General features: G+C 35.7%; 3 protein-coding genes and 2 long non-coding RNA genes across 6 annotated transcripts; 4 read left to right on the plus strand and 1 right to left on the minus strand.

Annotated features, from left to right (window-relative positions):
- The first annotated feature begins 10944 nt into the window (after window positions 1–10944).
- LOC121249338 lies at window positions 10945–14636 on the plus strand. Its single transcript, XM_041148047.1, has 4 exons — window positions 10945–11180; window positions 12393–13215; window positions 13559–13707; window positions 14027–14636. Exons 1-4 carry the CDS (start codon window positions 10945–10947, stop codon window positions 14634–14636), a joined length of 1818 nt encoding a protein of 605 aa, XP_041003981.1.
- A 547-nt stretch (window positions 14637–15183) lies between these two features.
- LOC121249939 lies at window positions 15184–15980 on the plus strand. The gene is made up of 2 exons (XM_041148811.1): window positions 15184–15495; window positions 15759–15980. The coding sequence occupies exons 1-2, from the start codon at window positions 15212–15214 to the stop codon at window positions 15814–15816; spliced, it is 342 nt and encodes a 113-aa protein (XP_041004745.1). The 5' UTR covers window positions 15184–15211; the 3' UTR covers window positions 15817–15980.
- Window positions 15981–20607: 4627 nt separating this feature from the next.
- LOC121249940 lies at window positions 20608–31646 on the plus strand. Of its 2 annotated transcripts, XR_005937673.1 has the most exons (4): window positions 20608–20941; window positions 21606–21661; window positions 30142–31095; window positions 31204–31646. It is a non-coding gene; the product is annotated as an uncharacterized LOC121249940 (long non-coding RNA). The 2 variants fall into 2 exon arrangements; XR_005937672.1 differs by lacking the exon at window positions 20608–20941 and having other exon boundaries at window positions 21277–21661.
- LOC121249941 lies at window positions 22021–24886 on the plus strand. Its single transcript, XR_005937674.1, has 2 exons — window positions 22021–22441; window positions 24623–24886. It is a non-coding gene; the product is annotated as an uncharacterized LOC121249941 (long non-coding RNA).
- Window positions 31647–42209: 10563 nt separating the features above from the next.
- LOC121249942 (indole-3-acetic acid-amido synthetase GH3.6-like) lies at window positions 42210–44714 on the minus strand. The gene is made up of 3 exons (XM_041148812.1): window positions 44220–44714; window positions 43085–44013; window positions 42210–42981 (listed from the first exon to the last, which is right to left on the minus strand). The coding sequence occupies exons 1-3, from the start codon at window positions 44552–44554 to the stop codon at window positions 42401–42403; spliced, it is 1845 nt and encodes a 614-aa protein (XP_041004746.1). The 5' UTR covers window positions 44555–44714; the 3' UTR covers window positions 42210–42400.
- Between the last annotated feature and the right edge of the window lie 27375 nt (window positions 44715–72089).

A 72089-nucleotide genomic window follows, 5' to 3' on the forward strand; every position in this document is an offset into this window, starting at 1 on the left:
TTTCAAACTTACCTATTTATTATCTTTATCTTTAGTCGCCCATTTGACGTTTATTAAAATATATTTTGGTCTTATATTTTTCTTTCTTGTAAACCTCATATTCTCTACCCTATTTGAGCTCAAACAGTGATATCCTTACTTTTCAAGATAACTAAGTTTACACAAAATCATTGACTCACAACAGCATGAAAGGTAAGAGAGGTAGAAGGTCTACAAGTAAAGTAATTATAGCAATATTATCAAAATCATAAGTTTGGGGGTGTGAAAAGTCAACTCGTCTACTGTGTGGCAAACAAGAAAAGGCCGACGAGAGTCATCCACAAAGGCAGTAAAAAAGGTATGGAATATTTACAAAAAAAAAAAAAAAATCCGATCTGCCGAATAGAGGGATAAAGAGATAGATACTTGAAAGTGCAATAAAAAGATGTATGTTGAGAGATTTACACTGATTGAGAATAGATGTTTGTGTTAGAAGTGAGAATGATATATTTATTCTGTTGATGTTCAAACTTAAGTTTTCTTGCTTTGTTTGAATCCTACATTTTCTTTGTAGCCCTCACCCTAGCCTTACAGTACAAACTTAATAATGACCTATTGATCCCTGGTGATAGTTTCTGTTCTACATTAGTGGAGAGTGATTTGAAAAGCAAGCCTATGGAGTTTCTAGATATCCATTATTTATTTACTTGTTTGCATAAAACTATTCGGGGAGCTAATGATGAAGTGAGAATGATGGGTATGCATGAATGTTGGGATGGATAATGCAGTGGAATTGAATTTTGAATTAACTTTTGGACTTGATTCCTTTGAATTATAGACTTTAGACAATCTTTGAGATAATAAATTTTGTGAATCAAACCAATACTTGTTTTAATTGTCTATCTTTCTTCTTTGCTCGAGGGCGAGCAAAGCATAAGTTTGAGCGTAGTTGGTAAGTGTTATTTTTATGTGATTTTTATCACTTTTTTATTTATGAAAAATGTCATTTTTCTTCAATACTGTAGATTTTATTTTATTTCTACATATTTTTATTTATTTTCTTGGATTTGAAAGAATGAGAAGATTTCATGCAAAATGAGAGCATTTTGGTACAAAAGAAGAGACTATGAATCCAGCCCGATAAGAGGCAGTGAGATCTGAAGAGAGCCGATGAGATTTGGGTGAAGAGCCTTATTCCGTGGATAGCAAAGAGATTTCTCTAGCCCAAAGGTGAGAAGACTTACCTCTCGGTAGGCGAGGCGACTTGCGACCAGAAGGTGCGAAGACTTGGTGACAAGGCTCTAAGCGGTTAGATTGGGCAACTAGTCTAATGACCAACTCAAAAGACAAACCTAAACGACATTGTGAGCAACAACTAGAAAATGCGAGATGAGTCTTTCATCCCAGTCGGGAAACTTTCCACTCGATAGGCGAGGAGAGGGCTGTGTGGTCACTGTGACCTCCATGTCAGTTATACTCAGCACACACGACATCTACTCGATGGAATAATTCCTCCTAACCGGGATCAATCTGCTGCTGACCACCAAATCCAAGTTCCGCAATCAATCTGTTGGCGACCAAATCCTCCCAAACTTCACAATTCAAGCCGCATATCACTGAATCTTCCATTTTAGATAATCTCGTTATTCTTGAAATAATTCTTTTTATGTTAACATTTATCTTTAAAAACTACTTTCCAGGTCTTTAGACTAGATTGTAGCCGTAATTATCTTATTTCTATATTTGAATTTCGACATCTATTTAATCCCGTCTTGTGGGATGAATAGAAAAAGTTCTAAATTGAGGTCAAGAGTTTTGTTTTGAGTTTTAGAGAGTCTGAGTTTAGGTTTCGATAGTTCAAAATTTATTATTTGAGTTTCTTGCAAGAAGGCAGATTTGGAGTAGCAGAGGCAAGAGTCGCATGCTTCATCAACTAACTCAAACGAAGAACACCAATTTCATTATTTTTCTTTTTAATTTTATTATGAATTAATTTTATTTTTTAGAGTTTTGATGTAGCCTAGCATCAAACACACAGATTATATTCCAAGCTGTTTTATTTTTAATATTTCCATGATTAAGTGTTTATTAATTGTTCTTAATGCATGTAATTTTCTAGCTAACTATTGTTCGATCTATTGAATCACAATGAGATCAAGAGGTGATTTATGATTAAAACTCTTAGATTAAACACCATTAGTTAAGCGAAAGTAGATATACTTTACCGCGACTAATGTGATTTTCAAGAAAAATCCAAAGAACTTAATGAGTCTCCAATTAGTTAAATTCACATAGAGATATGAAGTTATTATTTGGAGATATTTTTGGTATTGTTCGAGAGAAAATATTGAATAGTTAAGAGATTTTTATCATCAACTTAGGATAATTGGAATTCTATAACAAAAAAGAATAAATTGTGTGGGATTTGCTAGGTGAACTTAAACGCTTTAGATTTATTCTTATTATCTTTAAAATCTTAATTTTAATGCTTTTGTCTTCAGTTTAATTTAGATAATTCATTCTTCAAATTTAGGTTTTCCAAATAGTAATTAATTTAGTCAATTTCAATACTCAATAGCATAATTATTTCATGTGGGTTCGATATCCGTTTTCTTTAAAATACTTTACTACTTGTTACAAGTATGTGTACTTGTAGATATATTTTTATGCAAACACTTTGCATGGCACCTGCTTGAATGGCACAAAGACTATTGCATGGGCTTTGGGTCTTTTGGCCCAAGCCTATTTCCTTAGCTCTCTGGGAAAGCCAATTTTCCTCTCGTTCTTCATCCACCCGTTCTTCCCCTTCTTCCACATTGTCCCTCCCCTTCCTCACCTCCTCCCTCAACTCCTAATCCCCATTATCTCTCTAAAACACCCATTCATTCTCCTCCATCTCTGAGCGCACCTTCAAAGGGTTACATTGACCAGTGTTACCCCTTTTTTGGCTATGTTCTCCCTTCTCTCAATCCATCTTCGATTTACAATTGTCGCTCTCAACCACAAGTCGTACTGAGGATCCCCTCCATTACACTGAGTTATTTCAAGCTCCCCACATGTGCACCCCTGCTTAGAAGTTATAAAACTTCTAACTCGAGAGATGGGAATTAAGTATATTTTACATGTTGAAAGTGTTAAATATTTTTACTTACTCTGTACCCTAAACTACAAGAATTGGTACATTGAAGCCTTCAACTTACTAGGACAAATAACTATCAATATCCCATCAAGTTTTGAACATTAAAATGGATGCAAAAATAGGTGGTGATGTGTTACTGTCCTGACAGTCGAATCACTTTTTAGAGGCACTACAAATCAGATGTGGTGGGAATATGAAATTTACACCCCAAATTAGATGATAGCACGTTTGCCATCTAACATAATTACGATAGAATCAATTTCCTCTTATAAAATTTGTAGGCAACTCTCCAATTCCCTCCAATTGAAGAGAGAAATTGAGGGGGGAAAGCCACATGCACATATTTGAGCTCACCACATTGCACTTCCCTCCAATTCCTGCAACAATTAAATAAGAGACAAAATAAAATAAAAACACGCAGAACAGACTTGTTAAGAGAAAAAAAAAACTTTGTTATATGCTTGAGATGAGAGAGAGAGAGACAGACAGACAGACTTCGGCGAAAGAAAAAGAGCAACTGAGGGGGAGAGAGCATTCAGGAGGATTATACTGTAAATAATATAGATCACTTATGTGTCAGCTTCTTATTGAAGGGTGTAAAAGTAAACTTCCACCACATCCATTTTTAAGATTCTCTCAACTTTTTGATAGTTTAAAAGTGCATTGTGTCAATTATAGTACCTCGGGTACAAAACGAAAAATCCCTATTAAAATATTACCATACGTATTATAAGAAATAAAAATTATATTTGCAGTTCTAGAACATGTAAATGATGCACATTTTTTTTAAAAAGAATGAGTAAATATGAAATTCACATAAAAAAATTAATGTTTTAATGGTAGACTCCACTCATTTTCTAAATGAGTGTGTCGTACTTGTACAGCCCATGACGGCATCTAGCATTGCCCTTCAGGAACAATTGAGAAAACAAAGATGTAGCTCTCAAATTCTATCTCCCTCCTTCTCTCTTCTCAATCTCCTTCTCTATTTTATTTTATTTTCCACAATCCCCAGTAGTCTGATATTGAAGCAACGTGTATTAATTTATTGCCTTGTGATATGTAATGCAATAAAAAATAAAATTAGATTTGGAATACAAAGGTTTCTTTCTAGTTAAAAGAAAATAATCTAGTAGTTTTATAGTGTTTGTCAAACAATATGATGATTTCTGTTGCTTAATACTTTTTTTTTTTTTTTTTTTTTTTTTTTTTTTATAGAAACACAACTTCATTGGAGATTACAATTACGGACAATCATCAAGGCAAATAGCTTGAGAAAAGAATTCTGGAATACAATCCTACCACATTTCTATACTATTAACCTTCCATGCATAACGGGCAAGTTGGTGCTTATACTTTTAAGTATGTTATATTGGAAAAACACACATTTATCAGACCGATTCTACATATTGCCTCTGGCTTCAATTCTTCCAAAATCCTCCCAACCAATAAAAAGGACTAAAAATCATACATATATTCATCTCCCCTTCTAATTATGTGTGCAAATGCTCTTGCAATCTTCACTGTAGAAGGACTGTTTGGGCCCCCAAATATCGCTATATTCATTGGCTTTCCTCGAGAATTTTGTTTTCTTTTTTAGCTTTCATTGTTTCAAAGAATTAAATGGACAAAGATCAAATTAAAAGCCACACTAACATAATGCAAATTTGTGATACATGAGGCCGATACACCCCTTTGTAGCAACATTTGTGGTCGAGATGCATTGATATTTTCCTCAGTGGCGCGCCATTTAATTGAAGATACCACTCTTTTTTTTTTCCTTTTATGTTCTTTTAATTTAGTCTTTTCTTGTCTTGTGTCATTGTGTTTGGCCTTAAATTCTATGAATACAATGGACAAGGGACCCCAAAAAAATATAATGGGTGCAAAGGATGGTGACACTTCGACACTAGTTTTGGATTCTGGGATGTGGTTTTGTTCAGATATATATTAATTGAAACGAATACCAGGAATCATTTGGGCCAAAAAGAAATGAAAAAATAAGTTAAAGCATTAACTGAAGTTGCTCACATTTTGCCTATATGAATGCGTGTAACTGTGGATAGAGAGATATTTAGGGAAGCTGCTGAATTAATCTCTGTAAGATCTAATTGCTGTTTGTCATATTTTCACAAACCCAAAGGTTTAAGCTCATTGTAATTTGCGATTCCATTAGCTTGATCATTATATTATGTTGTTATTAGTGTCTATATTTTAAAACCGTATCCCATCGATGAAATTCTGTTACCTTTTTTCGGTATGTTTAAAAGAGTAATAGTGCCGACTCAAATGAAGATGTTAAATCAATAATTATAATAAATCAAGGAAAATAACAGTTAACTAGATGCATGCATTAATCCCAGCTGATCTATTGATAATCTTATGTGAAAAATAATTCATACAGTCTTAGGCCTCGTTTGGTTGTTAAATTCATATGAGTTCAACTCAATTCAATCTACTAATTTTAAACTAAGTCTAACTTCCAAATACCTAACTTTCAAATTACTAAATTCATCTCAATTCAAAATCTATTTACACGTGAAACCCACAACCTTTTTCAATTTAACACTTATTTATACGAGAGACCCATAACTTTTTTCAACTTTTCATAAATACATCAAAACTCATTTTAATATCCAAATACATCTAAACTCATCTTAAGTAGACCTCACAAAACTCACTCTACTATCTTAAGTCACTACTATTTAGGGATGTAAATTTAAACCGGAAAATCGGTCCGGACCGGACCGAATAGGATCGGTTGGTCCGGTTTTGAACCGATCCGATCCAGAACCGGTTCCTGTATTATGAAAACCAGCCGAATCAGATCCGGTTTCGGTTCCGTAGTTTTCGAGACCGGACCGAACCGAACCGGACCAGTTGGAAAAATATATATAAAAATTAATTTTATATATTATACAAAATATTTATATATATAAGTTTTATATATAATATATAATTATATATTAAATTTTTATATATAATTATATATCATAATATATGAAATAATTTCATATTATAATTTATAAATTATAACATAAAATGTTAATCTTAAATATGAATATTTGTAATTTATTTGGTCATATGTTATTAAAATAATTATATATAAGATAATGTTATTATAATTTATAAAATAAAAGTTTAATCTTAAATATGAAAATTTAATTTATCATATACTTTAAACATAGTATATACTAAATTATTAATAACATTTTATCATATGTTTTTTACATTTTTAAAAAATCGAAAAACCAGACCGGAACGGATAGGAAACCAGTAAAACCAGAGATATCGGATTATGAGGATATCCGGGACGTAATCGGTTTTAGAAAATGTAAAACCGGTATATACACCAGTTCGGTCCTAGATTTTATCTAAAATTGGATCGAACCGGACCGGTTACACCCCTACTACTATTCATAAAGAACTCAACTCAGCTCAGCTCAATATCAAAACGCAATCTTAGAGTGTGCAACTTCCGTTCACTCTCTTTCATGAGAAAATTAAGAAGAATCTTGGTTCCTCGTAAAAAATACCAATTTTTACATAGTAAACTTCATTTTCTTTAAAATGAGTGCATAACTTACACTCTTACACACCATCTCGTATGTATAAATGCAACAGAAATTCACTCGATAGTGGTGACAAGTAGGGATCTAAGATTTTTCCTTTGGTCCGAAAAATCGACGGGACCATTTAAGGAGCCGGCCGGTCTCAGCCAAACAAAGTAAAGAAAATTAAATTTTCAATCCAGTCTTGGGATATTGTTTTTTCACCACAAACAAGATTGATTGAGTTTAATATATATAAGTTTTAAATAATTTTTTATATGATATTTTATGATTTTTTTAAGTAGTTAATAAATTAAAAACAAGTAATTATATAATTTTCTTCTTACTAATTATAAATAATTATTTAATTCTCTTCTAACCTAATTATATATGATTAGATTATATAAGAATTAAAGGTTAAGAACATTAAGACATATTATTAATTATATAAGACATATAGATAGTACACATATTATTAACATTATTAATTTTTTATACTTAATTATATACTTAATTAGTTAAACATATACTTAGTTAGACAACTTAGATTATATCGTTCGCTTAAATTTTTTATTATTATTTTATATAACTTTTTGTCAAATGTTCGAAATAAAAGAAAAAAAAAAAAAACCAGGCCGAAACACCCAATAAGACGAACCAGACGGAATCAATTGCTGTCAGATCCGGTCCAAAGCCGTATGCCCCCTTCACTGACAAGAAATTGCTAACTGATCACTTCTCGCAGTAGTACTTTAAATTAGACTGGTAAACATTCTCAAAGATAATTACTCTATATTGAATGAAGTGTAGTTTTATAAAATTAAAATTTATTTTTAATAAAATGACATGCATTGATTAATTGTGAAATGAATTGTACATGGTTCCAGCTCTATCATTATCCATCCTTATTTAGATCAACTATTGATATATATATATATATATATATATATATATATAGACGTGCAAAGCACATTTGCCACGTCTACCTAATTGAAGAAAAAAATAAAATGTAACTTCAAATATTAAAATAGTCTAATGCATAAGAGTGAAATTACTGTTTATTCATGTTCATCATTTATTATGGAATTTAAATTATATTAAAAATTTAAATTATTAGATAGTTTTATTCTCTTAAAAATGTTCAGTAAAACTTCATCTTTTATTTAATGATGAAAAATTAATATTTTTTAAATTAAAGTTGATTCTAAGTATATGATATAATATTTATATTTTAATTATCTATTTCATGTTAGTTTAAATCAATATTTAAATATTTATCGTTAGATTTAATCTGAAGATTCAATCTGAAGAGTTGGGATTTAAAATCTCAAACCTAACATTTTCCCTCACTTTTCCTTTCTCTCTCTCTCTCCTTCCCCACGCACGTCTTCATTCTCTCTCACCCGATCTCCTCTCTCAAACTGCCCAACACCGCCGTGCACCACCCTGCAGCGTAACCAACCATCTCACCGACTTCCCCTCACACCAGCGAGCAAACCATTGTTTTCAATTTCGTACCGTACCGGCCAATACGGCCGATATTTTCCGTATTGGCCGCTAGGCCAGTACAGGTACCATATACGTTTCGTACCAGCTCAAATACCAGGTATCAGCATCAATTTCGACCTGTACCAACCTATATTTCAGCTGGTATCAACCGATATTTAGGCCTTCAATTTTATTTATTTATTTTTTCATTTTTTTAGACTACAAGCTTATTTTTTGACCCTCAATCCAAATTAGGCTATTTATAATTTATATATATATGTATTTATATATAATTTATTCATATATAGACTATTATTTTAGAATACAATTTTTATATATATTTATATATATAATTTGTTCATATATCAATTATCCTGAAACGGTACCGGTACTAAACTATTTCGTTCCAGTGCCTTAATCGGTACGATATTCAAAACATTGGAGTAACCCCACCGTCGAAACCCCTTGGCAGCTCGTCCCTCAACTGCACACAAGCAACTTGAAATGGGTTTCGACGCACGGGTTCTCCACCTTTGAGCCACCGCGGCTCAGCCCTATCTCCACCAAGCACTACCACCAAGTTCCTCTCAAGCTATGGAGCACTTCCACGGAACCCACTACCTGTAGCTCCTCCCTAGCTCCACGCACGCAACCCCTCTACACGCACAAGTTTCTCCCCATAGCACTACCGTTAGCCACTCTTACGGCACCACACCACCACCAGCAACCTCGTCTTTTGCCGACGACTCCTCCACTTCCTCCTTTCCTCCATCCGACGACCCTTGATTTGTATGGTGATTTTGTGATTTGTGTGAAAACTTGTGTAGTGATTTTGTGACTTGTATGGTGATTTGTGTGGTGATTTTACTGTGAAGATAGAGAGAGGGACAAGGATGTAGAGACGGACGTAGGGGGAAGTAGAAAAGTATAAAACAATTTTACTGTTCATCCATTTATAGCCACTTTTAAGATCCCGTGAAGTAAAGCATAGTGTTACGGTATGGCTGAAGATTTGTCTAACCTTTATGAAGGTTTGAGACTTACTGAAGAAGAGAAGGAGGAAGTCATCATTCCAAATGATGAAATTCTTAACTCTATAGCAAAAAGTAGGAATTATCTGGCTGCTCTCATCGTTGCAGAGAAGGAAATGAGTAGAGGAGCGTTTCGAAATACCATTAGTAAAGCTTGGAAAGTAGAAGGTCAGGTTTCCTTCAAACACCTTGGAACCAACAGGTTTTTGATCGAGGTCCAGAACCACAGGGAAAAGGAACGTATACTTTCGGGAAGACCCTGGTCTTTTGACAGGGTCTTGGTTTGCTTGTTTGATTGTGAAGGTTGTGTGGCTCCAAAGGACATAGAGTTTAAGGAGGAACCATTCTGGATTCAGCTTCATGACCTGCCTTTTGCAGGAATGAACAAAACCATGGGTGAAAAGGTCGGTGCAGCGGCTGGAACTGTTTTATCAGTTGATGTGGATGCTAGTGGTATGGCCTGGGGCCATTTTCTTAGAGTTAGAGTCTTACTCAATATTTGTAAGCCTCTCACTAGGGGCAAGTTCATTAACATGGGAGGAAAACATTTTTGGATTCCATTTAAGTATGAGAGACTCCCATTATTCTGCTTTCAATGTGGAGCCATTAAACATACGGGCTTGGCTTGTCCTAATCCTTATAGGGGAGATTTTGCTTGTGAAGGCTCAATACCTCAGTTTGGCTCTTGGTTGCGAGCTAGCACTCAGTTGAGGAACTCTCCTATTTTTAGTAAGAGAGATGGTGAATGTGAAAATACAGGGAGTTGGCGCCAAAACAAGAGTGAAGGCAGCAGGTATGAAGATGATGGGATGGGTCAAAACGTCACCAGCAGTCCCATAGTAGGCGCTGACCAAGCTGATCTTGGGAGCTCTGACAACTACCAACCTTTGGGACCTTTTCACGTAAAGGGCAACTGGGACAATACAAAAGTCCATCTTGTCCCTTCTATCCAGGTAAACTCTGATAGCCTTGAGAACTCCCACTTGGCTAGTAGGCTTCCTAAGGACACTTTGGTCTTAAAAGGTGTCAAACCCATCCTAGATCCCTCTCTGTATCACACTGATCTAGATGCATCGTTCCCTACTTGAGACTTGACTCAGGGTAGCTCACATTCTCAGAACTCTACTGTTAAAACTGCTACTACTATTGGTATTAAAAGAAAGTGGAAAAGGAGGGCTAGAGAGATGAGACCTAGAGGTAACCAAAGGCCAATTGATTCGGTTATGGATGAATCTAGTGACCCTATAGTAAGGAAAAGGCTTGCTGCAGAAACTCAGGGGATTATCATGACAAGAAAGAGAGCTAAACAAGCTCAGTTGGCAGTGGCTGGTTTCCAGCCCTGCCAAGCCCCATGAAACACTTAGCATGGAACTGCCGAGGGCTTGGGAACCCTCGGACAGTTCGTGAGCTCCACCTCATGGTGAAGGAAAAGTGCTTGGATGTTGTATTCCTATGTGAAACAAAATGTAGAAGAAAAAAAATAAAACTTATCCGAGACAGACTTAGATTCGACCATTGCTTTTCTGTTGACAGTATTGGAAGGAGTGGGGGTATTGCCATCTTTTGGAAAGGAGATATTGAAGCTGAACTAGATACATATTCTCATCATCATATCTCTATCTCTTCATCTTCTAACATTCCAAGCAAGAAGTGGACTGTAACAGGATTTTATGGACAGCCTTCTACTACTAAAAGAAGTATTAGTTGGGATCTTCTCAGGCTAATCCATTCCAGAATTCATAACCCCTGGTTATGCATGGGGGACTTTAACGAGGTTATATTCCAAGAGGAGTACTTTGGCTCCAACATACGCCCCTTTAAGCAAATGGAAGATTTTAGACTGGCCTTATCAGACTGTGGACTTATGGATATTGGTTTCGAAGGATCAAAATTTACTTGGTGCAATAAAAGGGAGGGATTGAATTCACTAAATGTCGATTGGATAGAGCCCTATCCAATGTTGAAGGGCTTAACCTCTTTGACTCTAATCAGGTCCTAGTTCTTCCAGTACAATGCTCTGACCACAACCCCTTGTCTATTCATTGCTCAAATTCTGTTCAAGATGAATCCTCTATTCACAGAATATTCAGATATGAAGTGGCTTGGGGTAAAAGAGAATGGTGCACTGAACTTATTAAAGCTACATGGATACAGAAACCACGTCAGGCTTCCAAACTTGATGATACTTGAGGTGGATTGAAGGCATGCAAGGATAAACTCAAGATTTGGAGTAAGGAGGCATTTAGAAAACAGAAAAGGCTTCTAAACTACAAGAGAGAACAATTGAGAATTTTACAAGAATCCAATGCTGGCCAGTTTAATAGTCAAATCAATGTTCTTCAGAATGAGATAGATGGGTATCTCGAAGAAGAAGATCTGAAATGGAGGCAAAGAGCTAAACAACGGTGGCTTAAGGAAGGAGACATGAACACTAAATACTTCCATAAGTGTGCATCTCAAAGGAAACAGATGAACAGAATCAAACATATAAAAAATGGTAATGGAATTGTGACCTTCAATAAGGATGAGATTGCAAGGACCTTCCAAGAATATTACCAAAGCCTTTTCTCTTCCTCTAAACCAAGCAACATCGAGGCAGCCTTGAATAATTTCCCTCCCTCAGTCACTACAGAAATGAATTGCTCCCTTGCTAGTCCTTTCTCTGAACAGGAAGTGGAATTTGCAATTAAAAACATGAATCCCCTCGGATCTCTTGGTCCAGATGGATTTCCAGCTGCTTTTTACCATCAACACTAGTCATCAATAGGCAAGGAAGTGACAGATGCGGTCTTAGAAGTGTTACAAACCAGACAGGGCTTTAAAGATATTAATCAAACTTTTATATCCTTGATCCCCAAGAAGAAGTGCCCACAATCTGCTTTAGATTACAGACCAATCAGTCTCTGCAATGTCTTCTACAAAATCATCTCTAAAGTAATTGCAAACAGACTCAAACTGATTTTACCTAATCTCATTTCACTCACCCAAAGTGCTTTTGTGTCAGAAAGATTGATCTCAGATAATGTAATTGTTGCATATGAGTTGCTGCATTCCATGCAATCAAGGCTAAAAGGGAAGCATAATGGCTATATGTCCCTTAAGCTCGACATGAGTAAAGCATATGATCGAGTGGAATGGGATTTTTTGAGTAAAATTATGAGGAAAATGGGCTTTGAAAGTGAATGGGTAGACTTGGTGATGCAGTGTTACCACTGTCAACTACTCTATCCTTGTTAATGGTGTACCCCAAGCAGAATTTACTCCTTCCAGAGGCATTAGGCAGGGAGATCCTTTATCTCCCTTCCTATTCATCATCTGTTCTGAATTCCTCAGCCATAGCTTAAATCAAGCTGAGATGCAGGGAATTATCTCTGGGATTCCAGCTGCTCGAGGATCCTTTCATGTGAACCACCTTTTCTTCGCAGATGACAGCTTGGTATTTTGCAGATCTAATCCAGATGAATGGTGTATACTACAACAGGTATTAAGCAGTTATGAAAAAGTTTCGGGTCAGAGACTTAACCTTGAAAAAACCTCCATCTTCTTCAGCAGGAACACCAAAGTTGAGGTCCAACAAGCAATCTTTCAACAGTCAGGAATCAAAGCTTTAGGATCCTTTGATAAATATTTGGGGTTACCATCATATGTGGGAAGGAACAGAATAAAGGCCTTTCATTCAATACTTGATAGGGTCAAAGCCAAGATTACTAATTGGAAGAGCAACCTGCTGTCCCAAGCTGGGAAGGAGACCCTCCTTAAATCTGTGCTGCAATCAATCCCAACTTATAGTATGGGGATATTCAAAATCCCTAAAGCAATTCTTAGAAAACTCAATCAGCTCCTACAATCCTTCTGGTGGGGTCAAAGCAACCACAGGTCCAAAATACATTGGCTGAGCTCGCAGAAACTAGGGAAATCCAAGCAGAAAGGGGGTTTGGGATTTAGGGACTTTGAACATTTTAATTTAGCTTTACTGGCGAAACAAGGTTGGAAGATCATACAGAACCCTCATTCCCTTGCAGCTCAGGTTCTCAAAGCTAAATACTTCCCTACCTCGGATTTTCTATCAACCAAACAAGACCTCAAGATTCCTATGTGTGGAAGAGTTTCCTTCTAGCCAGATCAGTAATTAAGGTAGGTATGATTTGAAAAGTTGGTAATGGAAGAAAAATCAAAATTTGGCAGGATCAATGGCTGCCATGCCCATCTACTTTTAAAGTGCAATCTCCTATCCATATTCTAGAGGCTGAAGCCCAAGTTGTTGAGCTCATTAACGCAGTTACCATGCAGTGGAATCTATCTCTCATTTATAACATATTCTCTGTCTCTGAAGCAAAATTAATTAGCCAGATCCCTATTAGCCCTTGCAGGAGTCAAGATATGCTGACATGGAGGTGCTCGAGCAATGGAAAATTTTCTGTAAGGAGTGCTTATCACCTTCAAGGCTCTTTGATAGAAGACAGAGTGGGGCAATCTTCAGCTCAAAGTTCAAGCTCGAGATTTTGGAACAAAGTTTGAGGTATCCAAGCACCTCAAGCAATAAAATCTTTCCTCTGGAGAGCTGCTTGTGAGTCCCTTCCCACTAAGCTGAATTTGCATAAAAGAAAGATAGTAGATTCACCCCTCTGTCCAATCTGCTCTTTAAACCCAGAATTAGTCTCTCATGCTATTTGGTCTTGTGGTGCTTCAATGGATGTATGGTCTATGAGTTCAAAAAGAATTCAGAAATCAAGCCTGCGTGAAGGATCTTCTAAAGATATTCTATCATTTTTATTGGATCACTTTTCTCCATTGGAATTCATAGAATTTGCTGTTACTGCAAAAATCATTTGGAGTAGGAGGAATAATTGGCTCTTTGAACAGCAATTCCAATCCCCTTATCAGTTAGCAAATCTTATCCAATCAGAACTGAGTTCTATTAAATTGTGGATTCAGAATGGTACTCAACAGAAAGTAACCCAAGCTGCTAGAGTTAACAGATGGATTGCTCCACCATTAGATATGTTCAAAGCCAACTGGGATGCTGCCATTGATAAAATCAATTCAAGGGTGGGGATTGGTGTAATTGTTAGGAACTCAGAAGGAGCTGTTATGGCATCCTTATGTTCTTCGATGGACCTGTTCCTGGATCCACTTCTTGGTGAGGCCATAGCAGCTCGAAGAGCCTCTTCCTTCTGTGCAGATCTGGGTTTTCAGCATGTCATACTCGAAGGTGACTCCTTGCTGGTGGTGAAGGCAATCCAAATCAAGGAAAATAGTTGGAGTGATTCTGGCCTTGTCGTTAGAAATATTAAGATTTTGCTTTCTAAGTTCCTCTCTTGGTCTGTCTTACACGTCCATAAGGAAGTTAATGTAATTGCACATCACTTGGCAAAATTTGCTCTTAGTTGCCAAGAGGATTGCATAATGATTGAGGACTGTCCCCCTTGTATCAAGCAACTACTATGATGAATGAAATAGTTTATTTTCAAAAAAAAAAAAAAAAGTATAGGGGATATATATATATATATATATATATATATTATATACACGCACATATATAAAAGAATAATTTATTGTGGATAAGGGTAATATTTATAAAAGAATCTTTATCCAAGTCAGACACTTATCATGCATGATTTAACCCACAAACATTTCTTTAAATGATAGACCAGAAATATTTGACTAACAGACTCAACACTTGGGTTTTTCTAGGATATATAATTCCATGGTAATATTTTGACTATTACCACCATAACCTTTATGTATATGATCCGTAGAAATACCTTTAAGGAATAAGAAGCCGAAGAATCGTTTGGTGACATCAACGGATAACAACAAATCCTACACTACTTCGAAAAGCAATATAGGCACAACAAAACCTCTCCAAGAAACCCCACAAACCTAAATGTCACAGATTCCGTTCCAAGTGAAACACTAACAACAAGATCACGCACACAAGTAATAAACCATGTGTGTGTGTGTGTGTGATCATTCTCTCCAAAGTCCCAAAACGTTTCCACTATCTTCACGGCCCAAAATCAATGAAGTTCTTCAGGTCATGTTACCGTCCCAAAGGCACCCCTGCGCCGCCGCAGGAGGATGCCAACACCAACGCCTATGTGTCGCTCACCTTGCCTTCCTCCAGGCACAATAGGCGGACTGCAGGTCCCAGGTCCGCGTCTGCTAAGCATTGGAGGCCAGTGCTTTCGATGATATCCGAGGACAAAGTCGACGAAAACAGAGGACGGGTTTCGGGAAATAAATTTTCTTGTAAATCTAGATCGCTGCCCAATTCTCGCTCTCTCACTCACAGAGACGAGTTCAGGTACGTACGTGTATTTAGGATTCCTGCAGTGTTTTGGGTTGTTAAGGTTGCGTGTAAATATAATGTTACGACAAAATCATTGAACTAAACTTAAAGAAAAGCAGGGTACTTTGTAGTAATTGTCTGTTAGATTTTGTTTTTCGTTCTCCAACGAATTGACTTTCGAAGGGATCGAACAGTTTTTAGTTTTCCCTTGGCTTTTAAAGGGATCAGCATTTATGTTGTGGTCTTGCTGAATTATCTGTTGATATGTTTGTTTCCAGGAATAACTCCATGCCGATTTTCTTTCCAGCAATCTCACCCACTCCGTTTATGTTCTGAGTTCGATTGGCGGTCCTTTCTTTTTGTTTTGCTTTATATTTATTTTCTGTACATTGGTATTGTGGAAGGATTAATATAAAGCAAGAATATTTATAAATTCCGTTTTCTTGTGAATGGATTGCGCAGTATCATTCAAATATTTTTCATCCATTATTTCTCTGCAAGTTTAGTTTTTCTTTTCTTTTTTGGGAGCCCAGGGGGTAGCAGACACTTGAGACGTCCACACGTATGGAACTGTATCCCAACTCTTGCCTTGTTTATGGGCATCTACGAAACGTCTTCCTAATACACAGGTTGGGATGATGTGCGCAATAATCCGGTCACTGGGTTCTTACGTGTTTTTAATGGTGGAAAGCTCTACTGAGGGAGAGGACGCGGATGCCACATAAACAGAGGTCTACGGAGTGGAGTTATTCGACCATATTCCGGTATTTTTTTTATCTACACTTTTTTTTTTTGTTGTTTTTTTTAATATTTTCTGATAAACAACAACCATTCATTGAAATCAAATACAATCCTTATAAAAGGACAATAATTCCACCACATCACTACATCATCTATTTCCCATTCATATCTTGCCAACCTATGAGCGGCCATATTACCCAAACGGTTAACATGCACCACTTTAACTTCATGAAAACCCAGCAAGAGTCATCTTATATCTTGGAGAATAAACTCAAAATCAGTTAGAAACACAGTGGCATCATTCAAAGCATGAACAAGTAAGAGGCAATCGGTTTCTAACAACACTTTTGAAACACCCCATTGAACACAAAATTGTAGTCCCCTTAACAAAGTTGTAACTTCAATAAACTCTACAGATGATACCTCTTTTTCAGACGTACTACAAGCCATTAGAACATCCCCATTATGGTCCCTCAGAATGAACCCTACCCCAGCAGAATTTCTATCACAAAAAACAGCTCCATCGACATTTAATTTCAGAAAACCAAGAGGAGAAGGATTCCGCGAGACAACACTGTTTATCTTTTCATTTGAGACATCAAACACTTGCAGCTACAGGTACTCATGTTGTAGAGCGAGAGAGCATTATTGACTATTACATTAAACTGCAAAGAGACATGTTCATAAAGAAACATATTTCGTCTATACCAAATCCCCCAAGCAATAGCAGTAAACCTGGACAACAACTCCTCAGCCCCTCTATCACACACTAAATTAGCCAAATCCCAAAAAGACAATTTAGAGACTACAGTACCTGAAAGAGGACAATATTCCACCCAAACTTTTCTCACAACTGAACAGTAAAACAGTGCATGAGCCCCATCTTCACTACCTCGAGCACAAACCCCACACTTGTCATCTTCCAATACATGTCTCCTCTTCAAATTTTGATAAGTGGGCAAGAATTCTAGACATGCCTTCCATGCAAAAATCTTCATTTTTTTAGGTAACTTCACACTCCACAAACACTTCCAAAACCGTTTCTGACCACTTTCTCTAGAAGTCTGACCCCCTTCCTGCATTTCACACTACTGTGACACTCTATAAGCCCTCCTAACAGAATAAATACCATTCTTCTCATGAACCCAAAATAAAGTATCATTTGAGCTTATGGAAATATTCATTTTCAGAATCTGTTGCACCACATTTAGATTGAATAGAGCTCTTAGTTGTTGGACCTTCCACCACCCGGTATCTTCATCAATGAGATTCTGAACTCTCAAATTCTCATCCAGCTCACGATCAACTTGTTGAAATTCCAGCAAAGGAGAATCAGGGACCCATGCATCCTTAAAGACTCGAACTGATTTTCCATTACCCACTCGCCACCTACAGCCCTTTGCCAACCATTTAACAACTTCCCAAATCCCCTTCCAAATATAGGATGAATTCAAACCAACTTTTGCTTCAAATAAGCAGGTCTTAGGAAAATACCTGGCTTTATAAATTTTGTAAAGGAGAGAACCTTCATTCTTTAGAATTCACCAACCTTGTTTGGCTAGGAGAGCCAAATTAAATAATCTTAAATCTTTAAAACCCATTCCTCCTCTAAATCTTGAAACGCAAAGTTTCTTCCAACTCACCCAATGAATTTTATTTCGCTGAGCTTGATTTCCCCACCAAAAGTTACCCATCATCATCTCTAGCTCTGAACACAAAGTTTTAGGTAACAAAAAACAGCTCATAGCATATGTCGGAATAGACATTGCTTCAGCCTTTATAAGTATCTCTCGACTCCCTTGTGACAACAAACTACCCTTCCACACCTGTAATTTCTGCCACAACCTCTTTTTAATATCCGAGAATGCTTGTTTTTTGGATTTCCCAACCATAGGTGGTAAACCCAAATACTTTTCATATTGTTGGGTATAGCTCCCCCCCCCCCCCTCCCAAAGCTACATGATCTCATTTTTAAGCTTAGCATTCACATTCCTACTAAACACCATTGAAGTTTTGTCTTTATTAATACACTGATCCGAAGCACTCTCATACTTATGCAATAAAGAATGAATTTTGACATTTGTAGTAACATCCGCTTTACAGAAAATCACACTATCATCCGCAAACAACAAGTGATTAATTCTAGGGGCTCCTCTACAAATTCTAACACCCTCCACTACATCTCTTCCTATTGTTTGCTTTAACAACCAAATCAGGCCTTCAGTACACAAAAGAAAAAAGTAAAAAGATAATGGATCTCCTTGCCTTAGTCCTCTACTTCGAATTATAGGTCCTTTTGGGCATCCATTTACAAGTACTGAAAAAGAAACTGTCCTGACACAATTCATTACTAACTAGATGAAACCACTAGCAAGAGCCTCCATCATTCTTTCCAAAAACACCCATTCCACCCTGTCATACGCCTTACTCATGTCAAGTTTAAGAGACATAAATCCCTTTATTCCAGTTCTCTTATTTCTCAGAAAGTGTAATAATTCATAGGCGATTGACGAAAATAGATAAATTTTATTATTTATTGGTACTCTTCCTCATATGTAGACAACTTTTTCCTCAAAGAGTGGGTTCGATAAATAAAATATTTATTTAAATAAGATAGAGAATAAAGTCAAAAAAGTTTTATTATGTACAAGCAAGTTTGCGTACCAATCTGAGTACTAATATTGTTGCCTTCATATTTTAAACTTAAATTAACACTATTTTTAATAAAATCTACTTTCTGATTAATCATATTGAATGGGTGCACGTATTAGTGCGCAGAATCGCTTACAATTAGATTTTTTCAAGTCAAAATTTGAATTCACGATAATATCAATTGATTATTTTATTACTTATTTTTATATGTCACGGAGTCAATATCCACAATTCACTTGTGCGAAATCAGCTGTTGTTCACCTCTAGCCTAAAGCATTTGTTAGTGTGAGTTTTGGTTCTTCGATAGGCCTGCACCCAACTGTCAGGTTCAGGTTGCCAGTGTCACTGTTGCAGATCATGTTCATCTCAATATTACCGCAACAATCCTCAACTCTTAGCTATCATTGTCCATTCAAACCCACTGATCTTTTCTCTCGTAATCTCTCCAATTATGAGCTAAAACCAGATAAGAGCTAAAATTAACAAATGCCATCAAAATAAAGGGTATTATTGATGTTATGAATGTGTTTCACAGCTTCTCACACGCGATCACCTGCAATTAAAGAGTAATAATCATACATGAACCCTACAAATAGAGTTTTGTAACTTCTTCGGATCGTATTTGATAACCGTCCCACTTACTATTTGAAATTTATGTTTTAGGGATATTAGGGCTTATCTTATTTCCAAATGAATCGATAACCCTTTCATCTTAAAGTACTCGGGCAGTTAGTGGTCTGGCTCCATCTAAATTAGGCTCGTACGGGGTTAGGCCTTGGATTCATTAGCTTATTAGACCATGCCATAGCCCAAGCTCATGATAATACCAAACAGTCCCTTAGAAGATGATTAAGTCCCTTCCCGTTACCTCACGAAATCTCATCAGTCGCAACGTGATGAGACTTGTAATTGTGATGGGCCTTAGATTCATTAGCTTATTGAACCATGTCATGGCTTAAGCCCATGATAATATCCAACGGGCCTTAGAAGTTGATTAAGCCCCTTCCAATTGATGTAATGTTCTTAAACTAGCCCCATGCATTAGCCGCTCCATGAATCTAGCGGAGAAAAATAAAGTTTTAAGAAGATTTTTTGATAAGTTTTCATTATTTTGTTTTTGCAACCAAATCCAATTACTGTAGCACAAAATTATTATTAATTTTTAACTCTGGAGTATTAGGTGCAGCAATGGAACATGAAAATCGTTGAAAATACATGTATGCTTCACTCTCAAGTATCAAGTATCCCCAGGTCTGCCTAAATATCCTCGTGTCTCCCCCTCATCAAAGTCCGGTTGCATCTTTGACGTACGTCCAAGAAAAAATGTCACCATACTTAAGCATGGACCCTACCTGTAGATCTGTGTAATATACGGATCACAAGATCATGATGATGATGATGATCATAATCATAATCATAATAATATTAATAGTAAATAAATAAAATTAAGATAATAAATCATTTAACTTTATCTTAATTATTATTAAATATTTTTTACTTCTGAATAATATTATTATTATTTATGGATAAACGCAGCCAAATCTTTAGTCAACATTTTCTTTATTTTAAATTATAAGTTTAGATTTTATTAAGTTTGAATGTAAATCCATTGATTGAACTTCTCTTGGTATTTACCACCGACTTTTGTCTAAAACTCTCCCACTTCTTAAAATCTGAATTATTAATCGGATAAATTTTACATATCTATTTCATTCCCAAATTTCTAATGCCAAGCCCAAGTACGCAACAATCCCGAATCACAGTTAATAATTGATTTCGAGTAGAACACGTTCAACACTCTCTTTCGTCTTTATATAGCCTCAGTTCGCTGCAAATTCTCCACAAAATATTTATTCTTAGCCACATATGTAAACAAGCTACCAATTGGCTAAGCGTTGATCAGTTAGAACACACACCACTACAAACCGAAGTTTCCGTCACACCCAAACCACCAATTGGTCCCTACCGTAGCTCAGGCCAGCCTAGATCCGCCGTCTTCCATCATCTCATTGTCATTGTCGTTGATCTCAGACTAGCCACCAGCCCGTTGCAAGTCTCTTTTCTCTCTGTAAGGCTCTTTCTTTTGTTCCTATTTGTTATTTCTTTTGCAATAACTAGATATATATGACACCTCTCTCAATCGCTCTCTCTCTCTCTCTCTCTCTCTCTCTCTCTCAATTTTCTCTTTTCTCTCGGTTATTCTTTCTATGTCGTTATCTAAATAGCTTTTATTTCTAATTTGTTTTAATATCAAGCAACACAGAAATCTACACACTAGAAGACAATAATTTTTTTATTCCTTTTTCTTTCAAGAATTTATTTAAATATTTAAAAAATACATCAATTTACTAATAGTTACTTCATTAATCAATAAGTAAAAAAATACAATAAAATATATAAGCGATCAAAATAAGAGAACAAAACCATAAGGCAAAGTAGCATTTTCCTACTAATATTAGATAAATTATGATAGTGGGGAGAGCAGCTCCAATAGCCACCCCAATTTAGCAACTATAAAATAAGAATTTTTTCTTTAAAAAAACCACATTTCAAGAAATGTCTTCTACAAGTAGAGTCAATCCCATGTTCTTGGCCCGATGCCAAAAGAGGATCACCTGCTGATTTTGTAGACAATCCAATGATGGATGCATTGCTTTGATTAGTCTAGCTTCTATAATTGATCATTTTCGAAGTGACTGTTGTTGAAGTTCCTTCCCATGTTATGGATCTAGAGAGATAATCCAGGAGGCAAGCAAATGGATAGCAGAGGCAACTCCGAGAACCTAAGGTTAGTACACAACACCGAGTGAAACCAGGATATTGATTACTGAGTCAGCACTTGTAGAATTATTTTTATATCTTTTATTTATTTCATATAAAATAAGTTTTAGGCTTTGTTTGAAAATGAGATAAGATGAGAAATCTGTTAATAGTAATAAAATAATTTGTGAATAGTAGTAAAATAATTTGAGTTAAAAAGTTTAATTAGATTTTGAGAAATGAGAGAGAAAATTAAGTCAGATAAAAATATTATGAGGTTATAATATTATTTTATAATATAATTTTTGTTTTAGAATTTGAAAAAATTGATTTTTTTTTAGAAGTTTAAGAAAGTAGTAATGATTAGGTAATGATTAGATGAAAAAATTGAAGATATGAAATTGAGAGTGTTTATTTTTAAGTGATGTTTGGGAAAGATCACATAAATGATATGAGTTTCCAAACAAGGCCTTATTCAATTTCCCATTTTCCTCTTTTAATTTGTCTAGATTGCAAGAGAGAGATGAGATTGATTATGATTACATCGCCATATATATACATATATATATATATATATATATAAGAATTATCAACAAGCTAGTTGAGGTGCTTCTTAACCTTGTAGAAGTGATCATGTACTCATCATCCGATTCTCCTTTGGACATGGTCGATGTTATAATCTTGCAGCTTTTCATTCCAATATCATGCGTTTACATGGCTGCAGCAGAGGTGATAACCCATGTTCCAAATTAACACGAGCTACAATCAAGACTCATGTCATTGGACCCATTGATCATTTACGTTTGAGGTGTAACACCTCGTATTTTAGTATATTTTTATTGAAGAATTATTTTAATAATTTAAAAATTTATTCTCTTGTTTTAAAATTATCGGATATTTTAAATGGCTTATTTTTATGATCTTTAAATTGTGAAAATTAAATTTGATATGTTTTCTTAATATTTATTATTGTGATGCATTTAAATTGTTCTTTATTTTAAATTAATTGATTGTTGGATTTAATTATTTTATCTTCATTTTATCATTACGTTTAAATTATTTTAATTGAATTGCTGTTTTAAAATCTTTTTCGTTGGATCATTTTTATTACCCAAGATGTGAGGATTAGACCTCATTTCTTTCCTTCTATTTTTTCTTTTTCCTTTTTCTTTTTCTTTTCCTTCTCTTTTTCTTTTTTCTTCTTTTCTTTTTCTTCTCTCCTCTCTCCCTCTCCTGCGCGCGCTGCACCTCTCCCCTCCGCCCGCTTTCTTCTCTTCCCCAACCCACTGCCGTCGCGCCGCCGTGCGCGACATCGCCCCTCCCATCAGCTTTCCCACCGGCCGGCGACACCACCCCACCAATCTCAGCCTCCCTCGCGCCGCCGACAGCCCCCACTCACCACACCAAGCCGCGGCGCTCTCTTCACTCCAGCGCCGCCGTCGCGCCACCTCTGGCCACCATTTTTTCACCACTTCATCATCGACCTCCTAGCAACCCAATGGACCCAACCCCAGCTCCGATCCATCACCGGTGAAGCACATCCAACCTCATTTCTGATTTGGGTATTTTTGGCCTAAAACCACCATTTGCGCCGCCACCCAATGCAAACCACCACCACTATTGGCTTCACCGACCTCTCTAAGCTCTACCCTATCAATTTCGGGTCTTAGTTTGTTCCCATTCAAAAGTGGGTATTTGAGAGCCACGACCATAGTGTATTTTACACTGTTTTGTTGCTGAGCCACCACCTTTTGCACCACCGTGATCCTTCGAAAATTATTATATAGCACTGTAAGTATTTTTCCAAAGAACTGTCGTGATTTAAATATATTTTTGTACTAACTCATATTATTGTGATCTGGTTGGACATGCCGGACTGAGTCCGAGGAGTTTGGGGGTCGGATGGATTGTGGACGGAGTTGTGTGTTTAGTTGGTATTGTGAATTATTGATTGTTGGTTTTGGTGTTGTTCATGTACATGGCATATTGCACGCATGATTATGTTTGTAAAGGAAACTGGGTTTTTGTGTACATGTATTCATGTTCATGTGTTTTATGAAAATTGGGTTTTCATGTGTTAAAGGATTTTGGGTGAGTGTGTATCACGACCCCAAGTCGAGATGAGATATTATCTCGGTGGAGTTCCTCTAGTCACTCTGGAGCGGAATATACTGAGTGACGTCCCCAGATTGTCGCTGGGCGACGATGGGATTGGACGAGATGGTCTCGTGCCGATTCTGTGGCCCCTCTGCTGGCGGGGGCTAGAGGATGCTTGGCCACGAACATGCTGGGCGCGGAACTGGGCATCACTACGAAGCCAGGACGTGCGGATGATCTCTAGGGGAGATCATGGTGCATTGGTTAATGGAATAATAGGCTGTTTTCTGGGAAAATAGCATGTGTTAATTAAAAGGATTTTATGTGATTCATTTTCTGAAAAAATGATATTTTATTGACTTGAGTCATTTTCTGGAAAAATGACGGAGTATTATTTTTGGGCCAAAATGGGATTTCGGCGTGTGTTGAAAATATCTATTTTTGAGAAAAATAGTATTTTTGGATCTAATGCATATTTCATCATATGCATGTATGTTGGTCGCATTAATGTATTTTTATCCCGTAGTTGTTTGGTCTATACTTACATGCGGTACCATTTTGTGGTAACGCAGATTTCGATGTAGATGAAGCTGAGGGTGAGCCTGAGGATTCGGCTCTGCCCGAGGAGTGATCTGGGATCACTCGTTTTAGTTTGAGACTTGTAAAATATTTATTTTGGATGACTGTATAATTTTTAAACCTTTTTACTGATTGTTTAAATTGTATTAACAATTCTAGTACTTAGTTGTATTAATTATCCACTGCATTGTTTTTGTACACTGTTGCATGTACACACACTTGGCACTAACGTTGGGATGTGTGACCGTGTTATCATCATTCCGGCATCTCGATTCCCGTGTCTCTTTACATGGGGTCATGGGCGCCACATCAGGTGCCCTAACTCGAACCCTACTACTATTAATCCTTTTTCCAACTAGTACTGATCCAGAAGCAATATGAAACGTTTGATCTACACAAAGCATTTCCATATATAAATTGTTATATGTGAAAGTGAATCACCTGATCTCCACAACCCGTGGTAGCCAAAGTAAGCGAACCCACCCATTTCCATTGCCTAAGGTTAGTTTGGGTAGTTTTATTATTACTTTTCACTTACTTTTTAGTATTATTCACTACTATTTAATATTCTATCATTGATTTATTATTATTATTTACAGAATATCTGAGATCATTTCACTACCCAAACGTAATCTAAATAAATGGAGAGAAATATATCGTTTTTGCTTGGTAGAAAAGTTGTATTTCTCTTTTCAAATTCTTCAAATTAATAAATTATATATCCTTCTTGTTGCTTTCTTGTCTTGCCGCAGCACACAGAAAATAAAATTTATTTTGTTTCCAAAAAAGAAAACAAACATAAGTATTTCTTCTTATTACAACAAAGCTACGAAGAATAGGAATTTGAGCGTGCATTATAAAAAGGAAATAATTTGTACAATCAAGTGTTGTAGTTCCATTTGAAAAAAAGTGGATAAATTTAATATCCACATAAAAAACTCATTTTAAATGGTAGATTCCAATTTTTTAAAGACAATGCGCGGAACTTATATGTCCCTAAAATTGTATCTAGCATTACTCTTATAAAATAAAAATAAAAAACTCTATTAGATGCACTCATCGGCTATTGTCAAATTCATTCTAGAACATCTAACCGGCCCTATGTGATCTTACAAGTATATTGTCGAAAGAACACTGCTAGGGAGACCAAAGTTTGTGACTGATGAAGTGTACCGATCACTTTATTTTGTATTTTTCTTTTTAAGATTTCTATATTTTTTTAATATATTTTTTAAATATTAAAAAAATTAGAAATCCGAAAAAATACAAAATAAAGTAATCGGTAAACTTCATTGGTCAAAAGCATTATCCTTATCAAAAGTTAAGGGTAATGAAGGCAGACCAACCACCTGGTAAAATAGAACACATCACTCAATGATGAAATCTAAAATCTCAAGGAGCCTTTCGCCTTCTCTCTAGAAAGAGAAACTCATCCTTCTCTCTAGAAAGCCCAAATCACTCTATGTGCCTCCACCAGAAAGGAGGTGTGAGAGCTGTGATATGCTTTCCACCCTCCTCTTCATCTCCATTTTCTTTTCATTACAACTGTGTGAACATGCTTCAATGTTAGTATGTTTTTCTCTCCTCCCACCCACCGATTCGGTTTTCGTTAGATCTACTGCACTATAACCATCATCAGTCGACACGCACCCCACCACGCAACCCTACTGCCGTTGATCTACTGGGACGACACGGAACCGTACCAAAAATCTTGGCACGTGATCTTCACGAGCATGGTCCTTACACGCCGCCATGCCCCAATGACTTCGCTGACTACACATACCATACCAGCAGATTCCCCACCTTATGATTATTTAGATCTACCCAACCTCACCTCCAAGTCATCAGCGCGCGTGGCGTCCACACACCACCACAGAGGCCCGGAAAGACAGATGATTTGCCTTAGATCATTCCATCTGATATCGGTCTTTCTACTATGTTATAGCTTTTCCTAACTAACGATCTTGAAAAAAGGACGACGGATCTCTTCAAAATATATCTCAAGACAACAAATTGTAGTGCACCCAGAGTTTACACCGCCTCCAGCAGTGACTTACTTTAAAACCATATTTTAAGATGGCATTCTCTTTGTAAGGCATTGGTGGAGATTGATCCATTGCAAGAAATAACACATATTGCGGCGATTTCTTTATTGTAAAAGATAAATCGTCGCAATAAGGCAGTAAATGCGGCAATTTTTTGTCGACGCAACCTCCAAACATCAATTTTTAAAAAAAAAAACCTTTTGCAGCGATTTTAACCAAAAGTGCGGCAGAAAAAATCATCAAAAAAGACTAAAACTTGTTGCGAATTAAATTCATTGGAATTGCATTTTTTAATGGCAGATGAGGCGCCAAAACACACGAAAAGCACATTACCCTAACCCCCCCCCCCCCTCGTTTTTCTACCATACACTCCCAAATTTCGAGTTTACCTTCTTCCCCAACTTCTTCTTCTCCATTTTCTCTCTACCTACACATTAAGCAAAACCCACTAAAAAAGTATTGCTACACGACTCTCTCTTCGTTCGAAAACCACCACTAACTGTGGAGACTCCACCGATTTGGCAACCGCGGAAGCTATTATGCCATATTTTCTCTAGCACGGTAAACACCAAATCGTTGTGCATGACTCGCCCTTCTGCGAGTTCCAGTTCAAAAAGTGCGATTTTTGACATTTCCTAAGCTATCATTCAACATCAAGCAAGACCCTTTTCCTAGTGGCAAAGGGTTATCCAACTCGCCTCCTCCCCATCCTCTCCTCCACTCAGTTGTCGCCAATTATTGTTGGTAAGATACTCTTTTTTTTAGTTTATGTTCTTAATGAAACCGTTTAGGTCAAGTAGAAATTAGTATCTATTTTTGACACTTTGCTCAAGTTATTGATAGCAAGTAGTTAACCAATATTGTCATGGAAACATGGGTGGTTTGCTCTTTCAATTTATGCATAAATTGTCTATGTGTTTGTGTATGTATAATGTAACTGTGGCCATATAATGTAGATTTAAAAAAAAAATACAAACAATCCTATGTTAGACTGACTAATAAACGATCTATATTCTTCTTCAATTTGTGGTGTACAATAATATTGTTTGTATTATCATTACAATTCTAAAGCTTGACATATATGTCTGAACAGTTTAAATCGCCATCTATTGAACATCTTTTATTCAAGAAGCAGGTCTATTTTTCTTTTGTTTAAGATGATATATGTTTGCCAAAAATTGTTCATTGGAAATCACCCTAGCTCCATAAATTGCACATATGCCAGTATTCAAGTATATATTCTTTCTTTTCTAGCTAGACTAATGGTTTGAGAATTTGGTGAGCTAGCATAATAAATACATGACTTGCAATGCATTTTAACTAAGAATACTAATTCAATTCCAAGGTTTTCTATCCAATCTACCAACTTTATACATAGATTGAGTCTCAATTTGTATGTAAATGTTAAATTTGAACATTAAGAGCCGGTAGCGCTAACATGCAAGATTCAACAATTAACATATATAAAGCTTTAGATAAAGTACCAATTTGTTAACTATATGTGGCGTATTTGGAAAGCAAAAAACTCATGAAGCATTTGTTTTTACCCTTAATTATCAGAAATCCCATTTGAACAAAATAACTTAATTACTTTACGACAAAATCCGGTTTTGGATAAATGTGAGCTTACTGATCAAGGTACAAAGGGATCATAAGACAAATGAAGACTCATAATATAGCTATTTTCTTTGCATATATACACATATGCACTAAAGCGCTAGAAGAAATTAACCAGTTTCTGGAAAATTTGTCTATAGATTTATACCAGATGATTGCTACTTAAAACTTAAATAGTCATTTGTTTCGCTACATAACTTATCCTTAATGTCCTAGTAATTTTAAGCTAAGATAATTTGGGTTGCAATAATAAATTTTGTATTTCACAAGATATATAGTACTAATTTCTAAAATCCAAATCTATCCATGTGATGATTTTTGGTCTTTAAATTTGTTTTATGGTTTGCCACGAGTTTGGACTTTGGTGTATCTTCAGGCACCTTAGTACACTTAATTTTTACATGTGCATCACATAATTAATTTCTTTTTTTTTTTTTAAACAAAGATAACATTCATTCATAAATAATCAATGGTCATTACAAGCTTTCTCAGCTAAAACTAGTTTATCAAATTCCACTATATTTCTTCTATGCCAGATCCCTCTTAAAATAGAAGTTGTTTCTTCTAACAATTCTTTATATATGGTGTTGCATAACTGGTCACATAACTCTGTAAAATGTGCTACGTTAACTTCCACTTCTGCAACTTACTACTTGCAATTGCCCAAATATCATTCGCAGCTATACTGATGTCCATAGTACATGTATAAGTGTCTCTTCTTCTCAACTAGAGATTGGACAATAAGGGTTTTTACTAACATTTCTCTTGAAACGTATACTTTAGTTGATAAGGAATCATTATTCGCCCTCTATAGAGGAAATGTTTTATGACATTTGGAACATTTAAATTCCATATCTTCCCCCACCTCTCTTCATTTTTTCCTATTTCAGAGCATTCTCCCCTTTGCTTCCTTTTCCTCTCTTTAGCCAAGTAATAAACACTTCCAACTGAGAACTTCCCAATCTCACTGCAATTCCAGATTAACTTATCTTCTCCCTCCCCACGCTTCCAACCTAAGCTGATAGGTAAACTACATATCAATGCAGCCTCCTCATTACTGACATGATCCTTCACTACTTCTTCCTTCCATACCCTTAGATCTTCTTCATAAGCTCACTAACTCTTGCATATGCTCCTAGTGATGTGATTGGAGATTGCACACTGTATATGTAGTTTACATAATTAACATCTGGAAATATGATATTAATGAAATAAAGGATGATAAAGGGTTTGATTTCTCTTGCCAAAGGCTGTTTCTGTTTGTATTGGGGATGAATAATTTCTCTTAAAGGACTTGAGCTTGTTCTATTCAATTTTATTGATTTAAAGATTTCTTTTATTTGCCAGTTGATCTATACTCTTGCTGATCACTTTCTTTCCATGTTTTGGGACTTTCATGTCACTTTGTTTCTTTGTGTCTATGTCAAAAGAAATCTTCAATCTTTTCTAAGATTCCAGATCATTTTGACTTAATTACTTCCTGCATTTAGGTAAACTGATAGTCATTTCAGCTTCCTCAGATACTTAAAATGATTTATAATCAACTTTTCAGATCAGGTTTTTATTTGAGGCCTTATTGAATCTTTAACTCTTGCTAAGTTGTCCCAACTCAATAACAGGTAATTGCACAATAAAAGATCATGGCTTAGGTAGCTTGTTCTGTCCCCATTTCTTAATCTTCTTACCATCCCCCCATGCCATATTAGCCCTACTCTCAAAATCTCTTTTAGCTTCCCACACACTCCTCCACATAAATGATGGAGAACTTTCCACTTTTGCTGAAAACGACACATTTTCCCTTAAACACTTTTGTATTTGTAAATCTCGTCACAAGTGATTTAGGTTCCTTTAACAATTTCCAACTATGTTTACCTAATGTTTGCTAAATTAAAATCCTCAATGTGATAAACCCCAACCCACCACAATTTGAATCCTCCCCCATTCTGATATGTAACTTTCAATAGAACACCTTTTTGTTATTGGACTTCTCCCCCAACCAGATTTTTGCCAACATATTAGACATCTCTTGGGACAATCTATTGGCATCTTGTGAGCATTCATCGTATATGTAACATCGTATTAGAGTCGCATTTTAATTAAGGTGGATCCTATGATTTAGTAAATGGATTGGAAACACTTGTAACTCAAATGGAATGTCGTACAAATGTAGGTGACACAATGGGAGAAAGTTCCCAAGGAAGAGGGGTTGGACGAGGTATTCGTGCCAGACGATTTGTACCGTACTCATGTAGAGCTAGCCGATCACGAGAAATTCGCATTGATTCATACCACAACCCTTCAGATGCAGATCAATCAGACTCGAATGACTCAGCGCAGCCTCCCAGTCATCCATGGGAGCCTCCATGTCTCATTCCAATGCCCCCACCCGAGCCGAATAGAGAACCCTCACCCGTACAAGAAGTCCCACCAAACGGAGACAATATCGGTACGGTCATCATTTCTAAACTTTTTTCAATATAGAACCCCTAGGACATATATGTGTAAACAACAAAGATTAAATATGAAGACTAATAGTCAATTCTTGTTATCTTGAAATATAGATGCGACCACCCCCACGATGCCTACAGCAAACCTGGAACAGCACAAACGTAGACATGGGCCTGCTAAGTGTATTGAGTTCGAGAAGTTGAGGAAGCATGGAAAAGTGCTTTTAAAAATTAATGACAGAGAAACAACACCGTGCTATGAGAATGCATCCATGTTCATGACACGGGTAACGTAAATTGTAAAACAACATTGCGACATGAGTTATGTGAGATAGACCGATGTACTGCAAACACAAAAGGATGAGTTGATCGACTGTGTAAGGGTAAGACAGTTGTTATTTCATTTTGAGGGTAAGGAAGTGGGCGTACAATACAACATGATGTTAACGTGATGTTCAACCATGTAGGGTGACTTCGTGTTGAATTGGGATCGGAAGAATCATAGATTGACCATCTTGAAGCAATTGCGTAAGCATTTCAATTCATTCCATCACAAATTACACAAAAAATATTTATCATACGGAAGTCACGAAGAAGCATCGGCTTCTGGGAGTACCATGGTCAACTTGCACGTCTGGGTTAAGTTGTGTGGGAAGTGGGGAAGCAACAAATTCAAGGTATATATTGGTTATTCAAAATAAAAAAAAATAAAAGGCGGAATTTAACAAGTCATTATTTAGTCTGTTTATTATGCAGTTTGTGTAAACATTGGGTTTTAATGGCAGAAAATCTCAAGACAAAATCAAGAGAATAGAAAGAGGCTAACCATTAACCACACAGCAGGCCGCAAATCCTTTGTTAGAATACTGGAGGAAAAGGTATAATATTTCAACTGATTTTTGTCGTAACTTTTATGGTCACAACCCATTCTCCCATAACCTTGCTCAAAACCCATTTGCTGCATTTATACTAGTCCACTAATTTCATTAGACATTTGTAAGGGTGCTCATAATATGGAAAATCATGTTGGTTAAGGTCATCTCTAGTTTGATAACGCATAAAAGGTTGTTTCCTAAAAAAATAGAAACTTAGTTTGTACAGTTTTGAGATCTAACCGTATACAAGTTAATTGTTAGCGTATAAATACTTAGAATGTAGGATAATAGAGTTGGGGACAACTTATTTAACATACGACATAATAATTGGTTAGAAGGACATCTTATGTTGTGGGAGACTTTAGTCAGTTGAGGGATTTTTTGGGCTTTACCATATGAAAGTTTGGTTATATCCTAATGAGTAGTTCCAATTCTCTAGACGGCTGTTGGGTAAGGATCTGACTGGCGTTGGCTTAAAAGTATTGCAGCACCTTGAACAACAATTTTCTTTTTCTTTTTTTATAGGAAATCAAAGATATTGTATTCATAAAAGTAGGCAAAGTCCAAGTACACAGGAAGTATACATGAAAAAATGTCTAACTAGAGGTTACAATAGAAAGGAGAAGATCATGGACACTAAGTCCGTTACCAACTTTAGCCCCCGCCCATAGGAACAATGACTTAAAAAAGAAAACTTTAAGCTCATCTAGTGTTCTCTCTTGATCATCAAAACATCTAGCATTTCTCTCCCTCCAAATACACCAATACATGCATATTGGTACTAATCTCCAAATTGCCGCTACCTGATAATCTTTATATAGTCCTCTCCAACTTGCGAGGAAATCCACCAATCTACTAGGCATAACCCAAGACAATCCGACCCTTGAGAAAAAATCTTCCCATAAAACCTTGACCACCTCACAGTGTAAAAGCAAATGATCAACTGACTCCCCATGCTTCTTACACATACAACACCAATCTAAGACAATAACCCGTCGTTTTCTCAAATTATTTGTGGTGAGAATCTTGTCCAAAGATGTTGTCCAGACAAAGAAAGCTGCTTTTGAAGGAGCTTTCATCTTCCATATGCTCTTCCATGGGAACATAGACATTCCGGAGTTCGTGAGCTTTTGATAAAAAGAATTGACAGAGAAGATACCTTTCTTAGAATGGTTCCAATGCATCTTGTCTCCAGAGCCCCCTGGAATACTTGCGGAATATAATGCCGCAAAGAACTCCATAATAGACTACAACTCCCAATCATGAGTTGTCCAAATGAAATCAATATTCCATTTAGGGGTGCTGTTTGAAAAGACTAGAAGGTCAGCAATCGATGCCTCCTTTGCTCTAGCAATCGCAAAGATGGCAGGGAATGTATCTCGAAGACAATGGTTACCACACCATATATCAAACCAAAAACAGGCACACGAACCATCGCCTACTACAAAATGTTCATGTCCTCGAAAGGTCCCCCAAAGGTGCCTTATGTTTTTCCACAAACCCACACCATAAGTGCCTCGTACCTCATTCGAGCACCATCCTCCCCAAGCTTTCCCAAACTGAGAATCTATAACAGACTTCCATAAGGCCTCCCTTTCATTTTGGAACCTACACAACCACTTACCCAAAAGAGCTTGATTAAATTTCATCAAGTGACGGATCCCCAACCCTCCCTCCGAGATTGGGCTACAAACTGTTGACTAATTAACCAGGTGAAATTTGAACTCTTCCCCCAATCCACTCCATAAGAAATTCCTTTGTAGCTTCTCAATGCAGTTAGCCACCTTTGTGGGGAGCGGGAACAAAGACAAAAAATAGGTGGGTATGTTAGAAAGAGTGCTTTTAATCAAAGTCAATCTACCACCTTTCGACAGGTGTAGCCTCTTCCAAGCAGCCAATCTACGCTCCACCCTTTCGACTACATCATTCCAAATCTTTTCAGATTTAAAAGAGGCCCCTAACGGTAAGCCAAGATACTTCATAGGAAGCAAAGATATCTTGCATCCCAAGGTAGTAGCTAAAATCTCTATATCTGGGGTAGCCCCCACTAGCACTATTTCTGACTTTGCAAGGTTAATGATCAAACTTGACACAACAGCAAAGCGGATCTCTCTGTATCAGTCTACGAGAGGAGTTGAAGAAACTCATCGGTGATCCATTTACCAAGATAGAGAAACACGTAGAATAGATACAAAATTCTATCCATTTCTGCCATTTCCCTCCAAAACCACATCTTCCAAGTAAGTAGAGAAGGAACTTCCAGTTAACATGATCATATGCTTTCTCCATGTCTAACTTACAAAGTAGCCCGGGTTCTCTAGACCTCAATTGGCCATCCAAGACTTCATTCGCTATAAGTACCGAGTTAAGAATATGTCTACCTTTGACAAAAGCATTTTGTGGCCTCGAGATTAGTTTTTCCACCACTATGCTTAGTCTATTAGCTAAAACTTGGGATAGAATCTTTTACATCTCATTCACAAGACTAATGGGGTGATAGTCTCTCACATCTCTAGAACAACAATTAAGTGAAGAATTATTGTCAGTGCAGGAGATGAAGGTTCTATAGAAGTTATGTAATCATTTGATTCTTTCTCCAAGATTTTATTTTTCACATTAATTCTTTTTTAAATACCATATTTTGTAGTTATAATTAATATTTTAACTTTCTGAGAATCTAACAGACCTTAACAAATCGTTCGTTCAATTCAGGAGCAATTATTAATGGAGCAGCTGGACCACATTCTAGAATGCAATTCTACGTATGTGTGTGGGCCTTTTCATTCATCAATAAAAGTTGTTCTCATGCTAACTAAAGTTGGTGTACTGTTCTTTTGAATGATATGATGAACATTGATGCCTATGCTTTAATTGCTAGCTTGGACAATTTATGAGAGAGAAAAAAATAAGGCTGCTAAAAAAACTCACTTTTGGATTTTACAGATAAGTAAAGAAAAAAAAATTATTCGCCTCATCATTAATATTTTAATGGGGCAATGTTTCTAAACTCCGAGAATCACCTCTTCTGAATGCATTGATGCAAAAACTGTAGTTGATGCTTCCATACCTTGTGTCATTTGGCATATCCATGTGGATTTGATGACAACATTTCATAAGCTGTCTAGATTTTCTTATTCTGCATGATGTGACCTAACAACAGCTCTCAACATATGATGAATAACATAATTGAGAAATAGTCAAAGTTAGTCACTACAACAGAAAGGCTCTTTCGGTTGATGTTATACCCAACAATCAAATTAAACATTCTAAAAAATGATATACAGTCGGCATGTCAGATCACCTTTCTGCCATCAAATGGAGGAGCCAAAGGGTCTTGCACTAGCTAACTAACCTGATCGTCTGTGAGACCATCATCAGGTAGATCATCGTCCTCACTATCATCCAAACTAGCATCCAGCTCATCGGTCTCTACATTTGACGCTAGCGATTAGGATGCAGCCAGTGTGTCTGCATCAGATGGTGCAACCGTTGCTCCCGGAGTAGCCACCGTAGCCACCGTAGCCACTGCAGGATACCCGCCGGCCAAGCGCTGAATATCAAGGAAATCAGCAATAATGCAGAGAGAGAAAGTAATACTCACTCTCCAGAACGCAAAGGTGTAGCACAAAGCATCAGCATCATACTCTCCCATGGCGTGGTAAAACTCACCGACCATCTCCGGATATGAAGTCCCTCTCTGCTGATAGATCAATGTCCATCCTCGGTCAGTGATGATGGAGTGTATGCTCCATCCCTCCCATGCAAGATTGCAGAAGTCATCCAGGATGATTTCCCGCTCAACAAGTATAGGCCTCGCCTCTTGAACATGAGCTGCTCCACTACTTTGGTCAGTCTGATCTCTCCCACGTTTTCTTTCGCTGGTTGCCATTAGTATACTATTGATCCTATAACCACAAGGAAAGTAAGAATATAATTAAAATAATTGTGTAATTATATTATTGAAGAATTACACTATATTGAACTGAATTGAAATAACCCGTTCTAATAAAACATATTTTGTTCAACTAACCATCTGTAATGTGACTTCATAGTTCGAATTAGGAAAATCTCTATTCGAACGGAATCTTATGTTCATTCGAATAGGCAATTTGTGTTCATTCGAACACATTTAATTTGTTCGAATAGAAATATATCTATTTCCAACTGAGCGTTCGAACGGAATAGAGTCCATTCGAATAGGAATAAGCCAAACAGGCATGGCTGAGTCGACTTAGCCCCAAATGAAAAAACCTAGGATTTTGGAGAATCCTTCATTTTAATCGGTAGAAATGATTAGGGAGTGAAGCTCCATCATTTCTACCGATTACTTTGGTGTTAGTTGGCCAGAAAACACCAAAATGGGGTCGGATTGATTCAAAATCCGACCCCCTCAAACACAACCCATTCGGGGAAAAAAATAAACAATAGAATTGAATAAAGGACTCATACCTCTTAGAAGTTCAAATATTAGCTTGCTACGGCCGAGTTCATGGCAGAGTTGGTGGCTGCTAGAGGTTTCGGATACTATCGACTCTGAACGTAAAGGGCAATCTATTTGAACTGGGTATATGATGTCCGTGAAGTCCCATTCGAGCGGTAAAAAAGAGGTTCGAACGGTTATTATATGCATAAATGTTGTTCGAACCGATAGGATATTGGTTCGAACAGTTATTATACTAAGATATTTCTAATTATATTACTAATACTAATATATAATAATACTAATATTACAAAGTAAAAAGTAAAAAAAATAATACTAATATTATTATTATACTTTTATTTAATATACTTATACTATTATTTGTAAAATCTAAGTTTGGGAAAACTTAAGCGATCTGTGGGGAATAAAGTTCGTCTGGAAGTTTCGATTGCAAAGTCATACATTGATAATGAGTGGTATACATTTTGTTCAATGTATTTTCGTTGGGTTGATACTAGATTTACGAGACCGGATCTAAATTATGAAGGTGGACAAATGGGAGTCTCATCGGTATTTTCTATGTTTTTCCAGATTGTACATCCCTTAGGCACACAAAGGGGTTATGGGCGAGAGTTTAAAAGAGCTCGATGGTATGTTTTGAATAACTGTACAAAGATTGACTACTACTTGAGGTTAGTGATGATCCTCTAAATCAATAGTATTTTTAAGTTCATATATAATAATATAGTATAACTTGATACAAATTAATAGTTCACATAAACATGCACAACGAACATATACAACTACTTCACACGAATGGCGTAACGAACGTAAAAAAGATGCACGAAGAGGAATTCGTCTCATGGTTTGAACATACGGTATTAATGTAAAAATATCTTATAATACGAATTTCATACCACTAAACTCCACTTTTTTCTATCCAACATTGATATAACTATAATAATATTTATTGATGTAGGTTGTATCGAAATATGGTGAAAAATCAGAAGAAATTTTACCAAAACTGTATGCTCTGGCACGTGGTCAGTCCAGGCGGGCCATACAATACTCAAGATGTTCGGTGCGTAGACATAGATTTCAAAGAACTAACAGAAAACGATATAGGAAAACTCAAAATTGTGGAGTCGCAGTCGAAAGAAGCCATGGAGATGATAACATTGATTTCTACGAAATTGTGGAAGATATCATAGCGTTAAAGTACGTGGGGGATATATGGTCTAGTTATTTAAATGTAATTGGTAGGATGTCTCAGATCCTAGGTTGGGAGTGCGTAACGATGAAAATTTTGAGTGTTAATATATTTCGCACATGGTATGGGGACAATCATTTTGTTCTCGCTTGCTAAGTGAATCAAGTTTTTTATTTAGATGATCCGGAGTATGGGAACCCATGGCGAGTAGTGGAGAAGTTTATACCAAAAAATGTATATGATTACATTCCAGAGGCAGAGGAACCACATGAAGAAGTCCAGCAAATGAAGAAGCATATCAAGAAAACGAATCAGACATCAATCTGTTTGTTTATCTAAACCAATATGACATGGTCCCATTGCGTAGAGAATATGTTAAGCCCGAAGTAATTAAGGGTGAAATTCAGAAGAAGATGAATCAACTGAAATGTCTAGTGAGGATGAGGGTGACTGGTCTAGCAAAACTGATAGTGAATGAATTTCAGATAGATATTTATGTAAGTATTATTCTTATAAATATCCGTAACGTTTGTTCCAATAATAATTTATTACAATTTCAAACAGATATGCCTCCCAAATGCAAAGCAACACCTGCGCCATCCCCATTCATTATTGATTTCCCGTACCATCAATTGTAATGTCCCAAATCCGGGTGGCTTGGAGAATTACTGTCTGTCACTTATAAACATGTTTCCCAACACGACTAAAATAAATCTCCAAAGAAACATTATTAGCAAAACTCAATCTCAGGTCTTCTAAATAAACACCTCGAAAACTCCACAAAGTCATTACTGCAACAAAACAAAAAATAAACTAAGGAGTCCACAATCTCCCGGTAGTCGTAACAAACCAAACTGATAATTTCATAAGTCTTACTAAACCCAGGATAAAATTAAATCTAAGAGACATGAAATCTAAAGGACATCAGAATTCCTTCTTTTAACATCCTCTTCTTAGCTTAATCATGCTCACCAATCTAATCCAGATCCTCAGTTGAACTCTCCACATCATCTGAAAATATTATAAAGAGAGGGAGTAAGTTATCAACAACTCAGTAAGTAGAGGACATATGCTAGCGTGCAAACATGAGCACTTACAAAGTACATTATGCAAAACAAAATATTTTACAAAGTTATCATGTAGAACAAGACATGTTTTCAAAAATAACAGATCGATGGTTTTAAGACAAGTAAAACTTGTAGTACTTTGGCATAACATAAGCTGAGTATCATCATCACATCAAAACAGAGCATCACACAGAGCATAGACTATGTTTCACCCCCGTGGTAGGGTTGTGCTAACCTTGGTGGCCAAACCAAGTAGAGACAGAGGTGAAATCTTTCCTTTATTCTTCTCGGAGCCACAAGTGTGCACACAGGAAAGACAACAATAAAACCACTTTGTTTCCCAAAGTGGGTGCACTCAGAGACAGAGAAGTTGATACCAACCCAAACAGAGCAGAGCATAACAGAGCAGAGCAGAGCAAAGCAGAGACAGAGTCAGATATAAAAACCAGTACACCATGCCAAAGGTTTTCAGATGTTATATCAAAATAATACAGTGTACCAAAACAGAATCAGATAATTTACACACACTGAAAACAAAAGCCAGAACATTGCTACTTTTTTCAGATTTCAGAAACCACATGACAGAATTTAACTCATGTCTACACAATGCATGTCAGAACTTTTTCACACAGATTTCATGAATAATGCAAATAAGCGACCGAGGTTGATCTTTGTTTTCCCAAGTTCTCATTACATCACAAAATATGCAAGTTTTCATGAAGTCAACCTCAGTATTATTAATTTGTATAAAACCTAGCATAGGAACCTCGCTTACCTGACTCCTGCAGTGTATTATCTATGCCTTGAATTCGACCTCTAAAAATCTCGTCACATATTGATAGAAAATAAATATACACTAAGTGTTAAAAGACAATTGACACAACTTCTATCTAAATAATTAAAACCCATAATCCCAAACCATATTATTGCAAAACAACTCACAGACGGGAGAAAGCAAGAGAGAACAGAGCGTGAGTGAGTGACTAAGAGGAACACAGTGAAAGAAGAAAAAGAAAAACCACTAAACGGATTTGCACTACCTGCAACCCATGCAGAAACACAGAGAAAAAAAAACAGAGTAAGAGAGAGAGAGGGCGTCAGATTGGAGAGGAAAACCAGATGTGAGGGAAAAGAAAAATGGAGAAATTTTAGGGCACTACCTTCGGACTCACGAACAGACCCAACGAAAAAGAAAGAGATGAAAACGGGAGGAAGTGAGTAACGTGAGAGAGAGACGCGAGGAAAACCAGAAACCGAAAGAGAGAAAAGAGGGAGAAAGAATCGGGGGGGGGGGGGGGGGGGGGGGGGGGGGGGGCGGGGGGGGAGAGAAGAGGTTGAGGAAGAAGGGAAACTTACCCCCAAAACGGTGCCGTTTCGCACTCCTCCAAGGAAAGGGCTGGGCCTTCGCGCATGGTCAGGGCCTCACAAATATTGGGCCTTACATCAATAGTGGGTCAACATCACAGAACCAGAACAAGTTATTTTATGAAATTAAATACCACATTTAATGCTCGATTTAAGTAATATATATAAATAATAAAATAATTTAATTAAAATATATGCTTTAATTACTGTATATATAGCTGTTGTAAGCCAGCGTCGAGATCGAGGCACTACGAGAGGTGTCTGTATAGTGAAAGTAAGAAAAGTGAGTAAAATTGAAGTTGATATTCTTGATGATCATATCAGTGGCTCTAGAGATTTGATAGCTTTGCTTGCTTTTTATGTTGGTACGCTTACTCGCACATATGCACCGATGACTACATCCTCTTAACCACATAAAAAACTGTTGCCTGATAATAAGATACATCCCAAGAAACTTAGTATAACTTGTTAATTTAAAATTACTTTATATTTATACTAATTGTTTATAATTTTTGAAAGAGCGAGTTTGACTTTAATTTTGGCCGACAAGATGATTGACTAACGATTGACGAAATGATGTCATATGCATTCTGGAGGTACAAAGGCCGATGTCATGCACATTATCAGAAGTTCATTACTACAACAGAGGCGCACCAAAATCCATTCCAAGTAATGCCACCAAACGAATGGGAGAAGGTTTATGATATGTTTGAAGATCTTGCTTATGAAATAATTTCGTTATTATCTTTTTTTAATAGTATATGATAAATGTATTAAACATATAGACATGATAATTTTTTTTTAGCAATGGAGTACTATGAACAAAGCAAATAGATCAAATTTAACGATACACCACCATGCGGGTTCTCGATCTTTTCATCATTTGTCTAACAAAATAGTAAGTTATTCTAGTCTCCGTTAAATATTAACATATAATACACTTTTTTTATTTAAGTTCTAATATAGATTATCCTTTTGCAGGAAGAAGAAAGTTCTGTTGACTATGATCTGACTCAATTGTACGTTAAAGCACATAAAACTCATGATGGTATTTGGATCAATCCCCAAGTAGAGGCAAATTATGTAAGCTTAACTTTCTTTAATTTCATTATCTAATAATATTTTTATTACTTATACTAACTTTAATGTTTTGTTTTTTCTTTTTTTTGTAGGATAATATGATATCTTTTAAGGAAACTGTTGCGGATCCGTCTGATGAGTCATCTATCAACGATGCTCAAATCCTTTCTCAAGCTGATCTTGGATCACGTTCTGGATATTTAAGGGGTTTAGGATGTTGCATGAAGCCGTCCTCAACATCATCATCCTCTTCTTGAGGCAGACCAAGTGATGACAAGACTAAGAAATGGGAGGAAGCAACACTTGAGATAGAATGATTGAGGTCCAAGGAAAAAGAGTTGCTGACCCGATTAGATCAAGTAGCGGATTTAGAGGCGAGATTAGATCAAGAGAACGTACAGAAGAGGCTGGAGTTGAATAACCAAAAAATGTTTTAACAGTGGCAATCAATGATGTCCCAAAACTCTATGTCACCACCACAATCTTAAAATTTATTTTGTGTTTAATTGTCTTTATATTATGATGTTCCAAAATATTTGAATAATTGTGATATTTGAATTACAATTTGTATAATACTAATATGATATTTTTAATTAAATTTTGTTATGTATGATTAATACCCTTCGAACGGTAAATTACCATTTATAAATCCATTCGAACAAAAAAAGACTCATTCAAATAAAAACTAATACATTCGAACTACAACCGAGAAATACAGTCTGTACGGCCGTTCGAACAATTAAATATTTGTTCGAACAAAATTAATATGCAAAACCTCGTTCGAACAGAGAAAATTTTTGAAAATAAAATTTATGTTCGAATGGATAGAATTTATGTTCAAACACAAGTCATTTGAAAAATTTATTAGTTAGAATGCATAAAATCTGTTCGAATACTCCGTCCGTTTGAACAGGATCTAATATGGTTATTAGTTTGAATTGAAATTTTTTACAGTTTGAACGCTTCGTGTCGGTTCGAACTGAAAGGATTTCATTCGAACGGTTTTTTGAGACAAAATTGGTTCGTCTCTAAGGACCTTTCGAGACAAGTTTTTTAAGACAAAATAGAGACAAAATTTTTGCATCTCTAAAAATATTTTGAGACGAAAATTGGATTTTTTAGACAAAATGATTTGTCTCATAAACCCAAATATTGTAGTGCTGTATGGCTCCACATGACATGAATTTGTAGAAAATTCTTTCAAGTCTTTTGTTTTGACGGGATATTTCTTAACTTTTTAGAGGGATGATTACGTGAATCACATAAGTTTGGCCGAACAAGATCACATGGTCAACGTATGAATTATTGAGTAGAGTTAGATCCATATTTTCAGTGCCCGATAATGAAATAGTTGGGAAATACGGTGTGCCCTCTGCTGGATCTGGTTTCTCGAATTTTGCAAGTGTATATTGTGTGGTCACCTCTTCGTATGTACCAGTGCGCATGCTCGGTGCCATCCAGTGATCAATAGTAAACATGCCGGGGCAGGAATTGCCAAAAATTGTGAGAACTGGTTTTCACATTGACCCAACTAGTCATATGATTAGGAGATTAGTTAACCATCAGGACTAATATGAGATTTGAAGAGATTAATCGGATTTGCAGATCAAGATGTCTCCAATTTCAGACAGTCCAGCATTGACAGCACTATGAAACTTATAATCAGCTGTCTCATGTCTGGACTATATATGTAGATAGTCAAAGTTGAGACGAGCCAGATAGCAAAGTTGAGACGAGTCAGATAGAAACAAGACAAGAGAGCTTAGAACCTTTTTTTTTTTTTTTTCTTTTTTTGCAGAGAATAAAGACAACGTAACCAAGAAACTAAAAATGGTTAAATTAAGCTACTCTCTTAATAGTCACATGAAGACATGCATTTCTTATTGAAGTTGATCTAGGTCCACCAATTCTGAATTGCTAGATGCATGATGATGACATGGGTCCCCAAACTTGTTTCTTCAGTTCTTAAGTGCACCACTGCTTATGACCCGGAACCCATTTCGGGCATTTTGGACTGAAATAATTTGCAACCACCCTCGAGTTCAAGAGCTTGATAATGGGAGCATATTTCACGCAGCGGGGTGCTTTGTACTGGTTTATCGAAGCACCCTGGCTGAGAGCATAGTCCATAAGTTTGTCAAATGTGCCACTCTCCACTATCTTTATCTCTAAAGGGCCAATGGACTTATCTTGAACCCTTCCTTGCCGGTACACACTGTTGAGTGATTCTTCAACAGTGAGGCAACAATCCTCAAAAATTGAAGGAGGAATTGAGGTTTCCCCGCTGAGGCTAATCTCCCAGTACAAGACATAGTGCCCCGGGATGGTTGAAGTGTCAGCGTAGCTTGTATATTCATTCAGTGTTGCATCAAATGACATAAGATGGTTAGCAGCATTCTTCACTGCATTTTGGAGTTCAACTTCGTCGGTTTTGTCCGAGTCAATGCTGAGAACAACATTCTTTCTGCATACGAAGTTGAATTGAGGAGCCTTGTTTTTGAATCCGGCCACTCGAAGTATGTCCCCAACACGATAACGGTAAAGACCTGCAAGAAGAAAATTTAAGTTTGTCAGTTGTTACAAGATACAAAAAAACAAATCTAAGCATCATTTGGTTTTTTTCAAATTGTGAAGTGTATTGAATGCTACCTGCATAAGTGGTTACAACAAGCTCATATTCTTGCCCTAGCTGAACATCAACCAGATCAACCAAGTCTTGGTTTTCCTTCTCTTCAAGGGAGACAGGTTTAGAAAAGGAGCCCGTGAATCCATTCTTCCTGTTAACTGGCAAGAACTCATAATAGCACATGGTGGGAATGAGGGTGTACGAGACTTCACTAGGCTCACTCAGAGGATTCAAATTAAGGCCAAAGTAACACTCGGAAGAAGCATACATGGTGCAAACAAGAGGGAGACCATTGCTATAATAATCCAAAGTAGGAATGTACTGAGACATTGTTCCAGTCACAATAACATCGATATACTTGGTGTTAGGCCACAACCTAATTATGATTCCCCTCCATGAATCTTTCCCACATTCGGCTTCTACAAAATCAGCTAGCTTGGGGTTTGGTTCAAGAAATTTCATGACTGCCTCTCTCACTGTTGGGTCCGTAACTATGGGGTCTATGGTACCAGTTCTGATATCATTGCACAAAAGATGCCAATGCTTTTCAAGGAACTTGATGGCACGAATGAAGCCGGAAGCAAATACGGCCCCAACACGAATAACTTTGGTATTTTGGTAGAGCCCACAAAGCAACTGAGAGTACATGCTTTGATAAGGTTCTGGGCAAAGAATGGTCTCGTTTGGGCTAGTATAGTTAGTGTAAGGATCATGTGGCCGATCCGTAAAATGTGAGCTTTTGTAGTAACTGGTTAAGACTGGACGTGCAACAAGTCCTCCTGGGGTCTTGGCTTCTGATTTTATGAACAAAAAGTACATTCCTTTGCCTTTATCCAAACCTGGAACAAATTGATTCATCACAGGCATCAGAAGACTGTAAAGCAACGACCTTCTCTGCAGCTCCTCTTCAATTGTCGGCATCAACTTTCTCTCCCCATCAGATGTTCCAGAGCTACACGCACAAACCAACATCATTAAACGTAAAAAACAAGTTGGTTTTAAGAAATAGGCTTTTCTTTTTGTGCTCACGACTCATATTTCCCCTGGATCAAAGAAGAGTAAAACTGCATAGATAGCAGTACAAGTAAATAAGCAGTAGTGAAAACTGCAAACAAAAATTACAAAGCTATAAAAGGAATACACCAAGAATAGATTTACCTAGTCAAGAACTCAGATATGGGTTTGGAACAAAGAATTGGAGAAGTATCGCCATTGGCTATACGGTCAATATCTGGCTTTAAATCCTCATATGTGACAACCGGCACGACTTTCTTGAAAGTCTCTCGGTCTGTACGCCCGTCTAGGCCATAACGCTGCAAGTACTCAACGTTGGCGCTGCGAGAAAGTATCTCAGAAAGAACCTGCTTCTGAACTTCATCGGCATTACTCGTAACTTCTTCAATGAATTGTAATGCCTTCCTATTCTTATCATAGATTTTAACGCTACCCCCGCAACAATCAAACTCCGGTATGTTCTTAGGAGCTTCTGGCATAGTTACAAGCTGCTCTACGAACTGAATGAATACTAGGAAAATGTCCCCGGCCCCCAAAAGAAAAACTCGTTTAGGCTATGACGTTGGTAGGCAAGGGACATCTCCATATATATAGTACAAACGTTGAAGTTGGCTGTCACCCACTTGAAGATCAACCAAACGGTAGGATGGTGAAATTTAAATTGTATATAACCCCATCTAATACAATATTAACTTTTGATTTGTTTTTGTTTTTTATATGTTAACTATGTAACCAAGTCATATGTTCCTCCGTTCTACATGTAACGTTGGAACCGGGGCTCTCGGTCTCCCCGGGGGAAAGTTTCAGAGAGGGCCATGAAAGCGGGGAAAGGTCCGAGAGAGGAGGTGAGTGGACGGGCAATATCCGGTAAAGTCGCGGTAAGTACAGCTGGTGGGAACCGGGTACATGCGAGCATGTACTACGGGTGTCGTTTAGAAAACCGGCAGCGGCTTCCGTAATTTGGTTAGAAAAAGAGTAGCTTCTGCTTCACGGTACCATATTTTCTCATTCTTCCCCCACACATCGTTGACACCCATTTCTTTTTTTTTTTTTTTTTTTTTTTTTTGAGAAGTGTTGATACCCATTTCTTAAGCTACTCGCATATTAATGTGCAGAATATAGTTCCTTAAGTGTGTGTGTATATATATATATATATACACGATGTAATCGTGAGGGAAAATGTCTCACATTTATACATCTTTTCTGGATTGGACGTAACACTATAGGTTAGGGGTAAGTACCCGCGGAAATAACTTGAGCAGGCAAACATGTCGTTTGTTTTTACAGCTCCATTCAATTTATTTCATCTTATCTTATTTAATTATTATAATTTTTTTAAATTTTCAAACAAAATAAAATAAACAATTCAACTTTTTCAAATCTCAAAATAAAAATAATATTAAAAAAATATTAATTCTAATAATATTTTATTCAACGTTTAATTTTAATTTCAACTCATCTCATCTCATCTGTAAAAATAAACAAACTTAATTGCTATATATAGGCGAGTAGAAAATGGCAGGTTAGATATAATCAGATTGGAAAAATAATCTAGCTAAGAGTGACATGTGTTGCACAAATAAAAAATGGGGTAAGCTAGCTAGCAATTAAGAAATTAAGAAAAGTTGTTAGAGATTGTGATAACACGCAGGGTGCACCACCAAGTTACGTCTTGGAGCCGCCCTTGAAGAATGCATGTCCACTCAACAGTCCGTTTCTATCGTTTTAAACATGTACGCCAATGTTTCTATCTATCCATCGTGTTTTCTTTTTCACAGGCTTGCGTGCTGCTTATCAGTACAGAAGTGGAGGAGTTTTATGGTAGTTTTTGAGGTTGCATTAAAAGTTTTGTGTTGGAAAAAAATGCATCATATACCTTTCTTGCACGTTTGAAGCTTCTTTTGAAGGTCCTTTCCATGCGATAGAGAATATATTAGCTTCACTTTTGAGGAGATGGAGATTTTAATGGGGCGGCTTTAATTATTCAGATTGTGCAACCCATTATTTCCCAAGCGATTTTGATTGCTAATTAATAACCCGAAACAACAAATAATATTTATAGATTAGATTGTGTAATCATATACACATTTCTTCGACTAGACAAACGTCGAATTTGTCTTTGTTGTTAATATGGGCGATTTAGTTTAGTAAAATGAGATTAAATGATTTTAGATAAAAATTAAATTAAATATTATTAAAATATTATTTTTTAATATTATTATTATTTTAAATTTTAAAAAATTAAATTATTTATTATATTTTAAGCGAAAATTTATAAAAATTAAAGAGATAAAAATGAGAACAAACCTTTTGTATATGACTTCTTTTTGTACTCGGAACGAAAGAGAAAAAAAATCAAAACAAAACAAAAGAAGATAGGGATGTTGACGTAATGGCCAGATCACCATAAAATCTGTGATGGGGGGATTACTATGAGCCGTTGACTGAGGGTCCTACCACCGCCCTTCTCTCCGGCTGTCTCCCTCTGCGGGATGACAGTCACTTTCGCAGGACACGTGTTGATATACCGAGGCTGGTCCCTACTTCCCTTTGGCTCGTGTTCCCCAACAGTCAACCCCCAAAGAGAGTTGCCAACTTGGGCAGCAGAAATGTGGGGCTTAGAGCCCGCACCAAAGGCAGGGCTGCCTTGTGCTTTGAGAGATTTTCGTATCTCTTTTTTAGATTTTGGGGAATGTTTATCTGGGATTTTTGTCCCTCTTTTTCTTTTTCTAAAACCCATTTTTCAAAACAGTACATACTTTCTTCTCCTCCTTCTTCTTCTTCTTTTTTTTTTTTTTTTTTTTACTAAATAGCTCTTCTTTTAAGATTATGTTTAAATATTAAATAAGTTGAGTTGAAATGATAAAATATTATTATTATTTTAAAATTTTAAAAAAATTAAATTTTTTATTATATTTTATATTAGAATTTGAAAAAATTGTAATAATGAGTTTAAGAACTAAACGAAGCTTAAATGATGTATGTACCTTACCTGCTACAGTTTTTTCTTAAAAATAAAATCTATTAAAAAAATATTGATGTAACGTAGAATTTTATACATTAGTTACTATTCATTGTTATATTTTACACTTATAACTTTTTTTTCATAGGAGAGATAGGTGTTTTTCATAAGGTAGGAAATGTAGAATAATGAATAGTGACCGATGCATAAAAATTTTCTTGATCTAATATAGTAAAACAAAATGGATGAGTTCATCTTACTACGTCCTATATAACATTTTTCTTTCTAAAATTATTGACCTTTTATACATTTTATACCATGCAATTATATGTTAAATATACATAACAAAAACGGTAAGATCATCTGCATGTTGTGTCTCTTTTCAAATTTCATTCTAGTGTCAAGAAAGAGAAATCCAGATATCTCATTTCTGAACTAAGAATGTTGCGGTTCAAAATTTGGTTGTGTAATCTGATCAGTCATGAGGCGTCGAGAATGTATGTAGGAAAAATATAATTGTAAATGATTTTACATATTAATACGCACATTCATTTAATATAATTGGTCAGAAAGTAGATTTTATTGAAAACAGTACTAATTTAAATTTAAAATATGAAGGCAACAATATTAATACGCAGATTAGTATACAAATTTACTTATACATAATAAAACTCATGTATATATAATATCTATTAATTTACTTTGAGGGAAAAAAAATAAGGGACATATATCTCGTAAATATTGAGGCCACGCGTTCAGTGTGGTTTTACTGATACTTTTGTTATCTTGTGACCTAACCCTTTGACTGAGGAAATAGGAGGTAGTGTCTTGCAAGCCAAGGCTGTCCACTTTACCAAACCGTGGGCGTAGCCTCGTAGGCAATTTGTCAGGTGTGAGTGTGAAGCTGTTGCATCTATGAAACACGAGTTGGAATTGATGTGTTTGCTTTGCAAAGAATCCCATGCGAAAAAATCTCTACTTTTTGAATTTGTGAGATCACATTATTAAGGTCTCCTCTGTTACAAAACATAACTGTATTTAGATTTTCTTAGATTGCGTACTTTACTATTATTTATAAACTATTCATTATTATTCATAACACTATTATTTATAAATCATTTAAGATATTTTTAGGAACCTTAGTGACACTTACCGTGCAGGTGTAAGGCGCTTAACAATATGGAATCAGATCTTACTATAGGAAGTGCCAATACTTTCTTCGACATGCTGCTCCCGTCTTGACAGGAGCTCTAATGGCGGGTGTTGAGGATTTAAAATAAGATATGGAGTAGCTCTGGCGATCAAGTAGTGTCATGTATAATCTGTATGAAAGATACCACATCATGTAGAAAGGATGTTAGTCTAGGAGAGGAAAGCCTCTCAAGGATTTGTTTGAATTAGCCTGATCTGTCTCCGAACTCATATTGTTATATAAGGTTTGAAACTTGTGTCGTAAGGTCCTGATCAGTCCTCACATCTGTTGGCAACTTCTATACACTCAGATTCTGTCAGCTTTTGTGACTCCTGAAGCATATCCGGAGAATAATCGATCGGTCCTTGAACGGTCGAGGTGCTTTACGTCACTTCAACTTCCCATTACGTCTATTGCAGTTAATGTCATCCTTGGCATGCAGGCTTCTAGTCAGCCATCGAGGTTTCCCTATCCTGCCACATTTATTGATCTTTTCCCTGACGAGGTATATGCGATGGGTACTTGCTCATGAATCAGGATCTTCAGGAGGAGTTGCACAGTAAACGAGGCAGGGTACTTGCTCCTAGGATGAGTTAATTCAACGGGCCCATGGTCAGGCAATATTCCCAACAAGAAGTAAATGAAAAACAGTTACCGATCATCAAGATCTCGTAAAGTAGGGGACAAAATTTAGTTTTTGTTCTAAGAGTTTCTTATTCGATTATTTTATTCAATTTAAAGGTATAGATTTATGGTTGTAAACTAATCAATTTGGAACCAGTAATATGGAAGATGAAGCTGTTTGAATCTTTTAAACTTACCTACAAATTTTGACAACTAGCTTTTAGTTTTATGTAAATAATTTTATAAAGTTCATAGACCAATCTATAAGTTTTGGGAGTCCACCAAGTCGCTTGTTGAAATATAGAGAGTTTTAGAGATTAAATTGTATAATTTTTGTATGTGTAAAACTGTCCAAACGAGGTCTATATATAGTTGAATATGGCCAAAGTAAATAAGGTTGTAAGGGATTTTCCTGCTAGGCAAGGCCCACAAGACTTTGGCCCCAATTCAACCTGGCCCAAAGATGTCCCTACACGCGTAGAGAATAGGGGGTTTACCAAGAAGTAGCGTCGAATGGACGAAAAGAATGATTCGCCTGACATTCCACGACTGACTTCAGAGTCCAGGGACCTGCATAGAGTGCGACAGAAGATGCAGAGAGCCTTTGATCTTTTGGTGTTAGATCATTTATGGCACACATGACTTGGACAGTCAAGAAGCCACGCCGCATTAAGGGCACTACTCGTAAGTTACACGCTACATTTATGGAATTGGCGCAGAGCTATGCTGCATTAAAGAAAGTTTGACGACAAACGCAAAAAAGAAGGCACAAGCTTTATGGAGGAAAATACTATTTTATACATTTCCCAAACTACGGTATAAATAGCCAATTCTAGATACCAAAAATCTCTTTGATCCCTAAACTCGTTTACTTATTTACAAACTTCCGAAAATATTTAATGACTTTGGCATTGGACGTTACCCAGCCCCTAGGCTAGCCTCTCTAAGTTTCACTTCTCTCCATCTTTTGCAAGCCTATTATTGAAGACCTGAGTTGTTGGATTTTGGCCTAAAGGTGTGCGAAATATAACATTAACAAAGGTAATACAAGAAAGAAATATTCTAACCTAGAGTAATAACAGGAAACTAAGAATATTATGGTACAGGAAACTAAGAATATTACCATAATATTATTATGGTCTAAGAATATTAGGTAATATGCTAATCTAAGGTGTTTATATACACTAACATCCCCCCTCAAACTCTTGGTGGCGAAGCCTACTGAAGTTTGCCACCAAGAGTTTGAAAACAAGATCACCAAGCCAACTATGTGGATGTGATTTCGTAAAAATATCAACAAGATTGTCTTCAGAAGGGACTAAGCGTAACTGTAGGACATCGTGCTGAAGATGATGGTGGATGAAGTGGCAATCAGTCTCAATATGTTTGGTACGCTCGTGGAACACATCATTGTATGCAATCTACATTGCACTATGATTATCACAATGAATAGGAGAATAGGTTGCTTGAGGAACACCTATATCTGCCAGAAGCCAGTGTAACCACGAAAGTCTAGATGTCATATCAGCGAGGGCATGATACTCAGCCTCAGTGCTAGAACAGGCAACAACTAATGTTTCTAATATTCCATGAGAACAGAGAAGTACCAAGTAAGAAACAAAAACCAGAGGTGGAGCGACTATCAATGGGATCACAAGCCCAATCTGCATCAGAATAGGCCTGCAGCACAAAAGAGGGGTTTGAGGAGAAGTGCAGACTATGAAATAGAGTTCCTTTAATATAGCAAAAAATTTGAAGAACAACAGCAGAATGGGTAGATCGAGGTGCGCTCATGAATTGATTGACTAGATGAACAACACATTAAATGTGAGGCTTGGTAACAGTGAGATAAATAAGACTGTCAACTAACTATCGATAAAGTGTTGCATCCAGAAGTGGGGAATCGTCAGTGGCCAAGAGTTTGGTATTATAGTCAAGTGGACTAGTAGCTATATTGCTATCTGTCAAACTAGCTTTGGAAAGTAAATCAGAAACATATTTGGATTGAGTAGATAATAACCTTCGGAATTAGAAGTAACTTCAAGGCCGAGAAAGTATTTAAGGTGTCCCAAATCCTTCATCTCAAAATTTTAACTAAAAAAATTTTAAAGATCTCAAATACCAGCAATATCACCACTAGTAATAATCATATCATCCACATAGAGGAGAATAAAGATAGTACCTGCACCAATAGTATGAAGAAAGAGGAGGTAATCATATAAGCTAGAAATAAAACCTTGTTGAGAAATCACTGACCTTAATTTGTTGAACTAAGCCTAAGGAGCCTATTTGAGCCAACATAGAGGTCGACGAAGACAACAAACTTTATATGGAGGATGCTCATAGCCAGGTGGAGGCTGCATGTAAATTTTTTCAATAAGATCACCATTGAGTAATGCGTTTTTAACATACATTGAAAGAGTTTCCAAAGTCGAACAACAACAACTACAAGTAAAGATTTGATAGAGGTAAGTCATCCAATAGGAGCAAAAATCTCCTCATAGTTAAAATCATACTCCTGGGTAAACCTCTTTGTAACAAGGCGATCCTTGTAGCGTTCAACTAATCCATCTACTCGAGTCTTGATTTTATAAATCCACATGCATCCCACTAGAGTTTTACCAGGAGACAAGTCCAATGGATCCCAAGTATGTGTTTTGATAAGAGCATCCAATTCATTAGACATAGCTTGCTGGCAAAGAGGGTCAGTACGAGCCTCACGATAATTGTGAGATTCCTGAAGGGTAGCAAGAATAAAAAAAACAACGATAATCACGAAGATAAGTAGGAGGAACACTTATTCGACTGGAACAACAAGGTTCAGGGAGCGGAAAAAGCTCAAGAATGGATGGTGTTGCAGGCGGACCATCAGACGCATCAACTAGATTGAGAGTAGCCTTGTAAGAACTGTCAGGGGAGCTCGGAATCTTTGTTGAAGAGTTAGGAAATACAACAATAGAGAGATCAGTGAATATAGGTGAGTGGGTGGAGGAGGAAGGGGAGAACGTGGAAAAACTAGTAAAAGATCCGTGTTTCCAAAACTCCACATGACGAGAGACTCGAAGACGTTTGGTGACAAGGTCAAAGCAGCAATAACCTTATTGAGTGAAGACATAACTAAGAAAACAACATAACCGAGAGCAGGGTTCAAGTTTGGTGCGTTCATGAGAATGAAGAGTAACAAAACATGCACAACCAAAAACTCGAATCAAGGAGTAGTTAGGAAACATACCATAGAGAAGCTCATAGGATGATTTGTTGTAAAGCATGGGTGAGGATACGCGATTGATGGTGTACACAGCTGTAAGAGCAGCTTTACCCCAAAATTTTTCGGGTACAAAAGTAGAAATTAAAAGAGCTCTTATAGTATATAACAATGTTTTCGTTCTGCTCGACCATTTTGTTAAGAGGTATAGGGATATGAACGATGTGAAAGTGTACCTCGTTTATTCAAAAATCAAGGAGAGATTTGTTTGAACGAAAGACTTTAATGATATGAGAAAATTGAGTTTGTACTATTTTGTGAAAATTTTGATAAACATGAACAAGTTCAAATCGATGCTCTAATAGGTACAACCATATATAACGAGAATATTCATTAATAAAGATAACAAAATAATGAGATCCCCTCTAGTAGAAGTGGATGCAAAAGTTAAGACCCCAAATATCAAAGTGGATCAAATAAAAAGGTGAAACAAAAAAGATTCACTTATATATTAAAAGGTAAATGTGTTTGTTTTTCAAGTTGACAGAAGACACAATCAAATGGCTTTAACCCTATAAAACCTAGATGACCTTGGGAGGCTAAAAAGAAAACATGAGGTAGAGAGGCATGTCCCAGTCAAGAATGCCATAACTAGGAAGATACAGTAGAGGCAACGACAAAACAAGATGAATGGGACAGAAGTTGCAAAGAAGAGAGTTTGAATAGACGTCCAATCTTACGGCATGTCCTAATAAGTTGGCCCATCTGTCGATCCTGCACACCAACACCAGCATTCAAAAAGTAAGCTTAACACCTAATTTACAAAGTTGACCAACTGAAATTCGATTTAAGAATAACTGGGGAACAATGTAGGTGTTGTTAGCAGATAGGTGAGGGGATGAAATGCACACAATGTGACTGACATCATCAGTAGTATAAATGATAGGATTGGGTAAAAACATAGATCTTTGACAAAAAAAAAAAAGGTAGAATCAGAGGTCATATGCTTACAGCATGCAGAGTCAATAAACCAAGGAGACTTACCTGAGGTAATGAACAAAGCACTAGAAGACCGGGATAAAACCTAATGCCTCAATGTCAGCGGTGGTGAGAGTGGTGGACAATGATGGAGGCTCAACAACAGACTCGGGTTCAAAAGGAGCAATTGGAGCCACTGCGGGAACTTGCAACAAGGGGGTTGAAAATCATGTCAACTGTAGATTTTTTTAAGAGAAATAGAAAGATAATCAAATGTTGAGCATCTGGCAAGCTGGAGTTTTGGCAACATTTGCTCACTGTTCATGGGTGATCAGAAAAGTCAAGGATGTGGTGCATGCAACTGTAAGAGGCAAAAAGATTGGTTAGCGCATGAGTCTTTTACGTACGTTGGTTGAAACATGACACTATTAGGCTCGTTTGGATGCTAAGATCATCATAATTAGATCATCTGAAATAGTTTTGTACGAATGCATATATACTCCATCAATCTAAATACACACAAATTATTTCATCTTAAATAATTTTATTTTTTTCATTTTAACTCAACATTGTTAACTAATGAGACTTTTATTATTATTCCATCAATACAAGAACAAATCAATCATTGATGGAACCTATTACTTTTTTAACTTTTCATAAAAAAGTTAAGGAAAATAGTATAGTTACAAAGAGATTACACAAAGAAGTAATGATATGCACACGATACTCTTCACAACACTTTTTACAACATATAATTGTAAAATGAAGATATTTTTCTAAAATGGCTTCCTTCTTTTTTTTTTTCTTTTTTTTTTCTTTTTTTTTTTTTTTTTTTTTTTGAATAAGAGAGGAAATCACATGTCCATGAGTGATCCCCTCCCACTTTTATTAGCCCTCACTTACGACAAAGGAAAACTGAGAAAACGTTTGAAGAACAAATGAACAACAAACCCACCCAAACACCAACTTCAACAAAATCCAAAAACACCCAACAATAAGAAACAATACCCCACGACCCAAACTCATGACTAGACCAGCCGGTTAGAAGGGAACCCTCTTTTTTCAAGACGTAAAATTCCTCTAAGAAGCGAAGGAAGCTCCTGAACCGACGACCACTTTCCATTCCTCCCTTTTGCCCCCATTCAAGCTACGAAGTCAGCTACTTTATTCCCTTCTTGGAAAATATGATATATATACAAACATTAAGGCCCTACAGAACCTCCATTATCTCCTCCCAAAAGTCCTCAAGATACCAGGTATTACATCTCTTTTCTTTGATCCAATGAACCACCAACCAAGAATCAATTTCAATGTCAAAGTCCACTACTTCTTGCTCCTTCACTATCCGAACACCATGCAGCAACCCCAAAAGTTCTGCAAAATTGTTGGTGCCATGCCCCAGACACACTGAGAATGCCATCTTCAAATTACCTTCCGAGTCCCTCAAGACTCCCCCTGCTCCCACTGGCCATGGGTTTCTGTGCGAGGCTCAGTCTACATTCAGCTTCAAGCGTCCTGCATCCGATTGATACCAGGAAATGATACAAAGCCTTCACATCTTCGGGGCACTTAATGGAACTTGCAAATCCCATAGTATTTGGGTATCTCTCACTGACTGTTGTTTAGATGATTTTAATTTCTCACCAATTTTTCCAGCCTAATACTTCAACTGCCTTTATACCTAATTAATAGTCTCGCTCTTCCCTTCTACTCGAGCACGGCATCTTCTCAACCAAATAATCCATGTGATGACAACAGGTAATAACCCCAGCAACTACCCCATCTGCGATCCTTTCGTAGCTTTTTGAAACCACATCTTAACAAGGTTCTTCCAAGATGAAGTCGTTACACTTCCAAGCCCCACCTGTCCCGTCGCTTTATTCCACAAATCTTTTGCAAAATTCCCAGTCGCAAAGACATGATTTAAGTCCTCATAACCACCCGTCAAGCAACAATTACATTTTGATACAATCGGTATTCCCACCGATCTTAGCTTTGCATCCACACTCAGAGAATTATTGAATGCCTTTCACATAGTCATAGACATATTTTTTGGCAAACAAGAATGCCACATCCAGTCCGCCCACCTTACTTCCGGAGCCCGCACTCCAATACAATTCCATGCACTCATTGAAGTGAACTGCTCAGACTTGTTTTCCACCCATACTAATGCATCCTCGCCCTCCATACATTTACGTACCACACTTAGCACCTCATTTGTTTTTCCCTCCCCAATTAATCATATGAACTTGTCCAAATCCCAATCATCATCTACCCAACATTCATTCACTTTCATAGACGGATCCACCACATTCTCATGCAAAGCCCCAATAGGCCCATCCTCCATCCACCTATCCCACCAAAACAAGACGTTACCATGCTGTGATTTCCACTTGGACCTGCTGAGAACCTCCAGTAGACAAGCATGAACCTTCTTCCAAAACCTCGTCCCTTTCCTCTGCGGCAACAAAGAAATATGCCGATCCCTTATATACTTAGCTTTGAAAAATTGAGACCAAAGTGAATCCTCCGTTAATAACTTCCATGCAAACTTCATAAATAATGATTTTTGCACATCCTTCAAATTATGAAAACCCATACCCCCTTCAGCCGTCGGAAGACACAATTGTTCCCAAGACTTCCTGTGTTTTTTTGGTTTCTCATCCTTCACACCCCAAAAGAAATTACTTAGGCTTCTATTGATCTCTTTTAGCACAGATAAGGGCGCATGTACCGTAGAAAGCAAATGAATGGGCAAACTCATGAGAACTTGGCGCAAGAGCAACACCCTCGATCCATTTGGCAGAATTTTATTTTTCTATCCCTCAATTCTATCTTTTATTCTACCGACTATATCCTCAAGATGCACCACTTTCAATCGACCAACTAAAATAGGCGCACCTAAATATTTAAACGATAGTTTTCCTTCCACAAAACCCAATATTCTCAATAACCTCCGCCTTCTAGAAGCCACAATATGTTTCGAAAAAGTAATAGAAGATTTAGAGGAGCTAACCTTTTGCCTAGACCACTGTTAATAAATTTTCAGAGTATTTGAAATTTCCCGCACTGAAGAGGAATCCCCATTTGCAAAAATGACAATATCATCTGCATATAATATGTGAGAAATTACTAGAACTTGTCTAAGAAGAGAAAAAACACCAATCTTCTTATTCAGGAATTTTTGTTTGATCAACCGAGAGAGAACTTCTTCAATAATAATGAATAAATATGGTGATAACGGATCACCCTGTCGTAACCCCCGCCCACCATGAAAATAACCTTTAGGAATACCATTCATTACAACTAAAAACCAATTCTGAGAAATACATATCTATTAATCAAGCCATACAAACTCGTGGAAAAGCCAAAGTAATTAAGGACGTGCAGCAAAAAACTTCAAGCTACACTATCATATGTTTTTTCCATATCGATCTTCAAAATAATATTTCCCCCCTGAGATGGTTTATGAAGACTGTGTACTAACTCTTGAGTTAGACTTATATTATCAAAAATGTTCCTGCCTTGAATGAAAGCCCATTGTTCCAAAGATACCAACCTTGGAAGGAGGGGAGAAAGCTTACTAACAAGAATTTTTGAGCAAATTTTATAAAACATCGAACATAAGCTTATGGGACAGAATTTATCAAATCTTATAGGAGCAACAACTTTCGGAATTAGCACCAAAAATGAAGATGAAAAATTCCTTGGAAAATCAGCACCTAAAAAAAAAAAACCTGCACCACCTCGACAAGATCCTTACTAACAATATGCCAGCAAGCTTGATAAAAACCAGACCTGGACTACTATCCCCTGGAATGTCAAATAGAGCCTTTTTTACATTTTGGATTGAAGGGAGCTGTCCCAACATATTATTCTCCTCCTCTGTGATAATCGGATGATTTAGCTCACATAAGTTTGGCTCCTCCTCCACTTGTTTAAACTCCAAAAATTTCTTAAAATAATTCACCGCCCCCTCATGCACCTCTTTCGGACTCTTAAGCCAGGTACCATCTCAGAGCTTCATTTCCTGTACCACCTTGTTCCGTTTACTGTTAAGAGATCGAAAAAATTGAGCCGAAGCTTCCCCATGTCAAAGCCAACGCAGGCGGATCTCATCCCGATTTGTCCATACTTCTAGTTTAGCCTTGGCAACCAAATAGTCATGCTCATGCTCCTCATTAAACTCACCTTGCATCATTGACTCTAACGTGGCCAACCTCTCCTCCAGATGACCAATCTGGTTTTTAATATTGCCGAACACTTCTCGGTTCCAAACCTAGAGTACAGGCTTCAACCGCTTTAATTTCTTGGTTAACCTCACCATTCCGTAATCCACAATATCATCCTCCCACACCATAGCAATACAACTCAAGAAGGACTCATGCGTCACCCACATTTGGTGGAATTTAAATGCTGAAAACCCATAAGACCTACGAAACTCCTCCAACCGAATCAAAATCGGTGCATGACCCGATGTACTACGAGAAAGATATTGCATGATGGCATTCGGAAATAACTCCAGAAACGCAGCATTAACCAAAGATTGATCCAATCAAGACCATTTACGAGCAAGCCCCTCTTGTCCATTACACCAAGAGAACTAATTACCTTCATACCTCAACTCCGTTAATCCTACAGACTCAACAAATTCATTGAACTCATCCATCACAGCAACCGGTCTAGGATTTCCTCCCCTCCTTTTAGAATCATACCGAATAACATTAAAGTTACCAGCAATTATCTAAGGTAGTGGATCATCTACACCCTCTACAATACATTGCCACAACTCCCTCCTACAAATGGCTGAACATTTTGCATAAACCAGGGAACAACACACATGCTTACCTCCATCATACATAATCACAGTAATAAGTTGCTTTGATACATCTAACACAGAAACCTGCATCCCCTTTGCCCACATAACCCATAACTTTCCACCTACCTCTTCATTCGAAACACTACCAGCCATATTCAATCTACTCTACAACACACGCATTTGAGACGACAATAAAAAGGGCTCCACAACAGCAACAATACCTGGCAAGTACTTTCTTACTAATGCACTCAATCGCTTTTGGGACGTCTTCACACCCCTCAGATTCCAAAATAAAGCATTCTGCGTCACAAATTAATTTTTAAGGGCTTACTAACCGCCCTTGTCAATTTTCACACTTTCAATTTACCCGAACTCGGACTTATATTTTCAGAGTCCAAGCTACATACTTTACCTTTACCTAGATTTTAAAGTCCCATATTTAGTTCAAAATCAAACTACACTCTCAAATCAATTACCAGTCCTCCATCCGCCACCACACCATCCCATGCTATCTCCCTTGCTTTCTCCAATATACGATCCTCCACCTCAACATTCACTCCTGATACCATACCATCACAGACCCCAACTCCTAATACCTGCACCACCTCCAACTCCCCTTCTTCCCTTCCACCCTCAAGTTGCACCAAAGCGTTCTCCACCGCAATAGGACAATCTGCACTATCCTCCCATGTCATCCCATCATCTTCCTCCACCAGCAGTGCAGCTCCCGCGTTCTCAATATTATCCTCCAACTCAGGCAAAGATTTCTCCAATTGCACCTCTTCTTCCGGATCCTCACCACCAAAAACCACCAACTGTTTCTCTTCCACGACTAATCACTTGACTCGGTTGTTCAACAGAAACACCTACCTCTTTACTACTTCTAGCCTCTCATCTATTTTTTTATCCTTCCTGCCCCAGCCCACTCGCATCCTACCATCCCCTCGAGGTTTCTTCCCATTTCTCATACATGTTTTCAAATTATGCCCTTGCATGCAACAGCATGTACAAAAGGCAGCATTTCAAACACCACAGCCTGTAACCAGCTTGACGACTTGTTAGGAACACCAATCCAGAACTCTTCCATAGGCGGTTTAGAAATATCCATTTTAATGCAAACTCGTGCACCATCCATCTTCGTAGCACAATGTATACAATTATCTCGTCGATTAAACTACCCCAATGGTAACATAATATTCCTCAAGAAATATTCGTGGTAATAATTTGGAGGAAGTCTAGGTAAGAAAATCCAAACCGGAACCACGGCCAGTTTTTGATCTTCCACATTGTCAGGGGACCACTGGAACACTCGATATGGAACACCATCAACTTTAGAAGCCTCACGTGAAAAGCCTTTGAATTGCCAGCCCCTAACGTAATCTTGGCCGTCTGTGCAGGAACTTCAAGTCTAATGAAAACTTGAATGGTTGAGCAGATCTCTCAATCTCTTCCTTCGTAAAAGACAGATAAGACACTCCTTCAAAAACCTTTAAGGGATGTAGAGGCACCTCCACCTCAGGGATGGGTTGAGGCGTTTGCGCCACTATATCAGCATATGAACGTGGGTGAGCCGGGGCACCCATGGTAGCCCCGGCGACATCAATGCAACGAAACCTCAAAGTGGAAAAAAAAAAAAACCTTAGCAGAGCCCAAGTACACGTCAGCAGAGTCTGTAGGTACCCTCGCTGGTGTAGCATGTAGGTATACGAGTCTCTCAAATACTGTGACATAAATGACAAAAAAATGACAATCCCCATCTTTGCTCGCTACATGTACTTATCCTTATTGTGCTTCTGCCTGTTAATTCATTCCAAACTTAAAACGAAGTGCGTTGCTACATACACAGAGAATTTCTACCGAACACTTATAACTCTTTATTTTTTTTACTTTTTCTTTCACCATTTTTTTATACTATTTAGATATTTTATTAAAAAAATCACTTAATCATTAAATAAAAAAAATTAAAAAGTATTTCGTTAGAGGATTTCGGTAGAAATCTTCTATGAGCAAAGTGCTTTCCTAAAACGAAATAGCTCTGGGGTTGGTGTGTGGTCCACCAAGAATATATATATATATATATATGTACTCTTACCTGTTCCGATTGGATTCTGACAATTTTTTTTTTATTTAGTGATTAAAAAATTATTTTTTAATAATATTGTAATTTAAAAAAATATTTAAGAGTATAAAAAAATGAATGAAAAAAATTAAAAAAAAATTTTTTACCCTTACTGGACCCGTTTCATGCTACACCCTCGATAGCACTGCTATATATATATATATATATATATATATATATATATATATATATAAGATTTTGTGAGTGTAGCACTACTCTATATATCTATAAGATTTTATTTATAAGGAGACGTGAATAAAACGCAGTAAAGTATTTATATAATATAATTTGATTTGAAAAAAAAAAGATTAAAATTTGAATATTACAAATTCAATCTTCTCATTTAAGTAATGTAGATTATGTACTCTATACACCAATTAAAAAATAAAATATTTGTATATAGGACAATATGTGTGCGCGTCTCTTTCTAGCTAAACAACCTGTCAACACATCATTAAAACTAGCCAAATCACCCGAAATTTAGTATACATAAGTACATACATATTCACCTTGAAAAATTTAATATGTTGCATATAATGCCGGTTAAGATAAATATAAATGATTAAAGTTACTTATTTCTATCAGTTTAAACTTTTGGGACAAGTTCTGATGATTAAATATTTCACGTGTTAGGCTCACTTATTGAGCAAGAGTCTGACCCATAAGTAGGGGCCCAAAGAGAGTGTTAAAGGATATAAATAAATTTATCTCTTTGCATCAGTTTAAGCTTTCGTGACAAATAATGATTTCATGTGGTATCAAAGTAAAGGTCTTCGAGTTTTGACTCCACACTTTATCAATTTAATTAAATATTCTATGTGTTGAACACATTCATTCAGCATGAGTCTAGCCCACACATGAAGGTGAATATTAAACATATAATACATATAATTTAGTATTTTCATGACTAATTAGAGAATAAAAATGTTGTTGCCTAGATGACTAACATAAGAGGGGGTGAATTGAGTTGGATTTAAAAATCTGCAATTATAAACCAAATACACAATATAAAATATGAACAAAATATGAAACGACAGTAAATATAAAGAGTAAGGGTAAGAGGGAGCAAACTCAGTATTTTAACGAGGTTCAGTCCCACTGCCTACGTCCTCACCTTAAGCTACCCCTTGAAAATTCTCAAATTCACTTTCAACCTCCTTTAGGTAGAGATAGAAACCTATTACACCTTTGAGTAGTACCGCTACAAGGAATCCATGTAGAACACCCTCTACACTTGCGATTACCTTACATATGGTGATTCAACTATTCCCTGTATAGAACCCATTCAACACACATAAAGGTTATACACACCTTTTTACGAGTTGATAGTGGATAGGTTATCACAAAACACTCAATGAGTGGAATATCTCTCCAAAATGATCAAAGGTTAAGGCTCAATGCTTAGAGAAGAGAGATTGAAAACTTTGAATGGATGTTGTAAAACCTGCAATTGATGTGTATATGCTTTGTTGTTGTGAATTTGAAGATCTCAATTGAGCTATTTATAGGCATATGAGACTTCATTTTCAAATTTAAAAAGATTCATATGTCAAAAAAGAGCACACTCACTTTTCAAAATTTTCAAGTAAATTTTTCTCCTTTTTGCAATTGTCAAAGACAACAACATTCATTTTTCAAAATTTTCAAATCTAATATTTTACTTTTCACATATGACAAAATGAGCATTATCTACTTTTCAAAATTTTCAAACAAAATCATATATGTTTTGCATATGTCAAAAAGAGTATCAATTACTTTTGAAAATTTTCAAACAAAACATGCACATGCGAAAGATGACAATCAATCATCTTACAAATTTTCAAAATTTGATACTTTTAATCATGTCATGCACATGTGAAAGATGAAAATCAATCATTTTTCAAAAATTCAAAATTCAAACATTTAATTTTTAAATATGTCATGCACATATGGAAAATGCAATTTGATGCTTTATGAGAAAATATTAATATTGAGCCTTAATCCAATTTCGAATTTTATCAAGAGATGTACAAAATTACTCTAAAAGCTTTATTTGTAAGCTTGTTCCATTTCTTGCCCATGCTTGATTCGTTGATATGCTTGGCTCTCCATTGTGTAGACAACTTGAGATTGACATTCTTTTATGCTTGAATTCATTTGTTATCATCAAAATTCATATGTAAAAATATAATTATATGAAGCTTGAAACCTTGGGTTCAACAATATCCCCCTTTTTTATGATGACAAACACTTCATAGGACTCTGAGACCTATAATAATACTTAAGCTCCCCCTGAGAATGTGCGTTAGTTTTTCAACCAATAGATTAATATAATTCCAAGCATATATAACAAGGTTAATAATTTAAGGGATGTTAATTTAAAATAAAGCATGACAAGAACATTAACACATTAACATATGTTAATGTTCTTGTTCTAAAACTTCTACCCCCTTTTGGCATCATTAAAAAGGAACCATAGTAACCAATGGAAGTATAAAAACTGTGTTTGTAGAAATTGTGGAGAGTTGAATAATTGGAGCCACCAGGGTCCCGACATGTGCTGCAAAGCGTTGAGGCCTAGCTCTATGGATATAGTGCGGAAAGAGATTCAAATCCGCTTGATGTTGTTAACAAACGGGATTTTGCAAAGATTTGAAGACTTTGTGTTTTATTCAAAATGGTCATTTTCACCCATCAAATACTCACGAAAAAAAAAAAAAGATTTCTCACATTGCTCATTGACCTAGTTTTTGTTTATTCCAAAACGATAGTATGGCCATGCCTCATCTATTAATGTTCCAGATTTGAATCAGAAACCATTTATGCCTCATCCACCAATTTTCTCTAATGAGACTGTCAACACCATGATAGGAGCAGGGATACATTTTTCTTCTAGGACTGATTCTGAGGTTGTTGCAGAATCAAGAATGCTTAGTGCTCAATATGCAGAGATAGTTAAAATACACTTAATATTTTAATATACTACAAATACTTACAATATACTTAATATTAAAAAACATAATAATTAGGATACTTACAATACACTAATATTTAGGATATTAAGGATATTTAAAATATATTTAATATTTAGGATACTTAAAATACATAATAATTAAGATTTGTGGATTCTCATATCTTCTATTCTTGTATATTGTATTCTCGTATCTTGTATTGTTATTGTGTTTTAATTTTGTATCTTGTACTTTGCATTAAAATAAAATTTAGACCTGTTCGAGAGTTATCAATTATACTGAACGGTTGATTAATAACTCTTGAATTGTCCAAAGTGGACAGTTTGAGATTGTAAGATCAATCTTGCAAACTATCTAACTATATCTGTTTCGTCCGACATTATGATTTTAGTAGAGTCATCCCTTATTGTTCTCTAGATATGCAATTTCGGTGATTGTGCATCGAGTTATTAATCCTTGGTGCGCACGACCAAACAAGTATATTTTGATAATTATGGGGAGATGCTACCGAAATTTTGTTGGACGTGACAGATAATAGTTGGTAGGTTGGCGATTATGATCTTACAATCCCGAATAAGATAGGACCAATTACTTGATGAAAGGAAGAAATTTAAATATGATAGATAATTATTTGTTTCTAGATACACGTGATTGTTTGCAATAGGATATTAGACATAAATAAGAGTTGGATGTGAGTTAGAGATCGGTTGGGTGGGGATTACAATGTATATACTGAAGGTGTTAGGAAATTTTTGGAATTCACATCCTATATATACAATTGACAGTGATGGTTGAATTAGATGCCCATTCTGACAATACAAGGATTTGCGTTCTCTTAAGATAGAATTGGTTAGAGAGCATTTGTTTGTCAAATGTATTGATCAAGGTTATACCGATTGGATCTTACACAAAGGTTATTGGTGACGATTTTAAAAAGGATGTGGAGCAAATGCTAGGGAACATTGGTGTGGGAATGTTTATGAATGAAGGTGATACGGACCAATCAAATTCAAATGCCTCGGGTCATAACACTTTTACCCGCATATGGAATGATTCACAGCGTGAGTTATATTCAGGGTGTAGAATGCATAGTAAGTTGTCATTTACAGTTAGACTGCTTCATATGATTGATCAGTTTTGCATTCACATTATACAGTATCTCGCAATTATGCTACCAAAGAGGAATGAAGTTCGCATCTCATCTCCACCTGTTCCTAGATCTCCGTCTGACTCACCATTAGAGACTGACGCTACTGAATAAGGTAAATAGCTAATACTCATTTTTTTCAATTAAGATAATTGATACAAAGTAAATAACTAAATATTATTTTATAGTGATAATAGTACAATCTCGTCACAGAGCCTCTACTAGAGGCATGACGTTGGAGTAATATTGTAGAGTGGATAAGATTAAAGTTAACATTCCTGATGAACATACCGAAGGCAAGGGACAATAAGCTATTTGGCTTGCATCACATGTGGGTGCTTTTATACAGACTTATGCACCTTTGGCTATGGGTTCATGATATAAACTCTCATAAGATATGAAAGAGCTTATAAAGAAGTGTTAGTTGGTACGTAATATTTAAATAATAAATTTATATTGATATTATTTAATATTCTAAATGATAATATTTTTGTGTATATAATTTTTTAAGAATGATTTCGAACTAAAGTTTAGTCGGAGATAGGAGCGTAAGACTATCGATGAGCTGATTGTAATGCATTCTGCAAGTATAAGGCGAGGTGTCACGAGCATTACAAGAAGAACGAGAATAAGGAATATGTACGCCAACATCCTTTTCAGGATGTCCGACCTGAAGATTGAGAAAAATCTTTGCAACATGTTTGATGATCCATCATATAAGGTAAATTAAATAAATTCTTCATGTGTCCTATCTATAATTTTCACTTAATATTTTTTACAACTTCTATGCAGAAGCGAAGTTTTATAAACTAAACAAATAGATCGATGTTGAAGATTCATCATCATGCAGGCTCAAGATTTTTCTATCGCCTCTCTCTGAAATTTGTAATGTACTCCTTTTTTATTTTATATAGTTTGTTTTTTGGAAGTACTAATTTTAATATTAACTTTATATCTTAACAATGTCTCTTGTAGTAAGAGTCAGACACAATATAATCTAACAAAATTATATACTGCATCACATACTAATAGTAATGGAAAGTGGACTCATCCTGATACTCGTAGGAATTATGTAAGTATTAGAATTTGTTTTAATTAAACATATTTAAATTATTGTGTTAATGTTAATTTTATATGTTGTGTGTAAGATAAAATAGTTGTCCTCCGTGCTGAAACTACATCAGATTAGAATTCATCAATAAGTGATGTCGAAATTTTTACATAAGTTTTGGGTTAACGTTCAGGATATTTGAGGGGTTTTGGTCATTGTGTAAAGCATTCAGGCTCTTCATCAACGTCAAGTATTACTGTCATTGCGTTAGAGAATGCAAATTCTATGATCGAAGAATTGTTTGCAAAGCAGCATGAATTAGAGGCTCAATTTACAAAACAATGAGACATGGAAATGGAAATGCACATAAAACAACAAAAAGATTAACAAAGAAAGATGCAACTCCAAATACAGACGCTTATGCAACAAATCAATCATCCAAACAATTGATTTTCATGTTTTGCATAAATTTTAGAATTAATAAAATTATGTACTGATAACATTATTAGTATTATTACTATTTTATTTATTTACTTCTGACTTATTAGATTAGTTTTATTTATAATGAACAATTTGTAATGTTTTTTTGAAATATAAATATCTATTTAGTTTTAAATTAGTATTCTCCTTGAAAATACTAACCGTTCGAACGATCATCAAACGTTCGAACATATATATATCGGACACAACCGTTCGAACCTCACTAGTTAGAGTTCGAACGGTGAACAAACGTTGTGAACCGTTCGAACACGTTTAAACAGGCAACTCACTATTTCTGACCCAAACACGTTCCCATGGCTTATTCAATTATAAATATTAATATAATTTACTTTCGATCATCAATTTGTTTGTTCAAATGTTTCTTTATATTTATTTAGTTGAACAGACTGGTATGGATCGACCACGCATGAAGTACCCATTCACGAACAGACATTGTTCGAACGGTTGTTTGGACATTAAATGACTTCTTGAGAAAAATTGAATTGTTCTAAAATAAAATTCCGTTCAAACGTGATCGAACGATCCGGTAAAATTTTTTTCTAAAATATTTTTTCAAATAGTAATATTAGGATGACCTTAAGACGTTTTTTTTTTCATTTCAAAATATATTTTGAGACAAAAATTAAATCTTTTAAGGTGAAGCTTTTCATCTTAAAAATCCTCATTATTGTAGGAATCCATTGCAAATAATTTTCTACCCGAGGCCTAAATTTTCTGAAAGTGATAGATGTCCTTTAAACGAATAATGAACTTCAAATGACGTCATCATTATGTGCCATGTGAAACATATGAGCTAGCTAGCTTCCAAATAATGCAATTAATTCCGCTTGTAAATTATTTGCTGTCTCCGGTCTCGAGTCGCAGTAGGAAAGACATTTTTATGGTGGAACAAAGAAATGGGAAGTAGGAAATCTTTTGGGAGTTATGAAACATGTTCGATATTTTTAATTTATTTTAAAAGGGTGTTACACAAAACTAATTTTATAATATAATGTAATATGTCAAATTTATTTTATAATAAAAATTATTTTTTAATTAAATAAATCACATTAAATTATATCAATTATTCATCTAATAGATAGAATATTTCTCATTTTTTTTTTAACTCCACGGAAATGCACGTCTACAGAAAATAAGATTGCAAATAGTGTTACCCTAATATATCATGACGAACGTGATGTCGATCGACCAGCGTTATGTTCCAGAAACATCGTATACTATTCACTTATCCCCCTCTCTCTCTCTCTCTCTCTCTCTCTGTCTCGCACAAGCTTAGAGACCAGGAAGCATGCATTTATGGCAGGCGTGAAGATATGACTGCTCAACAACTCACGAGTACGTACGTCTCCGATCCAATCAATAATGAAGAAAGATGGGTGAAAATTCCATATCTCTAAAGATTTCTCCGATATAATTTCAAGGAAAGTCCATCGCATTTTCTTCATGATGTCGAGAGAAATACTTTGATCTTCTCTCACAGTTTCTGTAACTTTCTCTTTTATTCAAACTTTCTTCCCTCTTTCTTTTCTTATGATCAAAATAATAGATTGTTCGATGACTTTTTTTGTCTAAACGTGATGTCTTCAATCTTTTATATCCTTTCGCTATCATGGGAACTGATTTCACCGCTCGTTTAAAAAGAAAAGACAATTTTCTGATCAGTCCAATAATTTCTCAAAAAAACTATTATGCCGCTCAATAATTATCGTTCGATCGTTCGGTAAATTTTGTTTTTTTTATTTAATAATTAAGTAAGTAATTTTTAATATATTAATGTATTTTTTATATTTTTTGAAAATATTTAAAAATAAAAATAAAAAATTGAATAAAAAAAACACTACTCTTATATTAGCGGTCACTTGTGGCGATAAGTTGCAAGCGGCACAACTCTGTGCTGACTGGCTAATTATAAAGAAAAAAACTGTAGATACAGTACTACCTTTCCAGTACACTATTAATTACTACACACTCCTGCCAACTATGTGAGCGTCAAGATCGTACGTATTAGATTATATAATAAAATATTATTTTTTAATATTATTATTATTTTAAAATTTAAAAAAATTAAATTATTTATTATATTTTATATTAAAATTTAAAAAATTTATAAGGATGAATTGAGATGGAGTGAGAAGAGTTTGAGGATTCAAACCTAATATTTGTTTTACTGAATTAGATCTAGTACTTAATCCACATGCAATCTCTTACCTTTAAATAATCAATGAGCAATGGGAAAGATCCTTTCATTACCAAATTATAAGGAGGCAATTAGTGGGTTGAACATATTATATATGTTGTTTGTTAGGCTCAGTTTACATGCATAAAATTATTTCATCTCATTTTATCTTATTATTATTATAATTTTTATAAATTTTCATATAAAATATAATAAAAAATTTAAAATTTTCAAATCTTAAAATAAAAATTATATTCTAATAATATTTTATTCAACTTTTAATAAAATATCTCATCTGAACTACATAACCAAACGAGACCTAGCGTACTCATGCCCAACAGCTAGCTGCATCTTGTGTACGTACACAAACTCTTGTAATGTATCCATTCTGATCATTCCCAGTAACTGATCACTACTATTTGTAAATATCGTAGAGAAGAGAGATCGTTCTTCTACTTCGATACTTTGCAAACCTATTTAAAGAATACAAGAATCAACTCAGGTACTTAAAAGCTTTTCTTCCACATTTCACCCACAAAGTAACAGTTATGCATTCTACGTAAAACATAAATATAAACCATTTATAAAAACACCTTCAAACTACCAAAAGTTACAATATCCACTCTACACTTATATTGATATTGATAGTCAGAAGACTCAGAACTATGCCATGTGTTTTTTTTTCTTTTTTTTTCGTTTTTTGTAGTTTAAAGATGCAACATGTGATCAGTAGTACTAGCAATAATTTAAGGTGCAAAGTACCATAAAATGTCTCTATTAGTTAGAGGGTCAAAAGTATTCATGATGTATTCTTCTTTAACACATGTCACAATAGCCACTACAAGAGATTTGACTTTTAGGAATAGAATTTGTTAGGACCAATTAAATTTCAATCCTAAAAGTCATTTTTGGAGAGTCTTCAAAAATGTCTAAACTACTAAATTCGTTCGAACGAATAAATATTCATTCGAATAAGATATTTTGTAACGAATAAAATCTTCTCAAAAAAAGAAAACCATTCAAATGGAATAAAATAGATTCGAACATAAAATTAATGTTTGTTTGAACAGTATATATCTGCTCAAATAATAAAATTGGCGGGAACAAAGTTTAATTTTTCAGAGGAAAGTTAATAGGAAAATGATAGAATACTACCCTCCTATTACACATTTACTACTTATTTTATATTTGATTTTTTTTAATTTTTTATTTTACTTAATGGTTAAGGAAGTGACTATTAATAAAATTATATATTTTTTTAATTTTTTCTTAATGGTTAAGGATGTTAAAAAAATATTTAAAAGAAAATAAAAAAAAATAAAAAAAACTTAAAATGAACTATGAGTAGTAAATGGGTAGTGATAGGGTACACTACCCAAGTTAATAACCTTTCAAACTTAAATTTCTTTGTTCGAACAAATATTTTTTCAATTAATTTGTTTATTAGTATGGATTTGTGCATATATTTTTTTCCATTAAAGTAATAAATATTTTTTCCATTAATTTGTTATCATTTTCAAAATATAAAAATGTGTATATATTATATATTATGATTTCTGGTAAGTTAAAATATTTATAAATTTATAAATTAATTTTATGTAATTAATTTCAAAACTTTATAGTGATTTATTTTATATTAAATTTATATAAATATAACTTTAAAGATCGTATCATTTTTTATATTATCATGAACAACAAGTAAAATAAAAAAAATAAACAAGATAACAAACACAAAAAATAAAAACTATACATTAATTACATCACAAACATATAAAAATGGAATCTAAAATTAATACTATATAATAAAAAACTATATAGTATAATTACAAAATATTGATAAACTAAAATTAAAATAGAAACTTAAAATATAGTATAACATAGCAATTGTTAATAATTAAATTAATGTTTAATACTTATAAAATATTTAATTAAAAAACTATATAGTATAATTACAAAATATTGATAAACTAAAATTAAAAAAACTTGTAATTTTGCAATGTATTTGTGGTTTGGAATGTGATTGCTTTCAAATTTATTGTATAATTGTAGGAGTTGGACAATTTTGAATTTTAGGGTTATTTTTATATGTACTTGAACCTTAGATCAATTCGAGAGTTGTGGTCAAATATTCTCTTAAAGAATGTTTAGGTACAACTCTTGAATTGTCCAAAGTGGACAATTTCGGATTCTATCATCTATACAGCAGATATATTCGGTTTAAACTTTTGTGTTAGTCAATTAAAATTTTGGTTCAGTGATTCCTTACATTCTTCGAGTATGTGGTCTGTAAATTTCTCGGCCTATGAACAGGGTCGACGACTTATCGTGACTAGAATACTTGGAGAATTGTAGGGAAATACTGTCGAAATTTTTACTAACATTAAAGTTTTGGACTGAGTATATATGCAATATAGATGATAGTCTCTCAAATGGGATAGGACAACTACCTTATAAAATAAATGGTAAACAAGTATGAATATACTGTTGATAGTGTTTATACCATGAATTGGGTGTTTTTTTTATAGACATCCAACAAGTAACGGAAATACAATAGATAAAAGTTGGATGCTACTAGGAGACAGATTTTGGCAAGACTATAAGGAGAATGCATAGGAGGTGAAGTTTTTTATAGAGTTTGCTCACATGAGTGTTGATAGTCGAGAATTTATAAGATGTCCGTGCAAGAAGTGCAAAAATCTTGGTTATTATAATTTAGTGGTAGTGGAGGATCATTTATTTGTAAATGAAATTGATCCTAAATACTCACATTGATTCTTACATAGCAAACTATTTTCCAAAGGAGTTAGATTTAGCAATCGGACCAATCAAATAGAGGAGGTAACGACATTGACATAAACGATATTAATGTCGATGATCTTGATGATAGTGATGATAATGGAGAGAATATGACTGAGATGTTAGGCGATCTGGGGGCAGGAATATTTAGGATGAGGGATGGAGAAGGAACATTTGCACAATCATTTGAGGAAAATGGCAACTTTGCAAGATTGTGGGAGGATGCACAAAGAGAATTGTACGAGGGGTATACTCGTCATAGCAAGTTATCTTTCACGATGAGGTTGCTCCATATTAAGTTTATTTTTCATATTTTTGTCAAGGCCATCGACATGTTGCTAGAATTATTTAAAGAGGCTCTTCCTCAGGATAATGTAGTACTCCGTAATTTTTATGAAGCAAGGGTTAGAATTTGATTATAATATCATCCACGCTTGAAAAAATGACTGTGTTCTCTGCTGTTACCAATATGCAGAATTTGACTCATGTCCAGTGTGTCATGAGTCAAGATGGACATCCAATAAACATAATGTATCCCAAAAAGTATTAAGATATTTTCCGTTGATTCCTCGATTTCAAAAATTGTTTACGTCTCGGTTGACTGCCAAAGATATGTCTTGGCATCACACAAAAAGAGTTCAAAATGAAAACTTCCTCTCACATCCTGCAGATTCCTTACAATGGAAGAAATTTGACATCGAGTATCCATGGTTTGCTGAACAACCTCGCAATGTACATTTTGGTTCAGCAATGGATAGTTTTAATCCATTTGGCAACATGAACACTTTTCATAGTACTTGGCCTCTCATATTAATGCCTTAAAACTTGCCACCTTGGAAGTGTATGAATGATCCATATTTTATAATGACTCTACTGATACCAGGGCCAAGGTCACCAAGGAATAAATTAAATGTATATCTGCAACCACTAATTGTAGAATTGAAAGAGTTGTGGGATCATGGTGTCAGTACATATGATGCGGCCTGGTCGGGGGAGTTCAAGATGCATGTTGCAGTGATGTTGACAATAAATGATTTTTCAGCGTATGGAAATTTGTCTGGGTGGAGCACAAGAAGTAAAATGGCTTGTCCTGTTTGCAATAAAGATACATAGTCTCAGTGGTTGAGTCATGATAGGAAATTATATTTTATGGAACATCGTCATTATTTACTACATGATCATAGATGGCATTCAAATAGAGCGATATTTGATGGAATGGTTGAGCATAGGGCATCGCCGTCAGAGTTTTCTGGGAATGATATTATTGCACAGTTGGGGGATGTTTCAGAAAACAGATTTGGGATAGATACAAGAGTTAGAAAGAGAAAACTACAAGCAGTGGAGTTGAATTTGACAAAAAAAAAATATTTTCTTTAAATTTTCATACTGGTATACCTTGACACTACGCCACAATCTATATGTTATGTACATCGAGAAAATATATGTGTGAATATATTGGGCACTCTGATGTCAATAGAATGGAAGACAAAAGA

The sequence above is a fragment of the Juglans microcarpa x Juglans regia genome, chromosome 2D, assembly GCF_004785595.1.
Source record: "Juglans microcarpa x Juglans regia isolate MS1-56 chromosome 2D, Jm3101_v1.0, whole genome shotgun sequence".
NCBI classification, from domain to species: Eukaryota; Viridiplantae; Streptophyta; class Magnoliopsida; order Fagales; family Juglandaceae; genus Juglans; species Juglans microcarpa x Juglans regia.

Bases quoted from the DNA above. Each gene is read 5' to 3' on its own strand.
- LOC121249338 (XM_041148047.1), top strand. From the start codon at position 10,945: ATGGGGGACTTTAACGAGGTTATATTCCAAGAGGAGTACTTTGGCTCC. The intron at 11,181-12,392 runs GTCCTAGTTCTT...TTGGTGATGCAG, and splicing joins ACCTCTTTGACTCTAATCAG to TGTTACCACTGTCAACTACT. The intron at 13,216-13,558 runs GTTCTCAAAGCT...TAGCCCTTGCAG, and splicing joins CTCATTCCCTTGCAGCTCAG to GAGTCAAGATATGCTGACAT.
- LOC121249939 (XM_041148811.1), top strand. From the start codon at position 15,212: ATGAAGTTCTTCAGGTCATGTTACCGTCCCAAAGGCACCCCTGCGCCG. The intron at 15,496-15,758 runs GTACGTACGTGT...GTTTGTTTCCAG, and splicing joins ACTCACAGAGACGAGTTCAG to GAATAACTCCATGCCGATTT.
- LOC121249942 (XM_041148812.1), bottom strand. From the start codon at position 44,554: ATGCCAGAAGCTCCTAAGAACATACCGGAGTTTGATTGTTGCGGGGGT. The intron at 44,014-44,219 runs GTAAATCTATTC...TTGTGCGTGTAG, and splicing joins ATATCTGAGTTCTTGACTAG to CTCTGGAACATCTGATGGGG. The intron at 42,982-43,084 runs GTAGCATTCAAT...TTCTTCTTGCAG, and splicing joins TGTTGTAACCACTTATGCAG to GTCTTTACCGTTATCGTGTT.